Source organism: Bidens hawaiensis, unplaced genomic scaffold (genome assembly GCF_021521415.1).
Source record: "Bidens hawaiensis isolate Kalapana, Puna unplaced genomic scaffold, B.hawaiensis_p1.1 tig00023405_1, whole genome shotgun sequence".
Classification (NCBI taxonomy): Eukaryota; Viridiplantae; Streptophyta; class Magnoliopsida; order Asterales; family Asteraceae; genus Bidens; species Bidens hawaiensis.
Window position 1 is genome coordinate 185,294 of NW_027493670.1, and position 72,089 is coordinate 257,382.

Here is a 72,089-nt window from a genome sequence, read left to right on the forward strand (position 1 = left end):
TGATTATGATATTCATGTTTTGATGAATGGCATATTTTATTTTAAAGCTATACCCATAAATGGTATATATGAAATAGATCAAATTGGTGCGTCACATAGTAGTTCAATGTACAATGTCAACACCAAGAAACTCAAGAAGGACTTGGGTGATTCCTATCTTTGGCATTGTCGCCTTGGACATATAAGCAAGAATCGCATGCAAACTCTTCGCAAGAATGGTATTCTAGAAACAAATGAGTATGATTCATTTGATGTATGTGAATCTTGTTTACAAGGCAAAATGACAAAGCAACCCTTTAATAAAACTTTTGAAAGGTCAAAAGAATTATTGGGTATCATACATTCGGATGTATGTGGTCCTTTTAGACCAATGACTAGGAATGGTGAAAGATACTTCATTACCTTTATTGACGATTATAGTCGATATGGTTATGTGTACTTAATGAAACACAAAGATGAAGCTTTTGAAATGTTCAAAGACTTCAAAACTGAAGTAGAAAGACAACTCAAGACCACAATCAAAGTACTTCGTAGTGATAGAGGAGGTGAATACCTAAGTGGTGTTTTTCAAGATCATCTTAAGAGTTGTGGAATTATCTCACAACTTACTCCACCTGGAACACCACAACATAATGGTGTGTCTGAAAGGAGAAATCGTACCCTATTAGATATGGTTCGATCGATGATGGCTAGAAGCACTTTACCTCTATCATTTTGGGGCTATGCTTTACTTTCCGCTGTTCGCATATTGAATATGGCTCCAACCAAGAAAGTGGAGAAGACACCTTTTGAAGTATGGCATGGAAAGGCTCCATCGCTATCATTCTTAAGAGTTTGGGGTTGTGAAGCTTATGTAAAGCAATACACCCCAAACAAATTAGAAGTCCGATCCACTAAGTGTATCTTTATAGGTTATCCTAAAGATGATTTAGGATATTACTTTTATGATCCTAGTGAGCAAAATGTTATTATTGCTCGAAAGGGTAAGTTCTTGGAAACTAAGTTCCTTAAGGAAGGAACTAATAGTAGAACAGTGAAATTTGATGAGGATCAAGAATCACAAGATGATACACAATTGGTTGATACTAGCACTCAACAAGAGGTTGTTGAAAGTGATCAAGTGGTTGATCAAAACACACAAAACGTTCGCAGATCTGGTAGAGTTAGCAATCCACCCGAAAGATATGGATTTTTTGTAGAAGGATGCTACGTGGTAGATTCGGATGAACCAACCACATACCGTGATGCAATGTCCAAGAATGATTGTGACAAATGGCTTGAAGCCATGAACGTTGAGATGCAATCCATGTATGACAACCAAGTTTGGGAATTGGTTGAACTACCACTCAACTCCAAAGCTGTTGGAAGTAAGTGGGTTTTCAAAAGAAAAACTGATATGCATGGAAACTTGGATACTTATAAAGCAAGACTTGTAGCTAAGGGTTTCACTCAAACTCAAGGGGTTGATTATGATGAAACTTTTTCGCCTGTGGCAATGCTAAAGTCTATTAGGATATTATTTGCCATAGCTGCACATTATGATTATGAAATTTGGCAAATGGATGTCAAGACCGCTTTCCTAAATGGATATCTTGAGGAAGATGTCTATATGGTTCAGCCTGAAGGTTTTGTCGATCCGAAACATCCTAATAAAGTATGCAAGTTAAAGAAATCAATCTATGGATTGAAACAAGCATCTAGAACTTGGAATCATCGTTTTGATGAAGAAATCAAAAATTTTGGATTCATCAAGAATGCTGATGAGGCTTGTGTGTATAAGAAAGCTAGTGGGAGTATAATTACCTTCTTAGTATTGTATGTCGATGACATTCTACTATTTGGAAATGACATTCCAACCATGGAAAGCGTTAAGGCTTGGCTTGGAAGTAGATTTTCCATCAAGGATCTTGGTGAAGCTGCCTATATTTTGGGAATAAAGATCTATAGGGATAGGTCAAGGCGCTTGATAGGTTTGAACCAAAGTACATACATTGATAAGATCTTGAAAAGGTTCAAGATGGAAAACTCCAAGAAAGGTTTTGTACCTATTCAAAGAGGGACCATATTGAGTTTAGCTCAATGTCCAAGCTCAAAGGATGAGCAAGAGATGATGAAACAAATCCCATATGCTTCTGCTATAGGATCCATTATGTATGCGATGATATGTACTAGACCGGATGTGTCATGCGCTTTGAGCATGACAAGCAGATACCAACAGAATCCAGGAAACAGTCATTGGATGGCTGTTAAGAACATATTGAAATACCTTAGGAGAACTAAGGATATGTTTCTGATATATGGATCTGGTGAGGAGGAACTCGCTATAAAAGGTTACACGGATGCGAGCTTCCAAACTGATCGAGATGATTCTCGATCACAGTCTGGGTATGTGTTCACTCTTAATGGAGGAGCTGTCTCTTGGAAGAGCTCAAAACAGGAAGTGGTAGCATTGTCCACTACAGAATCAGAATACATCGCCGCTTCATTGGCAGCTCAGGAAGCTGCATGGTTGAAGAAATTCATTACTGATCTAGGGGTGGTCTCTTCCATTCAAGACCCCCTAGAAATCTTTTGTGACAACGAGGGTGCGATTGCACAAATCAAGGAACCTCGTTCGCACCAAAAGACAAGGCACATAGAGCGGAGATTCAACTACATAAGGGATGAAGTTGAAAAAGGAAAGATATGTATTCGCAAAGTTGGAACTGATCAAAATCTTGCGGATCCATTCACGAAGCTCCTAGAAAGACCGAAACATGAGCGTCATGCGAGTGGCTTAGGACTCCGATATTCTAGTAATTGGATTTGATCTATTTTGTATTTACGTTTAAAAGACTTTTGTAATTTAACTCTTTTATATGATTATGGAATCTTGAGTTAAATTCTAATTTTGCATGTTTAATCCATGAATAAGTTATCTTATTCTAAAAGTCCGTAGTCAATCACATTTGTGGGAACAAATATGAAGCAAGACTATTATGAACTAGGATTGGTGGATATTCATAAGGAATGAATATGGAGCATAGGTTTGCTGCCAAGGTTCATAGATATTTGTGGGATACGAATATTGGACTGACCCGCTCTCAAGATTACTACATGGAGTCAATGGACCTGATCATTAGTAATTTTGAGTAAAGGAGAATTTCATATTATCCTTAGACCTGAGATGTATACTGGGTCTTGATTTTCACCAAGTATTACACTTTGACTCTGCCCTTCGCTATTCGTAAAAGATGGTACATAAGGATGAGCTCAGGTGGAGTATAAAGTGATAGTGAGAGGCGTATACAGTCAAGATGGAATTTGTTCCTCTTATGTGTTGAGAGTTTAGATGTCTAAGGCCTGATAAAGTTGAATTGTAAAGAGAATGATCGCCTATGTCTCTTAGATCCAACATGACATCTAGTAACAAAGGGATATAATGATAGATTCACCTAAACCATATCAAGTAAGGGACTTGAAAGGGTGATGTTATTGAATGGCACTTCGTCAAACACATTAGGGGTGGTGAACTGTTGTTAGGCGGTATTCACCACTTGCATTAATTTTCTATGTATCTCGTGCAAGTGGGAGATTGTTGGAATTACGTATGCCCGAGACACATACTTATACTAATGTGGCTAACTGTGTTTGATCCAAGTCGGGTCATACCCAATAACAAGCTAGACGACACCAAATGTATTCTTTTAATGATTTGATCATTTAAACGAATACCGAACACTACATGTTTAGAAAATTGGTTTTCTAAACAAACACACTTGAGGATTTAAATAAATTATCTAGATAATTTGTTTATATAAATTAATTATTTAATTGGTTAAATAATTATATAAATGTATGTACATTTTATAAAAATGAGTTTTATAAAATGAATGGAGATGTTTTAATGGTTAAAACAAAACAAAAAAAAAAAAATAAATAATAATAATAATAACCGTCCACCCCATGTGGGTGGAGGTTTTTGGTCCAATCAAAAGCCTTGTCTTCTTAAGTTGACCACTTGATAAACCTCCATTCACAACACATGCATTTGTGTCTTGTTTTTGAATCCTTTCAAGTGTATTCAAGCTTCAAAACTCTCTCTTCCTCTCTAATAAACTCACGGCAGCAGCAGCAGAAAAAAAGAGAGCTTGGTGAGCTTGTTTTGTGTTCATAAATCCTAGCAAAACAACTTGGTGTTGTCACAAATAGCTTGGGGTATCATACTCTTGAGGTCTTCTTCTTTGGAGGCTTGTCATTCATCCACCATCCCCTTCAACAACCCACTTGTTTTTCTAAAGGTAGAAGAAGGTACAATTTACATTTTGTGAGCATCTTGTTCTTGTAATTTTGATCATTGGCTTCGGGTTTTAGTTTTAACATAATGGTATGTTCATAACAAGTTTTAAAATCTAAGCTTCCGTTGCGTTTTCATGTTAAAATGGTTAACTTGAAACTTTGATAACCTTGTATAAAACCCAACAAAAAATACCTGGATTCAGCATCTAGTAGACTTTTACTTACATAATATATTGGATGTTGTTGACCTTCATGATCTTTGACTAAGACAACACTTATTGCACTTCCGGAAACAGCTAAGTACAAGGATAATGGTTCACCATCAACTGGCTTCATCAAGAGTGGTGCTGAGGATAAGTATTCCTTCAAGGATACCAATGCCCTTTCTTGCTTTTCTCCCCATTCGAATTTTTAATTCTTCCTCAGGATATCATAGAAGTCTTTAGACTTCTCTGAAGATCTTGAGATGAAGTTGTTGAGAGCTGCTATTCTTCGGGTCAATCTTTGGACATCTTTAACATATTTTGGTGATTTGATATCCAGGATAGCCTTGATCTGCTCAGGGCTTGCTTCTATTCCTCTGTTGGTGACCATGTATCCAAGGAACTTTCCTGCTTTGACCCCAAAATGACACTTGGCTGGGTTCAGATTCATGTTATACTCATCCTGGATGTCAAACGCTGTTGCCAAGTCTTTGAGATGATCTTCAGCCTTTCTTGACTTTACCACCATGTCGTCTATGTAGACTTCCATCGTGTCCCCCAGTTGTTCTTTGAACATCATGTTGACTAGCCTCTGGTATGTTGCACCTGCATTTTTTAGTCCAAAAGGTATTGCAGTATAACAGTATATACCTGCGGGAGTCATGAAGGCTGTATCTTCTTGATCTGAAGGTTCCATTTGAATTTGTTGAAATTTTGAGGATGCATCCATGAAGGTTAGCAGTTCATGGCCAGCAGTTACATCCACCATTGAGTCGATGTGTGGGAGTGGAAATGGGTCTTTTGGCAGGCCTTATTCAGGTATGTGAAATCCACACACACTCTCCACTTTCCATTTTTCTTCTGGGCAACAACTAGATTGGCCAACCATCTAGGATATTGGACCTCTCTTATCATCTTGGTTTTGAGCAGCTTCTGCACTTCTTCTTGTATGATAGTGTTTCTCTCAGGAGCAAACTTCCTTCGCTTTTGATGTCCGGCCTGAAAGATTTATCTATACCAAGTTTATGAGTAATTATAGATTTAGAGATACATGTCATATCTTCATGTTTCCAGGCGAAGGTAGAAGCTCTTTTCTTTAGGAAGGATATCAACTCCATCTTAATATCCGCAGGAATACTTGATCCCAATAATACTTTGATCTTAGTATCCTGAGGATCTAAAGATACTTCCTTTACATCCTGCTCTCTAGCTTGTAGGACCTTCCCTGGCTGTTTCTGTAATTGCTATGCTTGAGTGGGCTTTATAGTCCACTTCATTGATGAAGCATAACATTTCTTGGCATCTTGCTGACCACTTTCAATTTTGATGACTCCCCAAGGACTTGGTAGTTTCACACATTGATGATAAGTTGAGGGTACTGCCTTCATGTTGTGGATCCAAGGCCTGCCTAATATCACATTACAACAAGATAATGAGTCAATAATACAAAATTTTTGTAGAGAATTAGTTCCCTCAATATATATTGGAAGTTTGATTTCTCCCAAAGTTTTCTTGGTCTTGCCACTGAATCCTACGAGAACTGAGGATTTTGGGATAATCTCTGTTTCTGGGATGTCCATCTTCTTCAAGGCATCCATTTGGATAATGTTCACAGAGCTTCCTCCATCAACGAGTATCCTGCGCACAAACAGTTAGCTATACATAAAGTGATTACCAAACCATCATGGCTGAGATCCACAAGATCACATCGATCCTCCTCATTGAAGGATATGATTCTTTGAGTTGTCAGAGTGGAAGTGCGGAGAGGTCTTTCTCCGTTGTCCATCTTTGTTTCTTTGGAACGCTTCTTAGCTGCTGAATATGAGGTTCCACAGATGTCTGATCCTCCTGAGATAAAGGATACAACCTTAGCCCCTGGTGGAGGAGAAGGTGCCCTTTCAGGTATCTTGACAGGATCCTGACTCTTATCCTTGTTCCTTCCAAATAGTTCCTTCAGGTATCCTTTGCTGAGAAGGTATCATATCTCCTTCCGAAGTGCTATACAATCATTAATGTGATGGCCAAAGTCTTCATGGAATGCAAACCATTTGAACTTGTCTTTGATAGATCCGGGCTTTTCATTTTTCTTAGGCCATCTGGCCTTGTCACCTAAATCCTGCATGGCACATATCATACCACCAATATCAATATTAAAACAATATTCAGAGATTTTAGGATACTCTTCATCATCCTCATCTTCTTCCACAGCATTTATCCTGGGATTATCCTGCTTGGAATAAGGCTTGGTCCTGGAGAATTTTTGTGGAGAGTCTGACTTCCTGTTGGTGGACTTATACTTCAGGATAACCAAGTTTCCATGAGCCTTCTTGTCATCCTCTAGCCGAATGTATCTTAACGCCCTGTTTCTGACTTCATCAAGATTCCTGCATGGAGTCATGACAAGATGATCATAAAAAGGAGAATCCTTCCTTAATCCCATCTTGAAGGCTTCAACAGCAGCTGCCATGTCAAGGTTGGGGATTTCCAAAGCTTCCCTGCTAAATCTGGTTATGTAATCTCTTAAGGATTCATTATTACGCTGAACAATTCTATATAAGTCACCTGTCATTTTCTCAAAAGATCTACTACAAGAAAATTGATTATTGAACAAGTTAATCAAATGAGAAAATGAGGTAATAGTGTTGGAGGGAATATTCAATAACCATTTGAGGGCTGGCCCCGTCAATGTTGAACCTAATCCCTTGCATAGGCAAGCTTCTTTGATGTTAATGGGGATGGGGTTGATCTCCATCCTTTTTTTATACTGAGCTACGTGTTCCTCAGGATCCGTAGTTCCGTCGTACAGTTTCATGCTGGGAGTTTGAAACTTCTTGGGGATTTCTATGTCGCATTCAGGCCAAGAAAACCTGGATAACTTATGGCTTCCTGCGGGCACTTTAGCTATGGGACGTATTATCCCTGGGATACTGGAAATCATATCCTTCATTTTCTGCAGTTCCCTGGCTATCTCGGGGGATATTCCCTTATCCTGCACATATCCACGATCAGTGTATAAATTTGCATTAAATGAATTGTTACCGAGATCGTGGCTAGGCCTTTGGTATTCTGAGCCTTGGCGACCAGTTCCTCCGTTGAGGGTATCCTCAGGATAAGGCGACGTCTGCATTGGGATGTCATCTCCAACATGCACTTCAGAGGACACCATGGGAGATCCTGACGAGAATATGCTGGCTGGCATGGTTGAACGAGGCTGCATGTTGATGGATTATGGCCTCGTTGGTCTGGGTAATTCCGAAGATACCGGAAGATAAGTTCCCCGGTATCCTGATTGCTGCTGAGATGGAGTCCTTGTTGATTGTGTCCCCAAGGATCCGGGCATCTGAAGGATGGATGATCCTGGAGAACCAAAATCAGGAATCCTGGGCATGGTTGGAGTAGTCTCCTGCCCTGGCTTCTTTTTGATCCCTTCAATCTCCTTAAATAGCCTTGAGTTGGTCTTTTCTTGCTGCTCCATGTGGGTTTTGACCTGTTTCATCAAACCAAAAATGTCATTGTTAGAAATAACTGGGTCTACCCGTATAGAGGGTCCCGCGAATGCTGGAAGTTCTCCTTTGGGCTGAGTATTCTTCTTTGGCACTGGTGGAGGTCCTGGGTTGACATTTGAAGCAGTAGTGACCGCCGGAGCAAAGACTGAACTGGTTTTTGGTTGTGAGGCCATTGTCAAGAGAATGAAAGTGATTGAAAATGGAATAAACGGATTTCAAGGATTGAAGCACCGTAGTCTCACGGTGGGCGTCAAATTGTTTTGGTCAAAAATTGACAAGTGTAATTTTATAACCAAATTATTAAAATGGAACTAGGTGCTTGTTAATATGGTTTGAATACAGAGATTTGTTGCGAGGAAAAAACCTGTTATCCTTAGGATAACAAGAAAAAAACCCCGGGTGGTGAAAATTATCACCGCCGATTTATTAATAATAAAGTGGTTACAAGTGGTGGAGCTTAATCGGATCGTGATTACAATGAGAGCGAGTACTAGTAAGTCTCGAGTGCTAAAAAGTGTGTATGTTGTGATCCGAGTTCGGCTCTATTTATACAAATATAAAGCTAACAATATGGCCTATAATTTAGGAAACAAGAGACCGAATCCAATTAGCCGTTAATCATTCAATCTAACACGTTTTCCTTATCGGCCACGTTCTAATAACGGCAAGTGTGAGTCTTCGGGAGATCACAGCAACGGTCTTTGACCTGGTAACAAGGAAAGTCTGCGAACAAGTTGTTAGTATAATATATTTAGGATACCTGTTATCTTGGAGGATACCGCATCCTAGATTCGTTATGAATATAATATTTGCTGAGGATACTGAAAATCCGTGCCCTAACATTTACAATCTCATTTCACAACAAATCTGCTTCATTACCTCAAGCGACCACACATCTATTTTGTGTTATTGCTCCAATCGATAGTAAACTTCGAGCATACTACAAATTTCGGATCTGCTATCTGGATTTTGGTTTTCCGATTTGCCCCAATATGTAAATCGACAGATGCTCGCAGGAATTGTGGTTTTCCGGTTTTCTGATTTGCCCCAGCATATATTGATCTTGTTCTCGATTTAGCTTTTCCGATATTTGTGTTATAGAAATTGTTGTTGTGGTGTCGTAGATCGTGGTTATAAGGAATTAGGGTTTGCTAAATGACGTTTCATGTTTGGGAAAATATAGGGGTTTGGGCATAATAAGGATTAAGAAGAATATATAATATAAAGTGGGTAAATATATATATAAATAAAATATTAAAGAAACTGAAAAGACGGTTATACCCTTCATTTAATGTTAAAAAACTAGCATAGTTAGTCATTTGGACGATATTAGTAAGAAATGAGAAACCTCAATGGTCCGGTTGCAAAAAGTAAACTATTTGGACGAAAATCGCAGTTATGACCAAACCTGAAGGACGATTTTGGCACTTTACTCTGTCACTTTAGAGTTAAATCTTGATGGAACCTTGGACTTAGACCCTCCCTAATCTAGTCTCCCCTAACATATAACCCATAACAACCATCTTCTTGAACATCATATTTCTTGTTGAGTTCTTTGGAATTCAAAGTTGCAAGGGCATCTCCCATGGACAAAGAATCTCTCCCAACATGAGAGTATCCACAAAATGTTCATAAGACAAAGGCAAGGAAGTCAAGAATATGATGGCTTGACTTCATCATCTAACTCCTCCTCAATGTTTTCCAAATCAAAAATCAATTTATTAAATTCTTTAGTGTGACTTTCTAATGATTTACCATGAGTCATATGAAAGGTGTAGAGTCTTTTCTTTAAATACAATCGATTGCCCAAGTATTTGGTCATATACAGAGTCTTTAATTTTGACCAAATTCCAGCCGCCGTGAGTTCCTTTGACACCTCACGAAGAACACGATCACCAAGACTTAAGATGACTGCTGAATGTGCCTTTTCCAAGATATCCTTCCTCTTCTTATCATTTAATCCATCTGGCATATTTGGTTCTCTCAACAGAGCATCGAAGATGCCTTGATGAACCAATAGGGCTCTCATCTTCACCCTCCAGAGCGAGAAATCGTTTCTCCCATCAAATTTCTCTAGCTAGAACTTTGTAGAAACCATCTTGATTGTTATTGCCGAATTACAGACGATTCAATCAAGGATCGAGCGAACGAAGCTCTGATACCACTTGTTACACAAGTGAATCGTAAAATTGAATCAAAGAAGAAGCGAAGAACACTTGTTTATTGATGAATTGATAAGCAAAATCTTTACATAAACGAAATACAAAGGAATCAAGAAAATTAAAAGTAAAACCCTAATTACATGTTCTTCCCCTTTTATCAGCTTCTAACGGTTTCTATCAAACTAACTATCATAATAAGCAATTCTGGTCCCTGTAGTTTGCTTCACCTAACAGTTTTATCAAAAACATGTAAATCTATAATATATATAAACGAAAACCCTAAAATCCTATGTGTCGCGATGTGGTCGCTCCCCCTTTTTATGGAAGCCACCAGATTTCTTAATTTTTAAATGAAGGTCTCTCATTGATTTAACCCAAATTCATGGGTATGGTCTTACCAAAACCAGATAGCTCTTAAACGGGTTATAACATCTCATTAAATTAAAAATTAATCTTAAAAATTATTTTATATGAAAATCCTATAAAATAGGGATGTACTAAAATTAATATCCAATTTAAAAAGAAAAATATATTATTTATAATTAATAAACAATTTTATAGTAAAAAAATATAAGCGGGTCATGGGTCACCAAATCCAGATAGCTTTTAAATGGGTTATAACATTTCATTTATTTGTGAAACAATTTCATCATCAAACCTCAAGTATATTAATTATTAACTTTCTTACAACAAACAAAATTAAAATCCAAATATACATATATAAATATTAAAAACGAATAACGTAAAACAACCCCCGTAATACGGGGGATAAAATCTAGTTACATTATATTACACAACAAACAGCCCCTGAAGTCACTATTAGTTGACATTATACCATTAATCCTTCAATAGTTTGTTACCGAATGATTCTTCAATTTGTTATAATGAATAAGAGTTCTTTACGAAAGCTGCGACTAAAGATGTAAAGGATTGTTCAAACATATAATGCATGGTAACAACTATAACATGTACGCTTTATATTTTAAATAGCACCGCATTTTATTTCTTTTCAATGACGATATTATTATTATTATTATTATTATTATTATTATTATTATTATTATTATATTGTCTTTATTATTTAGTCCGAACCAACCCGAAAGACGAAAGTTATAACACAAATTTTGGAAATTCGAATACAAAAAAAGTGGCAGAACAAGAAAAGAATTCTGGCTTCATAGTCTGCCTCTCTAGGGTGGTGTTATTTGTGAGCGTGGGGCAAGAATTTTCTAATTTTTTAATTGATAATTAGTATAAAAACAAATCATTTATTTCCACCTTACCATTTCGTTTTCCAGTTTATTATTACTCACACTATCACATTTTTACGTTGGTGAAACCACCCTTGCCTACAGGCTACAGGGCATCACTCTTCTTTTTCACCTATCACCCCAGTTGAACACATAGCTGGTCTTATCGAAACTTTCAAATTTTAACACCTCGTTCTTTCAAATTAAGTAACTAAAGTGTGTCAAGAGGCATTTGGCCCAACACCATTAGTTAATTCCCTGTTAACCAAGTGATGAGAGTACTTCAAACCTTATTATAGGTATTTAGGTGGTGTGAATAGGTAGTGTGTGCCACCATTTCTTAAAAGAAATTTAATTAGAGCGAAATAATTTCTTTATAACATTTTAGATAAAAAATTTAATCAAAACCAATATGTAACTAAGAATTTATCACGGTTCTTATGGCTTAGTGGTAGTGTGGTTGCTTCTTCGGGAGAAGAAGCCGGTTCAAGTCTTATTATGGATAAAATACTGTAAATTTATGAGTATGCCAGCATGTGTGAGTTTGTCATTAATTAAAAAACCAACAGTCATATAATGATATATCACCTCTTGTAAATCAACAATTACCTTGTATGTTTTTTCCTTTCATAACCGCATCTCTTTGTTGGTATGTTTTGCACAACTTTGGTTATTTTGGTTTACGCGTTTAAGAAAGTGACAAACTGGATGAGAAGGTGATGCAATGTGTTTGCCCTAAAAATCGTGTTTGAGGTAGGTTGTTCATAGACCGATAAAATCGATTGAGCTATTCAAGTCGAAACAAAAATTTCTCCTTCTAACGGTTTGTTCAACACATTTTATGATCCAAAAGGTTTGAGTCCGATGGCTCAATCGTCACCTGTGCAAACCTAATCGGTTGGGCTTATATATTTGCTCAAGTTTTGAATTTGCTTATTTTATATATATATATATATATATATATATATATATATGCATATTCTAATATTCCTTAGGCTTACGTTTCTATCTACTCCTAACTCCACAAAAGTTTGTTCAAATGAAAATAAAGGTGGTAAAAATAAACTATTACCGGCCTTTAGAAAAGAAAGACAACTTTTAATACCGACTACTCAATTATTGATTCCGGAGGCTAATACTAGATGGATATTAATTTACCCTATTAATATTAGTTTTTTGTTGCAGAAAGTAGAAACTTACGTTTTGTAATTTAATAATTTGTAGTACTCGTGACAAATGCATGTCCGCTATTACTTTTTCATCACGCAACCTATTAAACAACAATCTATTGGAATTTTGGGTGTCTCATTTCTTTTATCTTATTGACAATATATTAGGGTGTTAACCTCACAACAAATTTACATATGTAACATCTTATTTGGCCTATTATAGGAGAAGACAATCATGTTATTCTATCTGACATACCCGTGGCGTCCACAAAGCATTAGTACTTCGCATTCGACATTTGACATACAATATTTGGCATAAATCCTAAGTGTTTATCTTCATAACTTACCTTCAAGCTAAACGGTTCCTGATATTTAACTTACTATCTAGACAATGATAGCGCATGAGTGAGACTAGCTTGTGCATTAGTGCATAGCAAGATAAAGCCGAGTTCTAATCTATAAATTTTAAATATCAAAAAGAATAGTAGAAATAATTAAGTGATTTAAATAAAAATGTTCATTATTAAAACTCTTACAAAAAATATTTTGAAATGTATTAATTTCTTTAGTAAATGTAACCTTTTTTTCAACTCAAACTTTCAAAGTAGTTTTGATCCATCTAAGAGTTTAAAACTATACTATATATATTGAAGGAGAGATGGGCAAATTAAGACGCTGCTTTTAAGTAAATTACAAAATTTAATACATAGCTTACAATACAACAAAGCATGTTGGAAAGGGTAACATAGTCTTTTGAATGATTAGTTTCACGTTCAATTTCAAATCGCTAAACAGAGTTACAATTTTGCCCCTTAAATTTAATCATCTTTTTTAAATTTAAACAATATTTACAACTATGATCCTTAATCTTTTACCTATATACTCTTTTTATTTTCACTTTTAACCCAACTTCCATCACAAAATTTGAACGATCATAACTTTTTTATATGTTAATATTTTTAATAAAACATTGCACCATAAAAACGAACGTTTTATTATCTTTAATTTGAGTTTCATATTGCAATAGTTTTTTCAGTTAAAAAGACTACATTTTATGTATGAGTGTTTGCGGTCTGGTTTGATCATTTTTAAATTAAACAGTGAGCCAAACCGTGTCGTCGAAAACTGAAACCACCCCATTGAAAATTGAAATCGGCTAGCCAAAAGTTAAAGAAAAAAAATCACTCGTGAAATCAAACCAATGACCGGTTTGAACAGCTTCACGGTTTCAAACCGAACAATGAACACACATAAACTTGTAATGTGATTACCAAAGTCCGCGTTTCCCGCTGCATCGCGCGGGCTCCCGTCTAGTGTGTGTGTATGTGTGTGTATATACTATATTAGAGTCCGTGTTTCACACGGGTGAAAAATATAATAAAAATAAAAAATTATATGTAATACGTGAATTCAATTGTTTCATATAATAATTTTTATTTATGACTTTTTTTTATTAAGTTTTCAATATTATGCACTATAATTTTAAGTTGAAAATCAAATCTTGATGTTTGATTTATTTCAAATAAAACATTCATACCGATATTGTTATATTAAAGATTGTGTATATAAAATGATATGTATAACAAAATGTTGTCACGGATTTAAAAACTAAATTTACAAAGACTAAGGTTTTGTTGTAAAAGAAAATAAATAAAAATATATTATAATTTAAAATGAGAGAAATGATGAACAATCTTAAATGATTGTGTTAAATAGATACTAGAAGACAATGTCATATTGTGAATTATAAAAATGTTAACAATTAAATATAATTTTGATTTTATACTTGAAGAGAAATCACACTTATATATGTCAAGTTAAGAAATCAAACACAATTACCATTTTAATGGAACTGGTAAGCATATTTGGTTTGAAACATGAGGTGCTGGATTCGAACCCGTATTACACAATAATATATTTTTCAAAATTTTATAAAGCCTTACGAGTCATGAGTTATAATGTAATAGGAAATAGTGATAAGACATCTACTTGGTATCCTATGTAGAGTGTCTAGTTAAATGTCATTTGAACAACTTGTGTTGCTTTAATAGTATAGTTAGATTTTTGCTTCTATTTGATATAAAAATTAAGATTAATGGTAAAGTTGCATTGAACTTGTATAAGTTCACGCTCTTATTTATTTACAAATTTCCCAAAATAGTTCACTCTATCAAGATATATTTAAGAGCATTCCCAGATATATTTAAGAGCATTCCTATCAATTTTTCTAAATTTTTGTGAGCGAGTTTTACAAATTATATGATAGGGTTAAGAGTGGTTGTGAATAGAAAAGAGAGAAAAGTTAGTGTTTTTTTGTAAATTTAGGGGAAATATTATTTGCCCCCGTTTATTTTTTAATATTTGTTAAATTGGTTGTAGATAGAGAAGAGATAAAACTGTAATGATAAATGTATAAAAAAAATATTATTTAATTAAACATGTGAAAGAAATTTAATGATTTTTAATGTAATTATAAAAATAAGGATGGGGAACCTGCCAGGAATGCTCTAAGTTACTTATAATCTACTTATAATAATAATCAAGGATTGACATCGTTACGATACTTAGAGCATTCTCATCCTACTTCCTATCTCTAAATCAAAAATTAAAACTCACTATATTTTCTTTCTTTATTTCAATTAAATAATATTTTTTATACCTTTTATCATTACATTTTCTCTTTTCTTCACTCACAACCACTCTCAAAATATATTAAAAAATTATATGTGATAAACAGTAACTTTTCAAATATATAGAAAAATCACTACTTTTTCTAAAATATAAAAACTTTTCACTCACAACACCCTGAATCACTCTCTAAATTATAAAAACATCTCTCATACAAAATGAAGGGTTGAATGAGAATGCGCTTATTCCCGTGAAGACTGATATAAATAAGGAAAAAAAATATTTAAGTTCATTGTCACTGTCGCATTGTCGTTATAGCCTTCAAAACACACATATAGTTGTTTGTGCGGGTTTCTAAATAACAAGTTGTAAACTTGTTAAATAAAATCAAATAAATAGACGTTTATAGTTGAAGCGTCACATGCATGGTGCATATGTTTCTTTCGTTAATGTAAAGGTAGTTAGACGCATTAATGACAGGTATTTGAATGCAATGATGACATGCCTCAATTACCACCCTCCACGTGTCACATGCATAATAAGAAAAAAAAACACCAAATTATAAAATCACAAGAAACCAGTTTGGGTCAGTTTCTTCTAAAAATCTTCAACCGCCCACTTTTGGCATATAAATTTAATCTCAATGACACCATTCATTTGTTCATCCGACACCCACATTTCAGTTATTCCTGTAACTGTAAGCATGTTCATATGTTGTTTTGTTTTAATTTGTTTTTATCATTTTAAATCGTTGCATCCATGGCCACTGATTACTCTTTTAAGTGTTTTCAGACATTGATTTTACTTGTTATAATCCTAAATGGTAATGCATCTTTGCTTCGGATTTGCACAGCTTTTGTAACACGTCATTCTATAGAGACTTTTGTTTTCTTGATTAGTTTTAATAATATCAAATTGATAAAATTAATTTGAGTATTTTTCTCATTTTATTTACATAAACCTGAAATAAATTTGACTATTTTGAATCTGGTCTTGCAGGTTTGTACAAAATGGACTATGAAAAAGAATACCAGATACCTATCCCGGAATCGAAATACGAATGTCTTCTTTTTGGTAATAATTTTATTTATGTCCTCATAATTGTACTATATTTTTGCAGTTTTAAATTAACCTTCAATGCTGTTAATTTAGATGTTGATGATACTCTTTATCCTCTGAGTTCTGGCTTATCAGCAGAGTGCACCAAAAACATTAAAGGTGTTGCTTACATTCATCTTGTATTTGTTTAATTGTTTTAAGTAGTTAGTGTTTGATATTTTTGTTACACTTTTAGAGTACATGGTGACTAAGCTTAATATAGAAGAAAGTAAAGTACCGGAAATGTGTGCTCAACTGTACAGGGATTACGGGACAACAATGGCTGGTCTTCGGGTACGATCCCATCCTAAGAATGATTCATAAATCATAATAATTTCTTATTTGATAATCTGATTTCTCTCTTTGCAGGCTATTGGCTATGATTTTGACCATGATGACTACCACAGGTATCGAATCTTATAATTCCCTTTTTGTATCTAAACAAATCCCAAAATTTTATGTTATGAAATGGGCGGCCATTAACAGATTTGTGCATGGAAGACTGCCTTATGAATATCTGAAACCCGACCCTGTTCTTAGAAGCCTTATAAATAGCTCGCCTTTAAGGAAAGTGGTAAGATTTCAAGTCTTTTCAACTATTTGCACACTTCATTGTTTCTTTAACCATTTTGTGTTTATTTTTAGATTTTCTCAAATGCAAACGAGGCACATGTGGCTGAAGTTCTTGGCCGACTTGGATTAGAAGACTGCTTTGATGATGTCATATGTTTCGAGACATTAAACACGGAAAACCAAACAACTGATGAACCCGTTGGTTTATCAACAAGTCCTGTTGTTTGCAAACCGTCCGAAAATGCTTTTGAATTGGCTTTTAAGATGGGATGTATTAACCCTCAAAAAACTGTAAGTTATTTCAGATGTGGCATGTGTCACTATTGTGTTGAAACTCATGATACTTGTTTGGGTACTTCAGTTGTTCTTTGATGACAGCATACGCAATATACAAACCGCAAAGCTCACAGGCCTCAGCACCGTGCTGGTAAGTTGATTATGTTATGACAATTAAGAAATATTTTTATAATGCTCTAATTATTAATTGTGGGTACAAACAGATTGGGACATCAGCGCATACGAACGGGGTGGATTATGCTTTGGAGAGCATACACAACATCAAGGATGCGCTTCCCGAGCTATGGGAATTGGTCAACAAGCCAACCGATGTTCGGAAGATTGGGATTGAAACTCCTGTGGAAGCTTAAATATCTATAACTATGCTCTTCTTTATGGTTCTAATGTTGATGTGCAGTAGACTCTTTTATTTATCCATGTCTAGTTATTATTATCTTTGTACTGATATATTTATGGTGTAAATGACAGCTTCAACTTTGTTAATATAGTCTGTAATTGTTAAGAATTCTGTTCCTTTCAATGTATCTTTTGTTCTAATGAATCATATGATTAAAATGTATTCCAAGTTGGTATTAATCATAACCCATATTAAATAACTACAAAGCATTTTCATTAAATATATAAGTTAAAACTTACAATTACATAATTTGGATTATTGAAAGTTTGAAATGGGAAACTACACATGAAGAAAAACACAAAGGTAGATCTAAGCTTCCACAGGAGTCTTGATCGCCATCTTTTGTGAACGACTAGCATCTAATGATTTGTTGGCTGGTTCCCATAGCTCGGGCAGCGCTTCCATGATATTGTGAATGCTCTCTAAAGCATAATCAACCCCTGTTTTACGCTGTGATGACCCAACCTGTTTGGACGCACCATTAAAAAGAAAACACATTTTAAAAATGGTATATTGCGTATACTGTCATCAAAGCATAATCAACCCCTGTTTTACGCTGTGATGACCCAAGTAGTGAGGCCCGTGAGTTTTGAAGTTTGTATATTGCGTATACTGTCATCAAAGAACATCTGAAAAACCAAATTTAACACATATGCTACGAGCTTATGACAAATAACGTTAAGATTCGTTGACTTACGGTTTTATGAGGGTTAATGTTTGCCAACTTGAAAGCTTGTTCAAATGCATTCTCAAAGGGTTTACAAACAATAGGACTCTCGGGTAGTACAACACCATCATTATCATTTCCGATAACAGAACCCTTGGGAGCATCCGAATTGGTAGTTTGGTGTTTAGGATTCAAAGACTCGAAGCATATGACATCATCAAAGCAGTCCTCCAATCCAAGTCGATGAAGAACTTCCGCCACATGTGCCTCATTTGCATTGGAGAAAATCTGTGATGTTAATAGAAATTAAACTTTGAGTATTTTATACTTCACAAAAATCATGAAATTTGTGGCAAGTCATTTAAATAAAGAAAAGCTTACCACTTTCCTTATCGGCAAGCTATTCAAAAGAGTTCTCAAAACCGGGTCGGGTTTCAAATATTGATAGGGCAATCTCCCATGGGTCAAACTGTAAATTACCAATATCACAATATCAGATTTTGAAGTTTCTTTAGTGACAAAAAGGAATGAAAGCATTCAGTACCTATGATAGTGATCGGAGTCGAAATCATAGCCCAAAGCCTGCCCAATGAAAAATTGTTGGTTTTTATAATGTTTTTCAAATAATGAATGATTTCATAAAGATTGATGATATCATGCCCGAAGACCAGCCATTGTTGTCCCATAATCCCGGTAGAGTTGAGCACACAACTCGGGTACTTTGCTTTCGTCTATATCAAGCCCGTTCACCATATACTATGAACAAATTGTAATGTATGTTAAATACAAAATAATTAAAACAAGGGTCACATACAAATATTTAACGTATATATGCAATAAAAATACCTCTAATCACTATGGTGCACTGTGCAGATAAACCCGAGCTGAGAGGATAAAGGGTGTCATCAACATCTAGCATGCACAACACAAGAATATTATAAATGGTAATCAAGTATATCAACATTTTAAAGCATCTATAGAAAACTTAAAATCATACTCTAATTAGAGGCTTACCAAAGAGAAGGCATTCGTATTTTGACTGATTTTGGTATTCCATTTTTGCACAAGAATCAGTATTCGATGAAAGTTATGATGATGAGGGGAAGGAATGAATATTGTGACTAGAAATGGAAATCAAGATTTAATTTATAGGCTTTAGGAAAAGCTACAACGTGGCTAATTTTTTATTGTATCCAAAATAATGATTTGCTTTTAAAAATTAAAACAGATCAACTTTAATGATCTTCTTAGGCAAGGTGTTAAATGTTGGGTCCTTTAAATAATAAACGGATTTAGCTATATATAAACACATTTAAAATAATCGTGGCAAACTGGTTGACTGGTAATAATCAAATTATAAACGTGCTAACTGTATGGTTGGTTGTAAAACAGATGTTAGAAACAAGAACATTACCTGTTTAGTAAGTGAGTTATATATGTTGTACCATGTATCTGGTTGCGTCTGAGTTTGACTCCCCTTATTACAAGAACTTTTTTCGCTTGTTTATTCATCTTCGGTTTGTTAGAAACAATTATTATATAATTCTAGTGTTTTATTTCATTGTCTTTTTGAAACTTATTTATTATATTCAATTTGTTAAAACGATTCTGACCTGTCAAACAAGTTAAATCATCCAACCTTTGGTGACAAATTTGTTGATCGGTAAGGTTCAAAACATTGATTATTCTATGATTTGAACGCGTTGTACCTACTCAGATCAATAATTAAATAGTATATAAATAGAACGGGTGGGTTTGAACGCTTTCAACTACTTTACAACATATAAAATGAAAATGAAGGGGATTAAAAAATACTTTAGCGTCCATTATTACCAAAACATGATCACGTGGGTTTTAAAATGTTTATAAGAAAATTACGTATACAAACATAACCAAAATTTCCCTCTCTCTTCTACCGTAATGATAGTTACAGCATAACTATAAGTATTTAGACCGTTAAATACAGTGATGGATCCAGGAGATTTTTTCATAGGGGTCGGGAATTTTTATTGGGTTGGTATTGAATTTTATAAAAAAAAAAATTATTATGGTTCGCCCATTCTGGTCGGGTCAAATCACTATACAACTTTTTTGGTCCAGTTCAGCCGTTCTGGTCGTGTCGGCTCACACGATATATATATATATATATATATATATATATATATATATATATATATATATATATATATATATATATATATATATATATATATATATATATATATATATATTACCCAACATGATATCATTATAAATGCATAACTAAAATGCAATTTACTTACATTGTGCTCTACGGATTTTTATTTTTTGAAATATAACAAAATACATCATCTACTTTTGTCACTACCGGAACTAAATTTTACACAATGTAATTCCTACGTCCACAAATGTATAATTTCTAGTTGATATACAACCACTTGACCGATTTTAAGTTGCTAAATCTATACTGATATTATATTGATCAATATTTGTTTTAAGGTTTTTTATACGAATGTAAAATATGAAAAAGAACTTTGAATCTAATAAATAGAAAAGATGATAAATGAAATTAAGAACAATACAAAATCAAATGAATTTATATGTTTTAATACTAGATCAAATAAAATAATAAATAAATAAACTATAGGTTAAAAATTTCTAATTGTTATGATATTAGCTCTAATTATAACAAGATTATTGAAATGATAATTGAACTTTATTATATCTGAGAGACAAGAGAGTGAAGAGATATATGTGAATTGTTAGTTCTACCAGGATGATTAACTTCGTTACAAATACATTCTATTTATAAGACAAAAACTACTGTGCAAAAAGTAAATTACCGACAATATAAACTATTGATGAACATTTCAATAGTTTGACAATTGTGAATAAAACGTGTGAATAAAGGTGTTTGACAATTGTGTCATCCACCTTTTCGTCAATAATTCATAACACTCCCCCTTGGATGACACCATTTCAAAACGTCGGGGTCTTGAAGTACTGCCTCATTAAAAACCTTGCTAAAGAAAAAACCCAATGGGGAAAAAACTTTAGCTAAGGGAAAAAGAGTGCAGTATATAGCTCCCCCTCAAATTGCAGGTCGTTACATTGTTCGTACATGGCGCATGCCAATATCATGAACATGTTTCCTGAATGTTGCTGTGGGAAGTGCTTTTGTGAAAAGATCAGCTGAGTTGTTGCTGGACTGGACATATCTCATTTCAACCTGATTGTCTTTAATAAGGTCTCGAGTATACTCAAAGTATCTTGGTGGTATATGCTTTGTTCTGTCACTTTTGATATACCCTTCCTTCATTTGCGAGACACAAGCTGCATTATCTTCATAGATAGGAGTTGGAATTCGATCTTTCTCTAGTCCACAAGAAATCAATATGTGTCGTGACATAGATCTTAACCATACACATTCTCTTGAAGCTTCATGCAATGCAATGACTTCAGCATGATTTGAAGATGTTGCAATGAGTGTTTGTTTCTGAGAACGCCATGAAATCGCAGTTCCTCCATTCTTAAATATGTATCCAGTTTGAGATTTTGCTTTATGGGGATCAGATAAATAACCTGCATCTGCATAACCAACTAACCCTTCTTTTGAATCGTTAGGATAAAATAAACCTAAATCAGCAGTTCCTTTTAGATACCGAAAAATATGTTTAATGCCATTCCAATGTCTTTTAGTAAGGGATGAACTGAATCTTGCTAATAAGTTAACTGCAAAAGAAATGTCAGGTCTTGTACAGTTAGTAAGATACATAAGTGCTCCAATTGCACTGAGGTATGGTACTTCGGGACCAAGAATCTCTTCATTATCTTCGCAAGGACGAAATGGATCATTGTCAACATTGAGTGATCTAACAACCATCGGTGTGCTTAAAGGATTTGCTTTGTCTATATTGAAACATTTTAAGAGTTTCTCAGTATAAGTTGACTGATGCACAAGTATCCCATTATGCATATGCTCAATTTGTAAACCAAGACAATATTTGGTTTTTTCAAGATCTTTCATTTCGAATTCTTTCTTTAAAAGAGCAATTGCTTCATTAATTTCCTTTTGTGTCCCAATTAAATTTAGATCGTCAACATACACAGCTATGATCACATATCCTGATGTTGTCTTCTTGATGAAGACACATGGACAAATAAGATTATTTGTGTATCCTTTGCTTATCAAATAATCACTCAAACGATTGTACCACATCCTTCCAGATTGTTTCAGTCCATACAAGGATCTTTGTAATTTGATGGAATACATTTCCTTAGGCTTTGAGCTTATTGCATCGGGGAGTTTAAATCCTTCGGGAATTTTCATATAGATGTCACTATCTAGTGATCCATACAAGTAAGCTGTGACAACATCCATAAGGCGCATCTCTAAATTTTTAGAGACTGCTAAGCTGATTAAATATCTAAACGTAATAGCATCCATGACAGGAGAATACGTTTCTTCATAGTCAATTCCTGGCCTCTGAGAAAAACCTTGAGCTACAAGTCTTGCTTTATATCTTGTAACTTCATTTTTCTCATTTCGTTTTCTCACAAAAACCCATTTATATCCTACAGGTTTCATTGACTTTGGTGTAATGACAATAGGTCCAAAAACCTTTCGATTGTTTAGTGAGTTTAATTCAGCTTGCATAGCATCTTTCCATTTGTTCCAATCTTGTCGATTTTTACAATCATCTACAGATTTTGGTTCAGGGTCATCATTTTCTTCCATGATATCGCTTGCCACAGAATAAGAAAATATATCATCAATATTTTCCATTTTATCTCGATCCCACATTATATGTGATTTACCATAGTTTATTGACAATTCTTTATTGGAATCATTTATTTCATCCTGAGGAAATGTTATATCATTTATTCTTTCCTGGGGGAAGGTTTTGTCAATCATTCCTTCCTTAGGGTCAGTATCCTTCTCAGAACCCTTTCTTTTTCGAGGATTTTTATCCTTTGAACCGATTGGCCTTCCATGTTTTAAACGTTTTTGAGATTCATGAGGCGCATTATTATGGTTTTGCTTGCTTGGAATCTCAACTCGAGCTGGAGCATTAGCAGCTGGTATATGAGATTTAGTGACCCTGTTTATATCAGTAAATGCATCAGGTAACTGATTTGCAATTTCTTGTAGATGTATTATTTTTTGAACCTCTGTCTCACTTTGTTTTGATCTTGGGTCTAGGTGTAACAATGATGGCACACACCATGATATATCTCTTTCTTGCTTTTTCATTTCTCCCCCTAATGCTGGGAACATTGTCTCTTTAAAATGACAATCAGCAAAACGTGCTGTAAATACATCACCTGTTAAAGGTTCAAGGTATCTTATGATGGAAGATGTTTCATATCCAACATATATTCCCAACCTTCTTTGGGGACCCATTTTTGTGCGTTGTGGTGGTGCAATAGGAACATACACAGCACAACCAAAAATTCTAAGATGAGAGATATTTGGCTCATTTCCAGAAACAAGTTGTGTGGGAGAGTATTTATGATTTGCACTTGGTCTCATGCGGATTAATGATCCAGCATGCATAATTGCATGACCCCAAATAGAAACAGGGAGTTTTGTCCTCATTATTAATGGTCTAGCTATTAGCTGAAGGCGTTTGATCAACGACTCGGCTAAGCCATTTTGTGTGTGTACATGAGCAACAGGGTGTTCTACAACAATTCCCACAGACATGCAATAATCATCAAAAGCATGTGATGTAAATTCTCCCGCATTATCAAGCCTTACTCTTTTAATGGTATAATCCGGAAAATGTGCACGTAATTTGATAATTTGAGCAAGAAATTTTGCAAAAGCAACATTACGAGTCGATAATAAAGAGATATTAGACCATCTGCTGGATGCGTCTATTAAGACCATGAAGTATCTAAATGGTCCACATGGTGGATGAATTGGTCCACATATGTCACCTTGAATTCTTTCAAGAAACATTGGTGTTTCTTTATCGACTTTTAATGGCGAAGGCCTTGTAATTAATTTTCCAAGAGAACAAGATGTACATTGAGGCATTTTATCTATTTTATGGATCTTTTGACCTTTCAGTGGATGCCCATGTGTATTTTCAATGATCCTTTTCATCATTGTGGATCCTGGATGGCCTAATCTGTCATGCCATAAGTTTATGATACCAGAATCGCAACAATTTTCTTTGACTGCCATATGTGCTAGAGGCACATTTATATATGTATAATGCAAACCAGAATGGAGCATTGGCAATTTTTCCAATATTTGATCTTTGCTTATGATATGCAAATATTTTTCATTACTAACAGTCCTTGACTGAGTATCATATCCATTATGATATATGTTTCTGAAACTCAACAAATTTCTTGTTGATTTTGGGGAAAATAAAGCATTTTTTATTTTGAGCTTTGTACCATTTGGTAATGCTAAATTAGCTTTTCCCACTCCTTCTATCAAGTTTGTAGGACCTGATATTGTATTGATGATCCCTTTTGTTGGTTTCAGTTCATAAAAATATTTTTTAGATCTAAGTATAGTATGCGTGGCTCCACTATCCGCTATACATATATCTTCTTCATTTGTTTGATCTTGTGCTCCGGTGATTTTCATTTTAAATCTTGAAAAATATTAAGAGAAAAAAAATAAGTGTATAACGATGACATATGATATTTTAATAAGAACTTTAATTGAAACACAAGTAGTACATGGAAGAGAAACTACATAATTAAAGATAATGAGAACACACTTAATAATTGCATCTAATTATAGTAGTCAAGCAACTTTGTTTCAAAGTTCCATCCCAAAGTATTCAACGCTCAGCTCAGCATTGATATTATTAAAGTTATCAACATGGTTCACTTCTTTCTCTTTTCCTTTTAGAGAGGCTTGGTACAGTTCACACAGATGTGGAGCTGTGCGACAAGCCTTTGCCCAGTGGTTTGTACTTCCACATCTAAAACATGAAGTGCCATTGTTTTCGGACCTACCAGCTTCATTCCATTTATTTTGGTGGTTGGAATTAGTATTGTGTGGGACATGATAATTATTGGCTCTCTGGTTACGACCACGACCACGGCCACGACCACGACCGTAAGAGTTATTGTTCCATTTGAATGGATGCTTACGATCATTAAAATGCCTTTTGTCAAAATGACCACGTCCACGTCCACGGCCTCGTCCTCGACTTTGTTCCCATTTATGATCAGAATTTTTATGAGAACTTTTGTGAGCAACATGTGCTTCTGGTATTGCTAATGAACCCGTGGGACGAGATTGATGATTTTTCATCAATAATTCATTATTTTTCTCGGCTACAAGGAGTAATGCATTTAGATCAGAGTATCTCTTAAAATTCTGCAAACGATAATGTGTTTGCAAGTTTATATTTGATGCATGAAACGTGGAGAAAGTTTTCTCTAACTTTTCTTCCTCTGTTATGGGATACCCACAAAATTCTAGCTTTGAACAAATTCGGTATAAAGCAGAGGTGTAATCATTTACCCTCTTAAAATCTTGAAACCTAAGACTGTTCCATTCATCTCTAGAAGTAGGAAGTAAAACTTCCTTTAGATGACCGAATCTGCTTTTCAAATCTTCCCATATCATATATGGGTTATCATAATTAAAATACTCATGCTGTAGCAATTCATCAATATGTTTATGGATGAAAACATCAGCTCTTGCTTTATCCTGGTCAGAGCAATCATTGTATTCTTGGATTGCGTCTAACACATCCATAGATTTTAAATGTCTTTTGACATTTGCTGTCCAAGACATATAATTTTCTCCAGAAATGTTGAGTGCTGGGAATTCGAGTTTTGCTATATTTGACATTTTGTTGCTTTCTTGGTTAGGATATAAGCGGCTCGTGCTGATAACGTGTTATGATATTAGCTCTAATTATAACAAGATTATTGAAATGATAATTGAAATTTATTATATCTGAGATACAAGAGAGTGAAGAGATATATGTGAATTGTTAGTTCTACCAGGATGATTAACTTCGTTACAAATACATTCTATTTATAAGGCAAAAACTACTGTGCAAAAAGTAAATTACCGACAATATAAACTATTGATGAACATTTCAATAGTTTGACAATTGTGAATAAAACGTGTGAATAAAGGTGTTTGACAATTGTGTCATCAACCTCTTCGTCAATAATTCATAACACTAATATTTATTTGTATTTATTTGTTAGTTTGCAAAAGACAATAGGTGTTGTCAGGTTTGATGTCTCAAAAAATGCCCAATTGCCTGGTGCCCACCATCGAACATTTTAGAGAACATTTTTCAATAAATTAAATAAGTATTTCTTGTTGAGTTTTACGAGGTCTTTTAAAAATCCCAGGTAGGTAAAAAACAAAGAGGGCATCCCCAGGCCCAAGACTATATCTCTTCCTTCTTTATCATTCAAACAAACACCACCATGAAACAGCCGCCGGCCAGAGTAAAATCATCAGGAGGCCATCCTACCTTCTTTCTTCTATTTTTCTTTTATCATCTGTCAGAATTTAAAATTCTTCAGGGGTCGGTATCAAAATTTCACAGGAGTCGGTTAGGATTTTAACACTATAATAGTACTTATTTATTTTTTTTTCACAAGGGTCGGCCGACCCCTACACCATATAGGCAGATCCGCCTCTGGTTAAATATCGTTTTTGTTCGGACAAGGGCATAATTTTTCTTTGTCTCATGAGTCATGAAGGGGATGCTCAAATTGAAATAATTATTGTAGAAGAAACTCTATTTTTACTTAAAGGGTTATAGGGTTATGTCATAATAAGAAGTATAGTTTTTGTAGGAAGGATAAAAAGTAATCTTGTCCATTGATTTTGGATATGAAGGGTTGAGATTAGTTTAGGTGGAAATCAAGTGTGAAAATAAGGGGAAGAGTATAAAGGGAATAACACATTTGTTGACTTTCTCTCTTCACATGCAAGACACATGTCAAATTCCCCCATCATTTTAAAACGTCCATAACTTTTTTTATAACGTTTTTTATTGAAAAACAAATTTACTATAAAAACGAGTGTCTTTTTATCTTTTATATGATTACAATATTGTAATATAAAAATTAAAAAAAAAATTAATGAGTTCTTTACAGATTGTGTTTTACAAAATTGTGTTTTAAAATAGTGTTTTTTTTTTCATTGTGTTTTTTAAATTATGTAATACAATTGTGTTTTTTATTGTGTTTTTATTATTGTGTTTTTTTTTCATAGTGTTATTTACATTGTGTTTTCCATTGTGTTTTTTTGAACTTTTCCGGCGAGGTGGTGGCGGTGCGCGGTGGAGTGGTGGTGGATGTAGGAGATGAGTGAAGATGTAATTGGGTTTTATGTAAGTGGGTTTTTGAAATTAATGTAAGTGGGTTTTGAGATTAAAATAAGTGGGTTTTGATATAAAAGTGTTAAGACAAAAATACCCTATTTCCTAGCTTTCTTAGGAAAATCAAACTTCTTATTTGAACATAACCCTTTACTTAAAATCATAACATTTGAACATATGATAGCGTATATTTTTATATACGATTTTTAAAAGTCACGTGAACACATGTTAGAGTTGACGTGATTTTAATGAAAACGTTTTAAGTATATTTAATTTTGTATTTTAAATAGAGAGTCATGCTTTAGCTTATTTTGTTACATTTAAGCTATCCCTACTTACAACCTTTTCTATTTGCAGTTTCAAATAAAAACTTTTATAATTTTATATAACAAACGCAATCACACCTGTAAATAATACAGATCACTTTGTAGTTAACAAGTTTTTAAGATAGACACGTGGTATAAATATAAAAATAAAAATAAAACTTGCTTTGATGTTCAAGTATTAGAGCATTAGCTTTAGAAATCCGTGTATTATACGGTATAAGTTAATGTATAAATTACAATGAATAATTTATTATAAATAAAATAAAAGATAATTAAGTCTTTTTATATATGTAAAAAATGTATTACAAAAATGTATTTTAATTTTAAATCGAGAATGGTTATTCTACCATCGGGTTTACAATAATGAAGCAATCCTACTGGAAGCAATATTTAAAATAATAAGGCCTTTAGATTTGAAAAATGTATTTAAAGTATTTTACAAAAATGTTTTTCACTCAATACCCTAAACCAAAAAAGACACCATAATTTACCTTTTAAACAATTTTTATGATGTCATTGTAAACACACTATTGTTCAACTGTCACAATAGTCTTATACTAAATATAAAAAATAAAAAACTGTCGTAATAGTTTTATACTAAATATAAAAAATAAAAAATTTGCCTACGATTTTTAAGACTTAGTAAACATTAAATATTTGTAAAAAGTAAACAAAATTTTTATAGTTTTCTTTAATATGAAAATGTCTCAAAAAATTAAATGTTAGTGCATTCTTTAAATATAAACTCTTTTATATATTTTTTAATTTTAAAGAAAATATCTTTGTGACACGTAATTATTATATATGTTAATATTTTTTTTATATTAAGTATGCTTATAATATAATTTATAGCATTAATAATTCAATCAATATAGATTTATCAACTAATACGGTATGTTGAATTTATAATCAATACTATATTTAGAACCAATATATTTTCTTTTTCTTTTCCATCAATATAAGAGAAGTGATTTGGGCGGGAATTTGATATTGAGAATTAACCTCAGAATGATATGTGTTCAGATTATTTTCTTTTATTAGTATAGGTAGATTCCCAGCACGTTCACTATCTCTATCTCTATAATTACACTAAAAAACACTACATTTCTTTTTCCTATTCAATTAAATAATATTTTTTTTATACTTTTATTATTATATTTTTCTCTCTCCTCTATTCACAGCCAATTCAACAAATATTAAAAAAATAAATAAGGGCAAACTGTGACATTTGTCAATTTTGGGTTATTTTATACTTGTATTCATAATGTAAACTTGACCCGTTTTGTATCACGAACCTTTCGATATTATCAAAATGATGAATTTTATGTTACATATTTGTTTTATACTTGTCGGATCTAAAAAAAACACCCTTTTCGGTTCTTAAAATGCCCCGAAAACACTCAAAACGAACTCTAGGGACTAAAACTACCAAAAATGAAGACTTGAAAGACCCATTTGTAGTTTTGTGCTTTCTTTGGTCTATAACCAACCTATTTTCATACAACACCCTTTATGAAAGACCCATTCAACTTACCGTATATATACACACACCCATCTTCTTCATTTGTGCTTGCTCATTTCCTCATTTCTCTCTCAAATTCTTGAATTCTAAGGTTGTTCTTCATAGTTTGACTCTCGAGGTCAAACTAAGCTAATCTTTTATTTTAACTAACTTCTCGATACTTAAAGCTTGATGTTACAACATATACAACACACACACACACACACACACACACACACACACACATATATATATATATATATATATATATATATATATATATATATATATATATATAATATACACTCCTTGTTTACCTTCGGTCTTTCATTTCTCCGGTCTCGGCCGGTTGAAATGTCGGGCTAGTAAGGCAATGTTACATGGAAGACTTTGTAGTCCTTGTTTATATATTTAGCAAATCTAACCATATAACTTGTTATACTTGCTTAACTTCTGCATATTTTAGTTTATTGTTCATATTTGTCAAGTTCCATGGTATTGGGTATGTGGTGACTAGCCTTAGTTTCATCCCGAGTTGAGAACCGAACCAAAAACCAAACTTTCGTTTAAAAGCTTTGTTGTTAACTTATGTAAACTTGAGTATTCTTATTTATAAGTTATTTTACAAGTTCCATGGTAATTGGGTATATAGTGACCATCCTCGGTCTTACCGAGTCAAGGACCGAACCAAAAACCGAAATAAACTGAGTTCACTCGCTTAAGACACACAAGTGTGTTTTTAGCCACCAAAACTCATATTTCTCTTCAAGATTATATTTTAAAACAATTTTAGTTAATTTCTAAACATACTTGGTATGTCTGTAACCAACTTGATCTTATAACAAGTTCGAACCGATAAAGTCGTATACTCGCTTAACGAACGTTAAGGTTCTTCACAATAGAACTACATACTTAGTTAAGTCTATTTTGATTTTATTGAGTTATCTCATAACATTTATTATTTTGGGAAGTTAACTTTGAGCTTGGTCAATTATCAAGTCTCGAACCGACAAACCCGAACACTCGTTTAAACATCGTTTTGGTATTCTTATAACCAAGGGTTTTGCAACATTGCATTTTAACCCACATTATTACTTAACATAGGTTGAGTAAAAAAAAGGAATAGAATACCGAAACCCGGTTACGAGTAAACTTATTTTACAAAACTCGTTTATTTAATTTCTCAAATATTTACATTTTAAACCCTAAACTTTATTTATTTACTTTATTTGTCATGTATTTTATATTAAACCCTTCCAAGACTACCTACTAACACAAGACTCGTTTAATATAGGTCTTGCTCGTTAAACCGATCTCTCCGATTATTCACGACACTATCTTTCAAGTTACTTGTTAATGTAAGTACTTTTTCGTCCCCCGTTTTTCATCTTTCATTTTGGGGGTGGCATTGCATACTTATTAAAATTCAAATGATTTATACTTGAGTCTTAAACCACAACACTTATTGTATATGTTTACTTAAATAAATGCTCGATTTTGTGTTATATGCTTTACATGATTATGTGCAAATTCTTGAATGCTAAGGCGGGTAACCTCATCAAAGTATGATCATACGTTAATTCCGAGTATATATGGTATCCCCATATAGAAAGGTGTCGTCAATGTATTCTTATCGACGATTTCATTACCGTCGTCAATGTATTCTTATTGACGGTTCGTCAATGTATTATTATTGACGGATTTATTATCTAAATTGTTGCTATTATTTATTGTTTTCATATACTAGTTGTGGATTCCATACTATAACTTATTGTCCAAAACTATGAAAATTGCTCACCAACCTTTGTGTTGAGAAACTCTATTTTATGCAATGTTACAGGTTTGATGCTAGCTTGATTGGATTACTTGAAGAAACTTATCATCCTGGCTTTAGGATTTTAGAAAATGAAAGAACAAGTTATTTGTTTATCTATCTATTTGGCATTTTGTATGAACAATTGTTGTGTTATTTATGATGATATGGATTTAAATGAGTTGTTTAAATATTGTCACATTTCCGCCTTCATTGGTCGGGGTGTGACAGATTGGTATCAAAGCCATCGACTATAGGATAGGTGGTTAGATGTAACAGCCTTGTATAGTTTATGCTCTAGGGTCCCTATATGTGTGCTCATACGTGTTTACCATACTTGATTGTTTATTGCATTTATTTAATTATTTATAAACTTGTTTAAAAATCTATCTCATCATAAATGTACACATACACACACTTTTAATAGTATTCTAAGGTATTTTTACCTTAAAACAAAACATTAGTTTTTATATTGTGTTTTATGGATCACAAGCTTAACTTGGATCTTGTTGTTTACAATCTCCTTAAAGCTAGGTTCTGTAATTTGTTTTGTGATGACCGAAAGGAACGAAACACTTGATTCGATCATTTGACAAAAAGATTCCAAGGATCGAAGGTGATTTACTTACCTGGGATGATTGGGTTTAGTGTTGGTTTCTAGGTCAAGCAACTCGAGTTATATGAGCCGACACTTTAAGTTGTCGAATGCGAGCGTTCCGGTCGCCTCCTTATTTTTGGTGTTGAAAACATAAAAGCCACAGTGATACGTGGACAAATGTTTTTAACATCTCGTTGTATCTCCGTTTTATTGTATGTTATTATCATGATATGAGTCAACAACATGAAAGATGCGGTGATACGTGCACATGTTTGACTCCATATATATTACTTTTACATAAGTTTTTATTGTCGGGATATCAAATCATGGTAGTTCATGTACGATTTTCCCGACTATATATATGTTTACAAGAAATTTTGTTATTTTTTTTCGGAATATCAAATCATGGTGGTTCATGTACGATTTTTCCGACTGTATACAAATTTATACACTTCAAAACGTCCAAATCCTAAATTCTCGAAACTTTGAAACATATACTTATATATAGGTTTTTATCATTTGGTTTATGTATAAACTTTATTTCTACTAACATTCTCATCCTCATGACACTAGGATTCACGTAAAAAATGGTTACATACATCTTCTATTTTAAACTCAATGCCCTCAAACTCACTACAATTCTTTATAATTTCTAGAATGCCTCCGCTACGACGCCACTATTGCAAGGATTCCAAACGCAAGATGGCCGCTTTAGTAGCCGAACAAGTCGCCATTGTGATTCCCGAACTCCTAACACACTTGCAAGCAAACCAACCTCCACCCGTGGTAGCACCCGTTGTTGCACCCGTTGAACCCAAACCCGCTCCCTACTCGTACAAACAATTTACCGGTGCTAACCCAACCAAATTCCTTGGTACGAACTGTGCGACTACCTTGGTGCAATGGTTTGAAAAGATGGAAAGTGTGTTGCGACACAGCGAGTGCCCCGAAGCAAAGAAAACTAATTTCGCTTCGAGCATGTTTGAGGAAACCGCTCTTACATGGTGGGGTAGTGTTATGCATCTCCAAGGGGCGGAAATCGCCATGGCTCTCCCATGGACCGAGCTTAAAGAACTTATAATGAAGAAGTTCTACCCAAAACACGAGCTCCCAAAGCTCGAAGCCGAGTTTTGGGAACTTAAGCAAGAAAGTGGTGATAACGCCGCCTACTCACTCCGTTTTCACGAGTTGAGCACTCTTGTTCCTCACTTGGTCACCCCGGTCAAACGTAAAATTGAAAAATACATCGGGGTTTGCCCATGCAAATCCGCGACTTGGTAATGAGTAGTAAACCGGAAAACCTTGAAGACGATATTACGCTATCCGGAGCCCTCTCCGAAAACCATGTCAAGGCGGGTACACTTTCGATCAAGAAAAAGTGTGAAAAGAGTAAACCCGAACCAATCCCTCAAATAAAAGTTGATTCACCTCCTCAAGCTATAAATTACTCCAACTCATCCCACCAAGCCAAGAAGAAATTCAAGCCCAATCACCGAAACTATGCCGTCACCCACCCACAACAAACCCAACAACAATCTCAAGCTCCTCCAAACCGAAAACCCTACACTGGTCCTCATCCATTATGCAACAAATGTCAATTTCACCATCCCTCAAACATGACTTGTTGCCATTGCACCATTTGCAACCGTTACGGTCACTTCAATACCACATGTCGAAACACACCTCGTGGACATCCCGCTCCACCAAGAAAGAACCCGAAAATCCCGCAAAAACCCAAAACAACCCCGAGCTTGCTATAATTGTGGAGACCCTAATCATTTCCGCGACAATTGTCCCCGACTCGTTTACGCAAACCAAGCCCAAGCCGTAACCGTGCCTTATTACCAAACCCAAGCTTACCAAGTCCAAACCTACCAACCTCAAATCCCACAACTAAGTGCACCTCTCATCCAACCAATTCAAGCCATCCAAGCACCTCCTCCTCCACCCCAAGCACCACAAGGAAATCCCGGTAACCAAGGACGTGCTTTCATGATAAACGCCAATCAAGCTCAAGTCGCAAACGGCGTTGTGAACGGTATGTTTCTAGTGAACGAGCAGTTGGCTTCAATTTTATTTGACACTGGTGCCGATAGGAGTTTTATTTCATTAAAATTTGAGTCTATACTTGCCGTACATCACACTAAACTCTCTAGACCTTTTTCCATCGAAATCGCCAAGGGAAATTCCATCACAATCAAATCGGTCATTCGTGATTGTATTCTCACTCTTTGTAAGCGAAAATTTTCGATCGATCTTATCCCGATGCAAATGGGAAGTTTCGATGTCATAGTAGGCATGGATTGGTTATCTTTGCACCGTGCCGAAGTCGTTTGTTATGATAAAATCATTCTAATCCCGCTTGTAAATGGTAAAACACTCAAGGTCTATGGCAAGACTACTCCTAAAAGGCTCAATCTTATGTCATACTCTCAATCCCAAAAATATTTCCGCCAAACGTATGTTCCGTTCCTAGCTCAAGTGGTGGTTAAAGACCTTAAGGAAAGAAAAATCCTAGACCGCTCCGTCGTCTGTGACTTCCTCGATGTCTTTCCCGAAGACGTCACCGGTCTTCCACCCATTCGCCCGGTTGAATTCCGAATCGATCTTGTGCCTGGAGCAATGCTCGCAGCCAAAGCTCCTTACCGTTTAGCCCCGTCAGAAATGCATGAGTTATCAAACTAACTCGAAGAACTTTCCGACAAAGGCTTTATTCGTCCAAGCTCTTCTCCTTGGGGCGCTCCGATCCTCTTCGTGAAAAGAAAGATGGTTCGCTTCGTACGTGCATCGATTATCGTGAGCTTAACAAACTTACTATTAAAAATCGTTATCCTTTGCCACGAATCTACGACCTCTTCGATTAGCTTCTAGGCGCAACGTGTTTCTCAAAAATCGATCTTCGATCGGGATATCACCAATTGCGTATTCGTGAAGAAGACATCCCAAAACCCGCATTCTGTACTCGATATGGACATTTCGAATTTCTAGTCATGCCCTTCGGTTTAACCAACGCACCCGCGGTATTTATGGATCTCATGAACCGCGTTTGCAAACCGTTTCTAGATAAATTCGTCATTATCTTTATTGATGATATCCTCATCTTTTCCAAAACCAAGGCCAAACATGAGTATCACTTGCGTTCCATTCTCGAAGTCTTAAGAAACGAACGACTTTACGCCAAATTCTCAAAATGTGAATTTTGGCTAGAGGAAGTTCAATTTTTGGGATACATCGTCAACGACAAGGGTATTCATGTTGATCCCGCAAAAATCGAAGCCATCAAAGATTGGAAGACTCCGACTACACCCACAGAAATTCGATCTTTCCTTGGTTTGGCCGAATATTATCGGTGTTTCATCCAAAATTTTTCCAAAATCTCTTTACGCCTCACTTCCCTAACTCACAAAGGAAAGCCTTATGAATGGGGATCCAAACAAGAAGAAGCCTTTAATACTCTTAAACACATGCTTTGCAATGCTCCTGTTCTAACCTTCCCGATGGAAACGACGACTTTGTAATTTTTTGCGATGTTTCTCATCAAGGTCTCGGTTGCGTTCTCATGCAACGAGGTCAAGTTATCGCGTATGCTTCAAGGCAACTCAAGGTCAACGAGAAGAACTACACGACTCATGATCTTGAACTTGGTGCTGTCGTTTTCGCACTCAAAATTTGGAGACATTACCTTTACGGAACGAAATGTGTGGTTTTTAGCGATCACAAAAGCCTTCAACACATTTTTGACCATAAAGATCTCAACATGAGACAACGACGATGGGCTGAGTTACTTAGTGACTACGATTGCGAGATTCGCTACTATCCCGGTAAAGCGAATGTCGTGGCCGATGCCCTTGGTCTAAAGGTTAATTTCAAGTCCGTCTTGCTTCTTAGCGTCACCGTTCAAACCGATCTCCAAGCCAAAATCTATCAAGCCCAATGTACCTCCATTGATGAAGGCAACATGTACGACGAAATGTCATGTGGAGCCGAGCTTCAACTCGAAACGAAACCCGATGGCTTATTGTATTATCTTAATCGTTTATGGGTTCCCGATCGCGATGACCTTCGTACTTGCATACTCGACGAAGCTCACAAGTCACGATATTCTGTTCATCCCGGCGCAGATAAAATGTATTTCGATCTTCGTTCTACCTTTTGGTGGCCGGGTATGAAGAAAGACGTAGCAACGTACATTTCGAAATGTCTTACTTGCTCTAAAGTCAAAGCCAAACATCAAAAACCCTTTGGGTTACTCGAGCAACCACCGATATCCATATGGAAATGGGAAGACATTGCTATGGACTTTATAATGAAACTACCCACTACAGAAAAAGGCAACGATAGCATTTGGGTGATTGTGGACCAATTAACCAAGTCCGCTCACTTTATTCCAATTCTAGAAAAATACTCCGTTGAGCAACTTTTCCAAATCTACGTTCGCGAAATCGTGTGTCACCATGGTTTACCTTTGACTATCATCTCCGATCGCGATGCTCGATTCATGTCTCATTTTTGGCGATCACTTCAAGAAACCTTGGGAACTCATCTTGATCTTAGCACCGCTTATCATCCACAAACGGATGGACAATCCGAACGTACGATTCAAACACTTGAGGACATGCTTCGAGCGTGTGTACTCGATTTCGGTGGGAATTGGGATTCTCACATTCCTTACATTGAATTCTCTTACAATAACAGTTTCCATTCTAGCATCGGTATGCCTCCTTTCGAAGCTCTCTACGGTCGCAAATGTCGTTCCCAGATTAGTTGGAACGAAATCGATGAAGCTCAAATTACCGAACCCGAAATGGTCCAAGAAGCTCCCGACCTTATCGACCAAATCCGCAAGAACCTACTTGCCGCTAGAAGTCGAAAAAAGAGCTACACCGACAAACGGCGAAAACCGATCGAATTCAATGTCGACGATCTCATCCTTCTCAAGGTATCCCCTTGGAGAGGAGTTGTTTGTTTTGGAAAGAAAGGAAAACTAGCTCCCCGTTTCGTAGGCCCATTAAGATTCTTGAGCGAGTCAGAAAAGTAGCCTACCGACTCGAACTACCGGAAGAACTCACCGGTGTTCATCCGACCTTTCATGTTTCAAATCTTAAGAAGTGCTTAGCCGAAGATAATCTCCATATACCTATCGACGAAGTACATTTCAATGAATCAATGATCATGGATGAACGACCCGCTGAAATCATAGACCGCGACGAAAATAAAACCAAGCGAAGTCACATCAAGTTAGTTAAAGTTTGATGGGAATCACGGCGTGGCGCGGAGTTTACATGGGAACGAGAAGACTCGATGAAGGAGAAATATCCACATTTGTTTACATCATCTTAATTTCGAGACGAAATTTCCTAAAGTTGGGGATACTGTGACATTTGTCAATTTCAGGTTATTTTATACTTGTATTCTTAATGTAAACCCGACCCGTTTTGTATCCCAAACCTTTCGATATTATCAAAATGATGAATTTTATGTTACATATTTGTTTTATAATTGTCGGATCTAAAAAAAACACCCTTTTCTATTCTTAAATGCCCCGAAAACGCTCAAAACAAACTCCAGGGACTAAAACTACCAAAATGGAGACTTGAAAGACCCATTTGAAGTTTGTGCTTTCTTGGGTCTATAACCAACCCATTTTCATGCAACACCCTTTATGAAAGACCCATTCAACTTACCCTATATATACACACCCATCTTATTCATTTGTGCTTGCTTATTTCCTCATTTCTCTCTCAAATTCTTGAATTCTAAGGTTGTTTTTCATAGTTTGACTCTCAAGGTCATACTAAGCTAATCTTTCATTTCAACTAACTTCTAGATACTTAAAGCTTGATGTTACAACATATACAACACACACACACACACACACACATATATATATATATAATAAACACTCCTTGTTTATCTTCGGTCTTTCATTTCTCCGGTCTCGGCCGGTTGAAATGTCGGGCTAGTAAGGCAAGGTTACATGGAGGACTTTGTAGTCCTTGTTTATATATTTAACAAATCTAACCATATAACTTGTTATACTTGCTTAACTTCTGCATATTTTAGTTTATTGTTCATATTTTTCAAGTTCCACGGTATTGGGTATGTGGTGACTAGCCTCGGTTTCATCTCGAGTTGAGAACCAAACAAAAAACGAACTTTCGTTTAAAAGCTTTATTGTTAACTTATTGAATGTAAAACTTGAGTATTATTATTTATAAGTTATTTTACAAGTTCCATGGTAATTGGGTATGTGGTGACCATCCTCGGTCTTATTCCGAGTCAAGGACCGAACTAAAAACCGAAATAAACCGAGTTCACTTGCTTAAGACACACAAGTGTGTTTTTAGCCACCAAAACTCATATTTCTCTTCAAGATTATATTTTAAAACAATTTTAGTTAATTTCTAAACATACTTGGTATGTCTGTAACCAACTTGATCTTATAACAAGTTCGAACCGATAAAGTCGTATACTCGCTTAACGAACGTTAAAGTTCTTCACAATAGAACTACATACTTGGTTAAGTCTATTTTGATTTTATTGAGTTATCTCATAACATTTATTATTTTGGGAAGTTAACTTTGAGCTTGGTCAATTATCAAGTCTCGAACCGACAAACCCGAACACTCGTTTAAACCTCGTTTTGGTATTCTTATAACCAAGGGTTTTGCAATATTGCATTTTAACCCATATTATTACTTAACATAGGTTGAGTAAAAAAAAAGGAATAGAATACCGAGACCCGGTTACGAGTAAACTTATTTTACAAAACTCGTTTATTTAATTTCCAAATATTTACATTTTAAACCCTAAACTTTATTTATTTACTTTATGTTTCATGTATTTTATATTAAACCCTTCCAAGACTACCTACTAACACAAGACTCGTTTAATATAGGTCTTGCTCGTTAAACCGATCTCTCCGATTATTCACGACACTATCTTTCAAGTTACTTGTTAATGTGAGTACTTTTTCATCCCCCGTTTTCCATCTTTCATTTTGGGAGTGACATTGCATACTTATTCATATTCAAATGATTTATACAGCTTGAGTCTTAAACCACAACACTTATTGTATATGTTTACTTAAATAAATACTCGATTTGGTGTTATATGCTTTACATGATTATGTGCAAATTCTTGAATGCTAAGGCGGGTAGCCTCTTGAATGCTAAGGCGGGTAGCCTCATCAAAGTATGATCATACGTTAATTCCGAGTATATATGGTATCCCCATATAGAAAGGTGTCGTCAATGTATTCTTATCGACGATTTCATTACTGTCGTCAATGTATTATTATTGACGGATTTATTATCTAAATTGTTGCTATTATTTATTGTTTTCATATACTAGTTGTGGATTCCATACTATAACTTATTGTCCAAAACTATGAAAATTGCTCACCAATCTTTGTGTTGAGAAACTCTATGTTATGCAATGTTATAGGTTTGATGTTAGCTTGATTAGATTACTTGAAGAAACTTATCATCCTGGCTCTAGGATATTAGAAAATGAAAGAACAAGTTATTTGTTTATCTATCTATTTGGCATTTTGTATGAACAATTGTTGTGTTATTTATGATGATATGGATTTAAATGAGTTGTTTAAATATTGTCACTTTATAGTGTCGTTGTGCAATGAACAATCATGTCACGCCTCGACGTTTCCGCCTTCATTGGTCGGGGTGTGACACAAACAAAGTTTCCCCAAATTTACAAAAAACCATTATATTTTCACTCTCCGCCCTATAATTTACACTCACAACTACTTAAAACCCATCCTATAATTTGCAAACTTCCCTCACATAATTTTAAAAGATGGGTTGAGAATGCTCTTATAAAATAACGTTTAATTAGCTTAGCTAGCATTATAGTTTATGCGGTAGTAGAATCTTTTTCAGGAAAAAATTGTTTCATTGTCATATATTGTCTTTCAAGGTTTGGATTATGACATAATATATTAATTATTGTGTCCCGGCCAATGAGATGCTATGTTTGTAGAGCGTGTTTAGACTTTTATGGGTAGCACACGGTACATTATAAAGAGTTTATGGGATTTAAGTATCGACACGATCTGGTTAGGGATGTGCTCTTTGACATATTCAGGCGGGCCAGAATTTCTGTTAAGAAAAAAACATCTGTTAATTTTCTGATTAACCCGTTGGAGGGAAGATTATCTATTCGACCGGCTGACATTTTGGTGTTTGGTTTCCTCGCGTTTGAAGATATGGAGTTACGTAGCTGAGTTCAACGGATTATGCATCGTAATGTTATGACTCAAAAATCAGCCAATGTAGTTTTTAAAATATTGGGTTTTATAATACAAAAAAGGGCAGCGGCATAACTTGTTACCCATTTGTCTTATGTTTCGATGTGATCATTACTTTGTAAAACACTTTTTAGTTATTTATGGTTAATTATATTGTATAAAACGATCACATACATATGGGTTGAAAAAATTTAATTATTTAAAATTATTAATATATTAAAGAAATGCTTTTGTGACCTAAATAACTAACATCAATTATTCATGATATTTAATAAGCCAATCAATAATTTCAGTCTTCCACGTAGGTAGGATGACAAGTAAATGTCATGTCATTCATTTCTCATTTCGTATAATATTATGATCTATAATTCGTTTTCTTATTATAACCCACCCGTTTTCTATGACAGCAATACTTTGTTAAATTTTAAAAAATAAATTATCATATGATATGGGTCTTGAACATAAGACTTCATGTTTTAAACTAATTGTGTTAAATTTTTTGACTTAACATATATAAATATGCATTCTCTTCAAGTTTAAAACCAAAATTATATTTAGTTGTTGACATTTCTATAATTCATAACATACAAATTGTATAACATTCAAACGATTTATATCCTCTTTTCTTATTATTATTGACCAAAATCAAATCATTATTATGTTTTAATTAAATTTAATTATGTAAAACTATCCATTCTTATAAATATGACATTTAAAATTCATTAAAAGATATATATATATATATATATATATATATATATATATATATATATATATATTACGTTTTCTTTATCTTCTACTCATGTGTAACCCGGGTAACTAACATAGTAGTAAATAAACTAAAAATGTTACCTTTTTTCTTATTGAGTTTTTTAGTTTAAAATAGATGTACGTATATCATAGTATCATAAGAGAGACGTGCTTATCAGATGCAATTAATATATTGTTTTTAATTTTTGATAGTTAAATCTCGACTTAACTTTATAAAGTGCATTCATTCTCCATCAATGATACAATTGTTCCTCTAGTTCAATGGATGGCTAATAGTTAAAGCTTCTGATTTTAAGGTTTTTGGTTCGGAATCTAATTCCATGGGCGATTTTCTTATAATGATGGGTTTCATCTTTGATAGTGTTTCTGGGCAAGTCAGGTTTGGAGCGTCAAAGTTAGTATATATGTTGTAACATCCATCAATTTTCATACTCATATTCGCTTTGATTTACTCGATTCGGGATTTTATTTGGATATTTCGTTATCAATAAAAACTTGCATTTATTAGTATTTATTGGTGTTTATTCCAGTTCAAAATTGTATGTCATTTAAATCTCAGACAACCCTTAAAATCACTTATTTTAGCTTAAAATCACATTTTAGAAAGTTGGTCGAGATACGGGAACAACCTTCAGATCAGCAAAACTCGTTTTATTTGTTAAACCCGATTTTGTCCACAAATCTTGTTCAATTAGATTATTTTTTATATTATTCTTCAAGATACACTTATAACCGATCTTATGAAAAACTCTAACTTAGTCTTCAAGATTGGGCTTTAATTCGATAATTTATTGTTTTATTGTTGAAACCCACTAAAAAGCCCTAATCCATCAATTTAAGGATTTCTTGTTTCTAAAGTCTAATTAAACCAATATAAACCCTTTATATCTTCTGATTAACCTTTACCCTAACTCAAAACACTCCCTCAATTATGAATTGCTACTTAATTCTTCAAGTTCTTCATCTTTGTCATTATAAAGTCAACTATTTTTCATCATTTGATTTCTCCTAGTTCTTCAAGGAATTTCGAGTTTGTGAATGTATTATGTTACAAATCATCTAAGGAACAAAACCCCTCTATCAATTTTGATGATTGAAGGGATTGTTCATGTCTAATTGGTTTTCACTCTTTTATGACTTTATGTACTGTTTAAATTGGTGTTTTTCAATTAATTTATGTTCTGATCAGTTTTTATTCTGGATTTCTTCATCTCGTACTAATTCTCATATTTTGGACATGCTGGAACCGAATCCAAACTTATGTCGATATTCAGACCGACTATGATCGAACCACTCGCTTAAACATACTTTTTCACTATTTTTATTGAAACACTCCAAGATTTATAGTTTGATTGATCAACTTTTATTAGTGCAAGTCCAGTTTTATCTCTCTGTTTTTTTTTGAAAGTGAAAGTCAGGTTAGCCCCTTCTTTCAATTCTAAAGATGCTCTCAAATTGCTGTTAAAGATTATTTTACATGGCTTCGATCAAACTATCAACTGACCAATAGGCTGGACCACTGAACATACCTACATACGGACTGGGGACAGATATATACGAATTCTACCCTTCGGCTATTACACATGACCAAAGGAAGGAAAGGCTAACCTATACCTATATGACAGTTTAATTAATTCAAGTATTTTGTTCGGTTTTAGGGATCAACTCGCAAGTTCGGTTTTGTCAGCTCGCTTAAGAGGATTTTTCTTATTTATTTACTTAATATCTTTTAACCGCTATATTCACTAAGTTGAGTAATCACAATCCCATTTTCATTCTTTTATTTTGGGTAATATGTGTACCAAAAACCACATGATTTAGTTAATCGATCCCTCAATCACAATTCTAATTAATGCGCTTGTGTGTTTTTGCTCAATTGATTGTTACATGATAATTTGCAAAGTGTTTACTTTCATTGTTTGGTGGCCTTATCCTCATCCTCATACTCATTTAGTATAATCACATGCCGTCAAAGTAGCCTGACTTTGAGTTTGGTGAAAAAGGTATTATTTGTTTAATTGATTGAAGTGATTACCGCATCCGCATCAGAATTGTTTTTATTATATATATATATATATATATATATATATATATATATATATATATATAGTAAGGTTAGAATAAGAAGTTAACATTTCCTAAGAAGTGTAAGAAGTGATCTGGACCTTTGGATGGACTAAAGCAGATAATGTTAGGATCGTCCATATTGTTTTACCTTATTTTGGTAATTGTTGGTGCACATTGTGTGGCCGTCGCTTGGCGAATAGTTTAGAATGTTTATGTTGTATGCTGTACACCTAGGTAGTGGTTCACGCTGAAAGTGATCCATTTGAAAGAGCATTTTCAAATGGATACTCATTCGATCGAATGAGTTTTTGATTCGATCGAATGAGTCTGCCATTCGATCGAATAGGACTCATTCGATCGAATGAGTCCTGACCGAATGGCAGCGGGTATAAATACCAGCTTTCAGGCGTGAACAGGTAAGAGTTTAGAGGATTTGCGTGCCCGGAGCCCAGGTGCTGTCCGGATGAGGGGGGAGGCCATGCTCGACCTCCCCCTGCCATAGATCGTGATTTCAGTGTTTAAACAAGCATGTAATCTTTCGTTTTTATCAATGAAATCGTTTGTTTCGTGTTTGTTTCTATCCGTCTTTGGTCTTCAAACCTTCCGTCTCGAACGCGCTCGGATCGTCTCGGTCCCGGTTGAACCAACAATTGGTATCAGAGCCACGGTTACCGCTAGAAAGGTCTAACAACCGTTCTAGCAAGCCGAGCTCTTCATTTTATGCGTTCTGGACGTTAAACTGTTGGTGTGTTCTTCGTGTTCTTCGCGTTTTCTGGGCTGGCGTTGAAGGAGTCGAATCAGTCCATTCGATCGAACGAGTTCCCCATTCGATCGAATAGGCCTATTCGATTGACTGATTCGATCGAATCAGTCTTCCCGCTCAAAAGTGTCAAATTCAAACGCCAGTTTTCCCGCCCATTCGATTGTCTTCATTCGATCGAATCAGATTGTATTCGATCGAACTGGTTTTCCCGCTCAAAGTGTCAAATTCAAATAGCTGATCGAACCAGTTCTTCATCCGATCGAATCTGTTCTTCATCCGATCGAATCTGTGCTTCATTCGATCGAACATGTTCCAGACCAAAAAAAAAAAAAAAAAAAAAAAAAAATCTGGAACGCCCGCTTACACGAAAACTTGCCCAAGCCATTCTTATCAGTCGGGAAGTCTTCTGAAAATGTTTGGCAAAAATAAAATTTTTTCGACAAAATTTCCGGGAAATTTTCGGTTAATTTTCGGGTCAGTGATGAAGATTTTTCTGGACATCCTATACAAGTTGATTACAATCCAGAAAAAGTTTGGTGACAGTGAAATTTTCACTGATATTTGCCGGCAAAGTCAGAGCGTTTAAATGTTTAATGGTTAAAGCGGCAAATTTGGGCAATGAACAAAGCACAATCACCTGAAGGAATTATCGTTTACAAGTTTAATGGATAACCCCTTGTTCATTGAGCTTCTACAGTGGTGATTGTTATAAGAACACAGAAGAACAGAGAAAAGTGTTTACTGATGAGTTATTGTGGGGTAGTCAGGAGCATCTGACTATTTATGGGCCAATCAGCGTCAAATAATTTATTTTCCGCATTCTGAAGATTCTGCTTTGTGGAGAGAATCTGAGTTTGAGTTATTGTGGGGTAGTCAGGAGCATCTGACTATTTATGGGCCAATCAGCGTCAAATAATTTATTTTCCGCATTCTGAAGATGTCATCAGTGGAGATTAAGGAGGATCAAGCAAAAGAGTCAAATGTTCCTCAATCATTTCCAAGTTCAACAATTCATGCAGAAGCTGCTACTGTTGAAGAAGTCAACGAAGTACTGTCAAAAGCAACTTCTGCATCCTGTTGAAGAATGGTGATTCGCAATCACGAAGTTAATGATGTGTCTTTGTCTCCGATGATGAATCTGCATACAAACTAATCTGTTTAGGGGGAGTAGCTGTGGATCGGAAGCCTCATCAAAGATTGCCCAATACATTATTAAGTCAGCGGAAGACGGTATGAGCTTACACGTCTATATATTGGGATACACGCCAACGTCTGAGGGGGAATTTCTATAGTTGTTTGTTTTTAAACAGATTGTTTTGTCTGAAGATGTCAGCAATGGAGAACACTTTGCATCATTAACCGAGAGTTCAGTCTAAGGGGGAATCTTGCTGCAATGATGGTATTCTTCAACGTGATTATCAAGATATAGCAGAAGATTTGACTGAAGATTGCAAGAGGTGTCTACAGCAATTCGCAAGCAACGTCCAAGGGGGAATATGTTGGTGCACATTGTGTGGCCGTCGCTTGGCGAATAGTTTAGAATGTTTATGTTGTATGCTGTACACCTAGGTAGTGGTTCACGCTGAAAGTGATCCATTTGAAAGAGCATTTTCAAATGGATACTCATTCGATCGAATGAGTTTTTGATTCGATCGAATGAGTCTGCCATTCGATCGAATAGGACTCATTCGATCGAATGAGTCCTGACCGAATGGCAGCGGGTATAAATACCAGCTTTCAGGCGTGAACAGGTAAGAGTTTAGAGGATTTGCGTGCCCGGAGCCCAGGTGCTGTCCGGATGAGGGGGGAGGCCATGCTCGACCTCCCCCTGCCATAGATCGTGATTTCAGTGTTTAAATAAGCATGTAATCTTTCGTTTTTATCAATGAAATCGTTTGTTTCGTGTTTGTTTCTATCCGTCTCTGGTTTTCAAACCTTCCGTCTCGAACGCGCTCGGATCGTCTCGGTCCCGGCTGAACCAACAGTAATATATAATACACTTAATAAAATTCCTTATTACGTTAATCAGTAATTAAAGACCTACCATTTCTACAAAACTTTTCTCTCCACCGCCATCTGCCAAACGCCAACCACCATGTGCAGCCACAACGTCATTGAAATCGAACAACCTGTTATGCGATTAGAGGAAGACCGGTGACGATGACGCGACAATATAACAAACTGGACGATTATCTATTTTCTGGCGACTCCATGGTTTCCGGCGGAAAGTCCGGCGCCCAGATCCACCGCCATTTGCCAAACGCCAACCACCATGTGCAGCCACAACATCATTGCAACCGAACGACCTGTGATGCGATTAGAGGAGGACCTGCGACAATGAAGCGTAATGTATCAAACTGGACGATTATCTATTTTCTGGCGAATCCATGGTTTTTGGCGGAACGTCCGGCGCTTAGTCTCTGCCTGTTCCACCTCCATGTCGCGATAATCTGTTTCTCCAAACCACCTTTGTTTCTGGCGACTCCATGGTTTCTGACGAAAACCCACCAAAGCACACAAAACCGCTCGAGTTCCGGCAGTGGTGATGGTGGTTTCTGGTGGTGGTGAGGTGGCTGCCATGGTGATAAAGAAGATATTGGGTGGGGATGGGGTTAGGTTTATTGGGGGAATAGGTTGAAGAAGATGAAATAAATTGTATTTTGTTCGTAAGTGTGTTTAGTTTTTGTGGTTCTTGGTGATGTGTTTTAAAGTTGGATTAAAATATGGTGTTTTTTTTAGTTTTGATTATTTTGATTTAAAACACACTGTTACATATATTGTAATGTTCTTGGTGGTGGTACGATATAATTTTAATTATAATTGGAATTAATATTGATTATAACCGAATATAATATTCGTTACGATAAGATTCAAATATTATCGGTAGTATCCTATGCACACGTATCCATATACCTCTTTTCAGATAAGCACGTATGCATTAGGGGTGTTCACGGTCCGGTTTTGACGGTTTTTGGATCAAACCGTAAGCCAAACCGTTAGTACGGTTTTTGCTAATAAAAAACCAAAGCCAAACCGTTGAAAATAAAAACCGAACCGAACCGTTACTAACGGTTTGGCTCCGGCCGGTTTCACGGTTTAGGCTTTAATATGATGTTGTCAGAAACTTAAAACTCTAATTAACAAGTTCAGATTTCAAGCTGTTCAAAAATAAAATAACCAAAATGCAAGTTCCCTATAATTAATCATATTGTTTAGAATTTAAGCCTAGAAGATGATGGGATACTGGACTTTTAGTAAAGTTGGGCTTAATTACACATTAGCATCTTATAGTGGGTTAAGACAAGATGCCAATTTTTAAAACATATGATATATTATAAATAATTATATAAATCTAGTATAAAATAAACAAATTTATAAATAAATAATCCTACGGTCTGGTCCGATTTTTACGGCCGGTTTTCAATAAAAACGCAAGCCAAACCGTCATTACAGTTTGAAAATTTTGAAGCCGACCAACCGAATGTTAAAAATAAAAACCGACCGCGAAGCCAAACCGATGACCGGCTTGGGCGGTTTCACGGTTTTAAACCGATCGCTGAACACCCCTAATATGCATGTTGCATATATATTCCACATCACCTTTATCCACGCATGTTGCCATTTTTACCTATCGGTATGTCCAGCGACTTCTCCCCGAATTCCCTCGTACAAGCGAGTCTGTTATTACGTTCCGGACCATAATAACTTACTTGCCCTATGAGTTCATCCCGACATCTATCAGTATCTATCGTTACTCATTATTAAGTTTCCCAGATATAATTGAGCCTACGATTATATTATAGGTATCCTAAGGGATAATCTAATCCTTTATAATCAATGGCTCTGATACCAACTTCTGTCACACGCCGTTGAGCGATTTACGGAAGCGTAAAACGGAATTGTAACAGATACAACTGGTATCAAATACATTGTTCATAAAGAAACATTACTAAGTAATTTACAACATATTCCATCGTTCTAACAACTTTTACAAACTAGGTGATACAATAAAAACTAGCTCTTCAACTACTTTACGTCTAACTCAATGCTCACAGCATCGATCACAATCCAAACATGTAACACATTAGCAATCTACTCCACCTTTCTGATTACATGAAAAGCATGTCTAAAAACAGGTCAACTACGAATGTTGGTGAGTTTCATAAGTTTTAATGAAATCAATTCTGCGTACCACACGTCATAGTTTGCATGTACGCGCGTATAAAAAATGTATTTACTGTTGTATATATGCACAACTGTATCTTTGTATGTACATATGCATGTATGTAAGTTTATAATATAAAATCAAATTTTACGATAAAATCGTGACTGTTTGTCGTACCAAGTGTTTCCAATTTCCGTGTTTAATCAACCACTGTGGCCCCCCTTTCGCCCACAACAGTTCTACGTAAAATCAACCTCTGTGTCCCCCCTTCCGCCCACTACGGTTCCGCGTAACAACAACCACCGTGGCCCTCCTTCTGTCCACAACGGTTTCACGTAAAATCAAACATTACACAATGTATACCCACATATTTAGTATTTCCTACACCTATTCACATAGCATGTATATAGACATACATATATAGTATTTATCACGCATCACCACACACTGTGGCCCCCTTCCACCCACAATATCCAGTGGCCTCCACTGCCCACGTTATCCCCATGGCCGTTACAGACCACGTTATCCCCATGGCCGCTACAGACCACCTTATTCCCCATGGCCGTTACAGACCACGTGGTTCACCCATGGCCGTTATAGACCACGTTATTCACCCATGGCCATTACAGACCACGTTATTCACCCATGGCCGTTACAGACCACGTTATTCACCCATGGCCGTTACAGACCACGTTATTCACCCATGGCCGTTACAGACCACGTTATTAACCCATACTGTCATGTTTAACATTACACAACATGTTTATATAAACGTATCGTTATGTGTAATTTCGTTATGTTTTGGTATTCGTACCATATCCATTTATTTTGTAATTCAATGATACTATTCACCATTCATTCGCACATAATCAATCGTTATGTTTGTAGGGACTTTTTGTATGTAAACTTTAGATAATTTATATCCTGAACTGTTTCCAGATAGATAATGTATATAAATATGCTTTTCACCCCAAAAAGTTCGTAAACAGTTTGAAAAGAGGGGTCATGAAACTCACGGTTTTGTAGGCACTCAGTGCGAGGTCAGCTCGAGGTTTGTTTCCCTTGCTATCTCTTAGTCCCTTAGCAGTTCTGGTTCGTTTTTGCCTTTCTAATCAGTTTTCAGGTTCTCGTGCTTCTATGCAAGCTAGATACATGTGTAATGTATGAGGTCCAACCCCCAAAACCCACACTCAGGCCCGACGAGGCTTTAACCTAATTGCCTCAATCATTTTTGCACTTATGCCAAGCTAAGGTCTCGAAATGCATTAATAGAACAAGTTCTAACGGAGAATAACCATTCCATCACCGCTCTTCATTTTCTCAATACTCAAGTGAATATGGACATGTTATGCGGGTTATTATACCGAAAGCATGCTAACCTTGACTAAAATACTACTCGACCTCATTTTTAACACAACTAAGATTTTAAGGGAATTATGACCATGAAAGGGGACCACAACTTCACCCCGCCATCTTACCATTTTCCTGTTTTTCGTTCAAATTTTCTTTTTTATTTTTCACTTATTTATTTTTTTTCGAAAAATTTCCCCACCCCCACACTTGGGATACATTGTCCCCAATGTACGGTTTTGATAAAATAAAAACAAAAACACCACCTCCTTTCATGACCCGTAATACTAATTCAAGTGTTTTATCCTCCTCCCATCCACCCAAAAACTCAAAACGCAACATAAAATCAACAATTATACAAATAATGTACAAAACAACGTGCACCTGATAAGCTGAGGTCCCCATCAATAGTAGGGCGGTTGTGGCGGCCCGAAGATGGATGCCATGAAGTCCGAAAACTCGCCAAAGTTAAATGCTCCACTTCCTATGCTACTACATTCTCCAGATAACGGTGGTGGTGGCGCCATTGACTGCATAGGATCTACCCATATGAAACGGTGAAGGGGTGGTTCGGGATAGTGCACTGAACCGTCATATGATGGTAAAGATTTGTAATCCACACTTGGTGGATCTAGAACAACTGGTTCACCGGCGTGCCATTGATCATGCATCCATCTATTCCGGTCATCCAAATATCGCATATTCATTTCGTGCTCTCGCCCGTAAGCTTGAACACGGTTCCACATCTCAACACGGTCATGCCTCTCCTTCTCAGCCCGTTCATGGTATGCTCCCATAAAAGTTTGATGGTCAAATAGAGCTCGAGACTCCTCTAACCAATTCCCATATGTGGAAGGCCCATTCCTTTCCACCACCTCATTAATTGACCCCATGTGGGCCCAATTACTATCGTATGACGCATACCCAGATGAATAATCCCAACCCCCTTGTTGGGAACTACTACCACCAGCAGTCTCCATTTCTTCCGTGTCACTCGGTTCCTCAATCTCTTCTTCCAACTCCTCACCTGTCTTCGGAATAACATCCTCTCTCAATACCTTCCACCACACCTTCTCATTCTTTAAATGGTTGTACCTCTCATTTTTCATGTATGTCCATCCCGGGCGCAACTCTTCCAACTTAAGTTCCTTCAATGTTTTCTTCATACCAACCGCGCCCTCTTGAATGGCGCCATGAAGCTTCAAAATTTCCATGATCAATCGGCAGTGGGGTATTAACTTCCTTTTGTTGCTTTCTTGACTTGTCCATATGTTAAGAATAGCTAAATAACGGAAGGAGATTAACGGTTTTCCACACATCAACGCGTACAAATCAGGAATATCAGTATTCCTTACTATTGAAATATCACTCCGTTGGAGCACCACATTAGATAAACAAATTTTCATCAACAACCGAGCTTCAATTTTCAACTCTTTCCTTCTTATACTTGAACCTGTACCCCTACTTCCTTTTAAAACAGTCGATAACATATTAAACCATTGCGGATGTTTGTCGGGATTATCAATCAAATCCTTGACTGATGGATAAACATATGAGTTGGATATCTTGCTATCGAACAGAGCAATTTGATTAAGCGTCTCAAAGGACATCACTACTTGAATTCCTCCCACAGTACCAATCAACTTCATGTCTGAACCCCTTTTAAATGGTGGGCACCTCAAAGTAGATACCCATTCTTCGATCTCCCGATCACAACATAGTGCTCTCTTCGTCATAGCACTGAAGGGCAGCTTCCCACCCCAATGCTTCAAACCGGTTAAATACACCGAAGGCCTCAAAACCCGATTGTTTGACTTCCTTCTCACACATAAATGCTTCACTCCTCTCTCTTAGACTACTCAATTTATCTAAAAATAACTTCGGTTGCCATTCCGCAGCATAACTTGACAATACCCCACCTCTCCAATCGGGTTTCGGAATGTTCACCTGCACTTGTTCTTGTTCTTCTTGCATACGCTGCCTTTTTTGCTTGAGCAGCCCGGCCACTAGCAGATGTAGCCTTTCCCTTTCCTTTATCTGCATTTCTTCCCATCTACACACAAAAACCTAAAAAACAAACCAAGTCAATTCAATATGTTCCTCCCCACACTTGCTTGTTACTGTAGTTGTGGATAATCAACTCGTTATTCAATTCACTAATATCGCAAAACTCTAATAAACGCTTAATTTTTCAGTTTTCCAATATAAGTTCATACTTTCCAAGCATTTATCTATTATCCACAACTATAATGTATAACCATTACAACCAAACAAGCAAGTGGGATTGTTCAAATCAATACCACCTTAACAATTATTGCAATGTATACAAAGAATTGACAAAGAACACACATTGGTTAATTGTTTAAGATGATAAACGAGTACTTTTTAACAACAAGCAAGAAACCCCCAAGTTCCTTAAAATTTTCGGCACCCAAACCCTCACACTCGGATTAACACTTAATGAAAGGAATTAGGATTTGTTTTGTTACTCTTCACAGAAATTGACTCACAATAGGTTTAAGAAATTAAAGATTTGATTATTGTTAGAAGGAGTGTTGGTAGTGGAATTAGGGTAGAAAGTTTATGAAGATGGAGAGGATGTTAGGTAAAATTTATGGTTGAGATGTGTTGTAAAAAAAATTAAAATCCTTTTCTTACCTATACCCCGTCGATCTGCAGCAGTGCGAGGCGCACCGTGGGCCACGGTGTGAACCGTGGTCCACGGTTGACCAAGGTCAACAAACCCAAATGAGCCAGACCATGGGCCATGGTGTGAACCGTGGTCCACGGTTTAATTGAACCAAAACAGGTAGACCGGACCGTACCGTGGTTAAGGGCTTCACCGTGGCCAACGCCGAGTTGACCGTGGTCCACGGTGTACCTGAATATATATTATTATTATTTTTTACTAGATCATAAAAATCTAAACAAAAGTATTTACAAAACAAAACTAAAAATTACCCTACCCCTCCTTGAAAAACCCGAGTTGTCCTCAACACGGTAAAGAAATTCCTAAGAATTTCCCACACTTGAATCGAACACACTCCCAACGAGAAAGGTAATTTTTAAAAACAAATTTGAACAAAAACTACAAAAGTAACACACGTTGCGCACTAATCCGTGGCAACGGCGCCAAATTTTGACGTGAGGTCGAAGTCTCACTCAAAAATAAACCAATTACAACTAAATAGATAGCAGTAAGTGGGCGTCGAACACAGAGTTTGTGAAATATGTGTTAAATAAGTAGCTTAACGGTTACACTAAATATAAAAGTAAATGACAAAAAATGGTCTTCAAGTTGATTTTGATTTGGTTTTATGAACTAAAATAAACTAGCAAATAAGTTGTAAACAATCAATTAAGCAAGTATTTCTCCTGAAGTTCGGGTTATTACGCAACACTCTTGTTAAAGTTCAATGGATAAACCATAATATCTCGGTTTTGTGTAAATGCAATTGTTTGTGATTAATCAAGAACTAAGTACTTGAACTCCCAGAACGCGAGGTTGTTACTGGGTAATCAATCAATATGTTTAACCCTAATTCGTTCCACTAAATCTCAATTGTCAACGACACCAAGAACGTATAGATTGAAATTAGATTTAAACGATATGGACAAGTTACAAACAATCACATAAACATCATGATTATACTAACATAAACAATTAGTTAATCAATCCAAGTTCTAGAACAATTAACATAAAGTGTTTTGTAAATAACCTTACATCTAAGAGAAACACAAAAGAACTAGCCACTCATGGTTTTAGAGATCATCATAGCATTAATTGTCTTCAACATAAGAATCAAAAGCTTCCAATAACAATTACAATCACCCAACAATAATGTCTAGACTCTCCAAAATGTCTCCAAGTAAAACCCAAATGAAAGATAATCAAAAGTCCAGCCAAAACGACTTAAAATAATAATTCACACTCGGCAATTACGATTGGACCGTGGGCCACGGTCCACTCCACGGTCTTCAGGATACTCCACGGTACGGTATGTTCTGCCTCTTATGTTCCAGGTTGACTGTGGCCCACGGTGTTGACCGTGGACCACGGTGGAGCAGCTTTCCATTTTCTTAATTTTCTTCATATTTTTCTCGTTCTAGCTCCGATTCCTTCGCCGTTTTCGCCCATGCACTTGTATCATCATCCTTTATCACTTCAAACCTGTAATCACACAAGTAATAGTAGTAATCTAATTCCACTAAATTTAGTTAATTTAACAACTATAATTCTGTCTGTTAACTCGATTAACATCGTCCTGACGAATCACTCGTCAACAGGTCCTTAGGTTTTTTTTGCTAAATATGTGAAAGAGCTGTAGTTTCTGGTTATTAAACTTCTGGAACCATGCTAAAATATCTTCTTTCTTTCTTACTTATAAAGTAAACCATGTATTATTAGTTTATTAGTGGTGGCGTACGGAAGTCTTAATGGGCTTCCCTTGGCCCATTTTAGCCCAAAATTCTGGATTTGCAAGCCTAAATGTGAAAGCCCAAGTTCAAATTTTTGTTTTTGATTCGGTTTTTGGCACGAAAAATATATCGGATACGACAAACAGTGCGAAAACGAGTGTTTTTCGGCTATTTTTTTGTAAATTTATAAAGACATACTATACGTTTGTAAAAATTGAAAATATTTTCACAGATCGCTTAAAACATTCCCACTAAGTGTTTTGTAAATCTTTTTCGGCTTAACGGATGATACAGTGTTTTTTTTGTAACTATCTTTCGCGTTTAAATCTGTTGCGGGTTGTTAAACGAGCATGTTTTCGTTTAACTGATTTGCTATCATACTAAGGCCTTAATATTAATATACTGGCTTATATTAAACGTATATCACCTATAGATGAACCCCAGGGATATCTGGGTCATAACCAGACCCGTTCGGTTATTCGTTTGTTCGATACGCAATAAGCGCTTAATCACTTACTCGATAAATGAACACTAAGGTGTAACCGGTTTTGTCACGAATGTAACACGTAGATATGAATGATTATATTACAGCTGAAGGTAGAGCAGGTATGAAGGGCACCGGACCCTAATAATATCCAAGTTTGGTGGGCACCAGACCTAATAATATCCGAGGTATGGAGGGCACCAGAACCTAATAATATCCGAGGAATGGAGGGAATCGGACCCTAATAATATCCGAGGTATGGAGGGCACCAAACCCTAATAATATCCGAGGTATGTATGGCACCGGACCCTAATAATATCCGAGGTATGGAGGGCACCGAACCCTTATAATATCTGAGGTATGTAGGGCGAAATGCGCTCTATAAATGAATAAGCATTATGAAAGAAATGTAGGTATATGAAGTATGAACGAATGTATGAACGTATGTATGTATGTATGTATGAATGGTAGATGAATAGGTAAGTATTTAATACGTATCTCTGGACACGTATTAATAAGTAAGTGAATGTAATGTACGTTAATTAACTAGAACTCACTCAGCGTAGCTGACTTTTAGTTTGCACATAGGTGAATAGAATGAGGAAGGTTGCTTAGAGGGAGACACGTGGCAAATAAATGAAGACTGGCACTGAAGAGAAGGAAGATCCACGTGTTATTATGTTTAAACGTTTAAGACTCATGTTATTCTACTTAAACAAGTACTTAAGTTATGATTGAATGCGTGATTTTTTATTTCTGCAATTTGTTTTAATTAACTCTGATTTCCAAATTATGTGAATGAGTAAATCCAACCCGAGCAAAGTAGGGTTCCCGGGATCAGGGCCTTACACATAAGTTAACGTTCTCGCACGCATTCTTTCTTTTCGTTACATACGCTCATATTCCTCCGAGATTCGTTCTTGTTCATTCTGGAGCCACTCTTCTGGAGTTAACACTTGCTTTCCAGATCTGTTCTGTCGTGAACGAACTAGATCTTGTTTACTCCGACGAGAATCTCAAAATCTGGATGGCATCCAGATCTGGAGTTTGCTGACGTTGTCGGGTTTCAATAGTCACTCGTCCTTTGTCAACAGGACTTGGATCTCCAGCAGCAACAACTCAGCGTACTACTACCGGCATTTCCACCGGATTCTTCTAAATCTGACTCGTGTTCAACCAAAAACGTACAACGAAAATGCAATTCTAGACAAAATACGGATAACGCCAATGAAGAAACACAGATATAATCGGATTGGGACCAGATCTATATTTCCACCAGGAAAGAGTTAAGATGTGATTTAAGGTTGAGCTGAACCAATTATCAAGCTAAATCCGGATTGTCCCTACAAAACAGATCATCGCGAGTCTCGTTACGGGAAGGACAAGATGAGGGGTCTTCCCGTAACCACCCTCCAGCGTGAGAATAAGTACAGTTTTTTAAAGATAAGAAGTATGAAAGTAATGGATGTAGTATAGTGATTGTGAATGAATACCTCATGGTGATGACAAAGGTACTTATAGCCAGGGGTGAAGGGAATGTGATTGGTGGAGTTGTCCCTATCCCAAATATTCTTCTTCTACCTGAATGGACGCGTGTCACGCTCTGATAGGAGGCGACAGCTGGCTATGTGCATGGTTGTTACCAGATATCCAGTTGTCTCTCTCTTAATGGCTGTATCACCTCACGTTCTCCGTGAGGGAGGTAAACATCTTTGTCAGGGAATATGTTGGCAATCTTCTCGAAGGATATTGTTACAACTGTTTTCCCCTCCTAGGTGTGAACTTTTGTTGTTTTTTTCTTGTGTGAGGTTTCTGTGGTCTGCGGATGTCTTTCGCGGGTACTATTGATGATCCGCGGGTGCTATTGATGACCTACGGATGTCTTTCCTTGGTTTGCGGGTCTTTTTACTACTCTACCTCTATAACCACTATATCTAGCCCATCTCAATTTGTTAGTCTTTGTCTAAATCAAATGTCGCACAACTGTGCGTGGCTGCCTCTCTTTTCAAATTCAACGACTATTGGTGTTACGAACCCAAGTGGTGCCACGTGTTCATCCTTTTCTTTGTAATTTGTGTTAATTTTAATAATAGACCTCGATTACAAGTTTATAATAGACCTTTGTATCTTACATAACTTAATAGCATTGCCAACAAATACATAATTTAAAACTTAAAATTTACATACTTTAGATAATTGAAACTTGAAATGGAAAACTGCATGAAAAAAATAACCATAGTTGTAGATCTAAGCTTACACAGGAGTGTCGGTCGCAACCTTTTGTGAAAGACTAACATCTAATGATTTACTAATCGATTCCCATAGCTCTGGCAGTGCTTCCTTCATGTTGTGAATGCTCTCTAAAGCATAATCCACCCCCGTTGGGCGTTGTGATGACCCAACCTATTTATTTGGACACACAATTAAGAAAACACAGCATGCCAAGTATCAACATTCGAACTTATAATAAAAGTGACATACCAACACGGTGGTGAGCCCCGTGAGTTTTGAAGTTTGTATATTGCGTATACTGTCATCAAAGAACAACTGGAAAACCAAAATTAACATATTGTGAGATATATGTTATGAGTTTATGACAATATGATGATTTTATCTTATGGGAAATTCCTTGACTTACAGTTTTATGAGGGTTAATATTTGCAATCTTGAAAGCCTGTTGGAACGCGTTTTCAAAGGGTTTACAAACAATAGGACTCTTGGGTATCGCAATGCCACATTCACCAATACTATCATATCTGATAAGAGAACCCTTGGGCACATCAGGATTGGTGATTTGGTTTTTAGGATTCAGAGACTCGAAACATATGACATCATCAAAGCAATCCTCCAGTCCAAGTCGGTGAAGAACTTCAGCCACATGTGCCTCATTTGCGTTTGAGAAAATCTGTGATATTAATACAGTTGAAGCTTTGAATATTTGATGCTTTACAGAAATTAATCATGAAGTTTGTAAACAGATAAAAAAGAGAACCTTACCACTTTCCTTATGGGCAAGCTATGTAAAAGAGTTTTCAAAATCGGGTCGGGTTTCAAATATTGATAAGGCAATCTCCCATGGACAAAACTGTTAATGTCAACATCATAGACATTAGATTTTGAAGTTTATTCGAGGATAAAAAGAAAAGAAAGGAAAGGATTTGGTACCTATGGTAATGGTCATAGTCGAAATCATAGCCAAAAGCCTGTACAATGAAACAATTGTTAGTTTTATAATTTATCTCATATAACGAATGCTTTCATAAAAATTAGAATATTCATTTTAAGATCATATCATACCCGGAGGCCGGCCATTGTTGTCCATAATTCCTATAGAGTTGAGCAGACAATTCTGGAATTTTGTTTTCGTCTATACGAAGCTCATTCACCATATACTCTAAAAAATTGTAACAATAATTAAATTCAGAATGTGATTAGAAAAGGGTCATGTTATATGCTATACAATACCTGTGATGTTTTTGGTGCACTGTGCTTGCAAACCGGAGCTGAGAGGATAAAGGGTATCATCAACATCTAACAGTCCAACACAAGAAGATATAGAAATGTTGATTAAGTTATGAAAAGATGAAGCATTTGATATTAAGAGATTAGAGGCTTACCAAAGAGAAGGCATTCGTATTTCGACTGAGCGAACTGATTTTCGTATTCCATTTTTGAACAACCTGCTCGACCATGTGATTATTCAGAACTTAAAATCATATTCCAAAATTCAAGCCCAGAAGGTAAGATGAAGACTTACCGAAGAAAACAAGTACTAGAACGTGCAAGCAAGAAGTAGAGGAACGGAAGGAATGAATATGACTTGAAATGGAATTGAAGACTAAATTTATAGGCATTTGAAAAAGCGACTGTGTAAATTATTAAATTAAACGGGAATCAGACGTTATCACGTGGGAAATTCTTTATTGTATCTTATGCTTTGCTGTTAAAAGAGATCCACTCTGATCATCTTGTTAAACAAGGCGTAAATTGTGTTAGGATGGGGGTTGAGAGCCACATATTAAATTGTTTTACACGAACACGACTAATATTTCTATTTAAAAAGGGGTAGCGGCGCAGTTTGTTGCCCGCTTGCCTTCTGTTTCAATGTAAGCTGAATATAACGTACATTAAAACAAACTTCTAGTAGCATGAAATTAATGAATATAATAAACTCCGCTCCTAACGTGCAAACGCTTTAAATATACATGTTACGAGTTGAGAGGTAATGATCAAATTGTAAAAATATTAAAGTATATAGATTGGTTACGGTGCTAACATTTTTAATTAAATGGATTGACAGATCAATCTAACATGACAACCCAAACACGACAATTAATTAAATATGTTAAACAAAACACAACTCATCTAGTCATCATATTTAATAATTAAATATCACAACTTAAAATCTCACTCTCTAATTACTAATAAGAAAATTGTCATCATGTTTTCACTCTGTTTGTCCTTTTCATTTTCAATTTGTGGAGAATGATTATTATGTAATTGTAGCGTTCTATTTTCAATCTCAGTTTTTTTGTAATAACTTTTATTTTCAATCTAAGCTTTCCTGTCGAATGGCATATATAAGGTGGGGTGATGGTTAAGACTTGAGATTTTTGAGGTCTCAGGTTTGAAAGTTATTTTTTCTTGGGTATCCTCCATATGATTTTCTTTGGTGAGTCAGTCAGGCGTAGAGTATTAAAATCAGAATGGACTGTTAACATCCTGTTTTGGTAAGACATACTCAAGTATTGCAGGTAATTCCAAACGTTATTAAAAAAATATATATTTAGTTTTTTTAAAGAGATTATGGTCGATCAAACAAGCTAAACATATTATATAGAAATAACGTGTTGTCTTTATTCAAGATTAATAATTCGTTATTGTAACTAGAACGCGTGGCTTTGAATGCTATCAACTACATATAAATTAAGTTAACGGGATTAAAAAAATCGTTAGCCTCCATAATTACCACGAGAATCACACTGGTTATAATATTCTTATAAGGCAATTACGTAGAGAATAATCAAAATCATGTTGAAAATTTGAAGTGAAGAATTATACTGATTTGAACATAGACAATTGCTTTTTATACGAGTTATATAGATAATTATTATTATTGGGTTTGTATTCTACCACGTAAGAACTTCGTAACATACCAAATCATATTCAAACCAGAGCTAAGATGAATAAAACATCATACTCGAAATTATCAAATCATATTCAAACCAGAGCTAAGATGAATAAAACATCATACTCGAAATTATGTGATTGATACAACCAAGGTTGTGAACATTTTAAAGAAAATGTATTAACGTTTGTCAACTTCCCAAATATGTGATAAAACATAAATCGAAGATGTTTATAAGAAGAACTTCCTTTATGTTGTTTCTTAGAAAATAAATAGCTAGTGACCCTAAAAAGTTTGTAGTTTACAAGAACTTCCTTTATATTTTTATTAGAAAAATTAATAGGTGGTGACCTAAAAAGTTTGTAGATTATAAGAAGAACTTCCTTTATATTTTTCTTAGAAAAATTAATAGGTGGTGACCCTAAAAAGTGCGAAGCCACCTAACACGCCCTTGCACGTGCAATGGTGATAGTCATAATTTGGTGCTTTGATGGCACACTATAACACTCGGATTCTTTCGAGTTGCCTTTGTATTTTTGAAGGTTTGCTCCCTTGCCACTAATGTGGCCTCGATTGGACCTATTTATTAACCACAGAGATGTAGTTTATTTGCAACTGATGATTTGGCTTGGTCAATAGAATTTTTCACTGATGAGTGTTGTGATGAGGCGGCTTGGCCAATGGGATATTTCCACTGCTAAGCATATATGTTAGTTCTCCCTAACAATAGTTCTCGCATGGCTGAGCGAGTACTCGAAGAAGCGTGTACTTTCATCACTAAATACTTGATAAAGTAATTCGTTGGCTTATGCAATTACAATAGTCTAGGACTACAAAAGAGTGTGAATACTTGTTAGGTGGGTACTTAAATGAGCGATTACCTGGAGTATTTGCAAGGTATTGAAATTGACTGAAATAACCAATCCATAACCAAATTAACTGATGAGATTAAACCATACCATTAACCTATGGGTGGGTTATGGTTAACAAGGTTTCCATACCCGTCAAAACCAAACCAGGTATATGATATAGGCTGTCGCGGTCTACTCAAACAATTAATTTTAAGACTTAAATACCTATAATAAGTACGTGTAAGTAAGGTCGTCTCCACAGGGACTCAAGGAAAGTACTAATTTTAATACTACTAATTTAATTATTAACTAAGTAGGACAGACGATGTCAAGCGGTTTTTAGAAAAAGATTAATTAAAACTAAATGATTACTTAAAACAATTTGTAAATAATATTAATGAAAAGTATTCATTGTAGGTTCGGGTTATGTATTCCATCGTTAATCACAGATTCTTTCGTCTTTGGTTTTGCAATAATTGCTAATCCTATGGTTTGACTTATGATGACAAACGATAACTCAACCGAATTGTTGACACAAATGAACCCGGACTCCACAATTTCCAATTCTATGTCTAAGACAAATAACTCAATGATAAGGTTTGATGATTATAATTCAATGACACAAAAGCTTAAACCCTAAATGTTGATGAACAACCAAACAAACGTTACACAAATCAATATTCGCAAACACAAACCTTAATCAACCAAATAACTAATTAAGCAAGACAAATTCATATAAAATCAATCAAGCAATATTCATTAAGCACAAGAATCTATTTATAACAGTATTTCATACAAAACCTTAGCCTAGAATGAACACGGGAACTTAGCCTAGCATCGACATAATTGTTAAAACACTTATCTTGATGAACATACGATCAATGATGGAACTGGAAACTTCGGGATGGATGAAAGTCGCCCTAGAACACCTCTTCTGCCTCTGGAAATCGTAATATGCCGAACGGGGAGGTTAAGGGGTTTATATAAGGCAAACCCTAATTTTTGCCGACTTTGAGCATCTTCGCGTATCGCGAAGATGTCCTGGCTCGCTTCTTCGCGTATCGTGAAGGACAAAATAGTCGGGGTCAGATTCTTGCAACTTCGCGTATCGCGAAGTTGTCCCCCTGCATCTTCTCGTCAACTTTTCAGCATTTTTTATTTTCTTTTCTTGACTGCCTCGTGATGCATGCACTTCCAATTTCTCACTTCTCAATCTTCATTCCAAGCCCGTAAATATCTTCATTAAGCTCCATAGCTTCCAAGTTCCTGAATACAAGGCCGGGTTGCCTCCCGGTTAGCGCTAAGTTTTTGTTAAGGTCTTCAGCCGGACTGTTACCTGATTTGGCAGTTATGGTGGTCTAATGGAGTGCTTACCTTCCTCCAGCTCATTCTTCTTACTCCTCCAACATAGTGGTACACTGTCCATGACACTCCATTTTGGCCCGAAGCATGCCAATCTTCTTTGTTCATTTTCAAACCCAGGTGGCTTCCTCACCTTCTCCTTATTTGGCGATTTCTCCTTACTTTTCTTACCTATCTCATCATGAACCACCTTTTTTCTTGCATGCTTAAAATCATCACATGAAATCTCCAACATGAATATCTACCGCATTCATCTCCTCTTTTTCTCTCTCCCACTTCGACCTGTCAAACACAAAACTTTCTTCTTTGGTGTCATCCTCACTTACATGAGGAAGACACATGTTAGTAGCACCGGACCTAAAAGATTTATTTTCACAAGAATAATCAAATGAATTTGAAAAGATATGCAAAACTAACTTACGATTACCAAAGGCCATGCGAACTGTTCCGTCTCGGCAATTGATTTGAGAATTTGATGTTGCCAAAAACGGTCTCCCTAATATCACTCGTGGCTCTTCTTCATTCTCTACCGGCGTATAATCAAGAACTAGAAAATCTTCAGGATAGTAAAAATCACCAATCTTTACTGCAACTCCAACCAACTTCCCTCGGGGCCATCTTCGAGTGAAATCAGCTAACACTAATGTGGTGTCAACTTCTTGTAAAGGTCCAAACTCAAACCGGTCATAAACACTCCCCGGTAGAACACTTACACTCGCACCATAATCAACTAGAGCCTTGGTGGTCTTGAACTCTCCAATCTGAATGGAAATAAGTGGTGCCCCTGTTTCAAATTCTTCAACTGTCTCGTTCACTCCATGATCTTCAATTGTGAATGCACTCACGCGTACGTTTTTACCATTTGATGAAATGCTACTCTGATGGCTTGGATTTTTCATGGTATCACTTGGTAATTTGGATGGATTTCTCTTCAAACTAGCCACTTCTTCTACAAGCTGGCTCAATTGTTTATCCCTCGCAGCATTGGCTTTCTCTTGGAGCTCTAATCTCTGATTCATGCTTTTATTCTAAGCCTCATGATCTGTCTTCATCTGCTTCAAAAAGTCCATCACATCCTTAATCGACTCTTCCTTGTTACCCGAAGAACTTCCTTGACCTTGAGCCGCCCCTTGACTTTGCTGACCTTGCTGATAACTCTTGTTGTAACCCCACGACTGTAAGGCCCCGAACCCCGGGAACCCCACAGTTGGGAATCATTCAAAACACTTGTAAAAATATTTAAACATAAAAATGATTCATTTCATTAAAATAAGCAGTTCAGAGTATAATTCAGCGGAAAACATAAGTAATAGAATAAGTTCCCAAAACCCGGGAATTTTGCCCAAAATCAACATAGTTATCTTTAAATAAAAACTTTTAAAAATAAATGTTTAATCGTAAAACTTCAATTCCCGTATGCCCTTCACCGTCCAAGTATCTTCGTGCACGTCCAAGCGATAAGGCATCTGCCTCCTAACCTGAAACTCACACTAACATGCACACAAAGTCAGCTTGAGCTGAGTGAGTTCAAGTTTTAAGTAAAGAATATCAATAGTAATAGTTATGATAGTCAAACCAAAAGTTTAAAAATAAAAGAGTACATCCATCAAATCATCATTTCCGAAAACTAAACATCCTCATACATACATATACAAAATGTATATGTAAACATCCTTTTAATTACATCTCTATATATATCACAGTATATATATAACATCCACGTATAACATCAGGGTCGAGCAAACGTACAACCCAAACACGTAACATCAGTGCATGCAAACACAAAGTAGGCATACATAACATCAGTAGTCGAAATGACTACAACATCGCCAGATATAGGCCAAGCAATAATGTATACACACACACACACACACACACACACACACATATATATATATATATATATATATATATATATATTTAACATCCCAAGGCCTACCATATGCTAGCAAGCCTATATAAATCCGTGTAAAAACGTTTCATCATGTTAGAAAACACTTAGGTGTGCATGCTAGCCCAAAAGTAAAAAGAGTAAAAAGGGCATCATGAACTCACCTGAAATCAATCAAACACCTGCAACGAGCTAGGAAAATCCCTAAGTGCGCAATCACAAGCGAGGGCCTGTAAATTATACACAACACGTTACTAAACTAGGCCGTAAGAACACTCTTGCCTAATGGGCCGTTCAAGCCCAACGCTTTGGCCCAAGGCCAAACAACCTGGCCCAAGGCCCAACACTTGGCCCAAGGCCAAACAACCTGGCCCAAGGCCCAACACTTGGCCCAAGGCCAAACAACCTGGCCTAAGGCCCAACACTTGGCCCAAGGCCCAACAACCGGGCCCAAGGAAAGCAACTTGGCCCAAGGCCCAACACTTGGCCCAAGGCCCAAGGATAATCAAATCAGGTCGAATGCGCGTGTAATAAACCTTAAGACCATTTGTTAAACGAATCAGCCCTGAATGGACCAAATTTCATTTTAAATCTTTTCATTCATCAAGATTATGTCACCCGAGTTGATAGGGTTGACGGTTCCTTTTTACAACTCTTACTTTAACGTTTAAACGAAAATTCGCGCACCGCCGACTTGATTGACGAAGCACTAACCACAACAGCCCCGAGCATCAAAAAAATAATTTTTCCACAGTCCTTAAACCCCCCAGGGCTGTACAAACTGATTCGGTCGGTTATCCGATCAATTAACGCATCAAACTCAACAATTTGCAATTCTACACCCGATAAATCCTAGTTTTCGAACTAAAATCGATTGACCGACCTAAACACCTCCAATGGACATGAAATTATATTTTTGATGTACATGTCATACCTAGTGGGATTTTGACGCGAAAACCTCACTCAAAACAGCCCCGGAAAAGCTCAATTGGGCAGCCACCCGGTTAGCTTACAACAAGACGTTTTTCGATCAATACGCGCAATTTAAGGATCAATTAACGTGTAAAAGACTTGGGGAATCATAGTACATACCTTGAATTGAAGTTCTAAGGCTTAGGATTGGCTGCAAAAAAGAAAATCGTGGGTCTTGGGTCACCTCCTACCTGCCGATCACAGAAATGGTGGGGGCTAGGGTTAGATTTTGTTATAACATAAGATATTACACTCTAGTCCCCCCAGATTGAAGTGTAAGGCAAAATGGAAGGAAGAGTTAGATTTTTTAACGTACCGGGATGACGTAAAGGCTTCCGAGAAACGTCGGTTAAGTCCCGAGAGTTATACATACTCTACAAGCTTTAATTCTTGAAACCGGAGTTAATGGGCGTTACAACGACTCTCTTTGATTATACCCGCTTTGACCGCTACCCCTCTCGTTCCCATATTGACACTGATTTGACTGATAACATGCTTTTTGGGAATTACCTGAAAATTTAGGTTTTGTTGTGTGTTCGGGTTTCCATAACTGAGGTTGGGGTGGTTCCGAAGGCCCGGGTGATAGGTGTTTGAATTCATATTCCCATTATTGTATCGCTTCTCACTCTGAACAAAATTCACATCCTCTTCTTCCTCTTCTTCGTCCTCCATCACAACTCCACACGTCGCCACTACATGGCCTATTCCTCCACAACCCTCACAAACTGGATATGCCTTTCCTAACTTGCATTTCTCCTTCGTACCCACACCCATCAACTGATCCAACTTTCTCTCCAACCTAGCCATACGATCATCTGACTCACCACTATCCACGGCTTTCACCACCACTCTTTTAACCATGCGATTCGACTGAGCTTGCCTTTTCGAGTTCATTGCATGTCTTTCCAAATGTTGCCAATCTTCATTTTCATCGTTAGTAAAAAACGACCCATTTGTGGTCGACTGAAGATCACGCACATCGTCACTCGACAACCCGTCATGAAACGCCTTAATCAGCTCACACAACGCAATCCCATGATGAGGACCAGTTCTCAACAACCACTTGAATCTCGCAAATTCTTCATGAAAAGTCTCCCCGACCCTTGCTGAAAATTTCTGATGGAGGTTCGGGCTTCAGAGGTTCTTTGAGGTGTGTAATACTTATCCAAAAATTGCTGAGCCAGGTCTTGCCACATGTAAATACTTGCTGACGGTAACGATAAAAACCACTGCTTCGCTAGATCTTTAAGACTGAACTGAAAAACCACTAGCTTAACTTCATCGGCAGTGAACCCTTGACTTGAGATGGTGGCACAAATAGCATTAAATTCGCTCAAGTGTAGGTATGGCTCTTCAGATGCTTTCCCATGAAAAGTAGGCATCCCGGTCAGGTTACTTTATCTCACTGAAAACATCATTCCTTCTCTAACCGGGATCACAATGGGAAGCGGGTTCATGGCCACTTGAGGAATAAAGTGACTTTGAACTCCCCGAACGGGCGGTGGTACAAATGCCCTCGGGACCCCATCGTCAAACTCATACTCGGGAAACTGTGGCTCGGGAGGATCATGTATTCTTCATTCGCGACGGTTTCTTGGTTGTTGGATTGGCTCGGGCGTTCGGTTTCTAGGAGGTTGTTGTTGTTGTCTTTTATAATACTAACCCCCTTGCGCGTCTTCCATCTCCTCTTCATCCTCAAACTCCTCAAAATCATCAAATCCCCTTCCCCGATCATACTCGAACTCGACCCTATTGTGTGGTGGTTCAGACCTGATGGAACGATCATCTCTCATTTGATATCTTCTTTGAGCTCTCGGGTTTCGATTTTGATGAATGGGTGGGTTGAATGGTGGTAGGTCATTGAGTGGCGGGTTTTGTGGAAGATGTTGTGGGATATTTTGTGGAATGGGTTGTTCTGGATGAGGTGGTGGGTTAAGATTGTCGGGTTGAAACACAGGTGGAACCGGGTAGGGGTTATCTTCTTGATGATTCATGTCTTCTTCTTTCAGCCTTGATGATTCACCTCTTCTTTAATTTTCTCAGTTTCTTCTTGCGGTTTTCTCAATCTCTGGATCAAACGGCAACACCTCCTTGTCTCGAGCAAGTCTCGTATGCATCAACCTAAAAGATTAACTGCACACACCAAACAAGTACACCCCGCGTAAAATCAATGAAGAAAAGAAAATAAACAAAAATTAAACTATATTAAACTAAATTATGCTAATATAAACTAAACTAAACTATACTAAACTAGCACTAAGCGCGTTGAGTCCCCAGCAACAGCGCCATTTTGACGTAGGCTGTCGCGGTCTACTCAAACAATTAATTTTAAGACTTAAAGACATATAATAAGTACAGGTAAGTAAGGTCGTCTCCACAGGGACCCAAGGAAAGTGCTAATTTTAATACTACTAATTTAATTATTAACTAAGTCGGACAGACGATATCAAGCGCTTTTTAGAAAAAAATTAATTAAAATTAAATGATTACTTAAAACAATTTGTAAATAATATTAATGAAAAATGTATTCATTCTAGGTTTGGGTTATGTGTTCCATATGTTAATCACAGATTCTTTCGTCTTTGGTTTTGCAATAATTGCTAATTCTATGGTTTGACTTATGATGACAAACGATAACTCAACCGAATTGTTGACACAAATGAACCCGGACTCCACAATTGCCAATTCTATGTCTAGGACAACTAACTCAATGATAAAGTTTGATGATTATAGTTCAATGACACAAAAGCTTAAACCCTAAATGTTGATGAACAACCAAACAAATGTTACACAAATCAATAATCGCAAACACAAACCTTAATCAACCAAATAACTAATTAAGCAATACAAATTCATATAAAATCAATCAAGCAATATTCATTAAGCACAAGAATCTGTTTATAACAGTATTTTACACAAAACCTTAGCCTAGAACGAACACGGGAACTTAGCCTAGCATCGACATAATCGTTAAAACACTTATCTTGATGAACATACGATCAATGATGGAACCGGAAACTTCGGGATGGATGAAAGTCGCCCTAGAACACCTCTTCTGCCTCTGGAAGTCGTAATATCTCTAATAGGGTCGAAAAATCGTATATATGGTGAAAAACCCTAACTTTTGCCGACTTTAAGCATCTTCGCTTATCGCGAAGTTGCAAGTCCAACATCTTTGCGTATCGCGAAGATGCAATTGACTTCATATTCAGATTCCTCTCATCGAGAAACATGAAATTCATATATTATGGATTCCGTAACTCATTTTCTAGGCCAAGATATGCCTGTTTTACTAAAAGACAGTTTCCTGGTAACCCATCTTGTTCAGTTTTCACTTCGGCTTCAGGTTTCTCATCCAATCCTCTCCCGAATCCTTCTTAACCCTCAATACATATTTCCCCATCCTTCCATCTTCTCGAGGCTTGCCTAATCTTCATCTGGATGGTTCTGAATTAGCTCGTTTAAGCTCCTTAACTTCCAATGTCCTGAAAACACATAGCAGTCTTGAAGTATCAATGTTCATTCATTTATTTACCTAAATATAACTAATTAATATATAATAATAACTAACTTTTACCCAACCATCAGTATATTCTCTTTTTTTCATATTATAGACTATATATAACTTTTTAATGCTATGCAATATACTAATATGTATAGGGGAGGGTTCATGTACAAAATAATTTAGCATGAGAGCGTAGGAAACAATATCAATCTACAAAAATGAGTACGTAAGAAACAATGCTAACTACATTATCAGTCTACATAAGTAATGTTTAATAATAACAAAGTAAAAACCAAATAATAGCAACAAAAGAATCAAAATCAGCAACAAAATAATAAAAAAACAAAAAAAACTAATAATAGAAACAAAATGTAAATCAGCAAATACTTATAACGCCTCATAATCGAAAATCAGCAAATACGAACAAAAAATAGCATCAAACACTTATAAATATAAACCTAATAGTAACAGCAAATTGGTTTTCATTGTTTTATGTTAAGAAGCATTATATATATATATAGGGAGAGGATCAAGAGAGAACTCATTCTTAAAGAGAGAACTAGAGAACTAATAATGAAATATTTTTAATTTAATTAAAAAAATATTTTTGAATTTTTGTTTTTGCCACTATTCTTATATTTTGTTACCATTCACTCGAAAAAAATAAAAAAAAACAATAATAAAAAAACTCGTTGTAGTGCACATATGCAATACATCGACTTTTTTTTATTGCATGTGTGCACTAGTGTGTATTTTGATATGTGCAATAGTGTTAAATAGCATATATGTAATTTTTTGTATTGTATTAGTGTAATAGTGTTATATTATATCCATAAATACAAAAAAATCAATATAGTGCATATGTGCATCAGTGTTGTATTACGTATATGCGATAGTGTGTTTTGAGTACAATTATTAGTGTTGTATTTGCATATATTCAATAGTGTGTATTATATAATGCAATTGTGTTGTATTATATGTAATAAAACATTATTATATGTATGTAATACACATTAGTGCATATATGCATTACATTGACGGTTTTTTTTAAAGAACAATATCATCTTATTAAAAGGAGGAAAGAAAAAAGAATCGTAAAATATTTTTTTAAAAAAAGTTAAAAATAATTTTTATTAGTTCTCTAGTCCTCTCTTTAAGAGGAGTTCTCTCTAGATCCCACCCATATATATATATATATATATATATATATATATATATATATATATATGGCTGATCTCTTTTAAGAACCACTTTGAGTTAACAATTTTTTTTTTTGAATTTTTTTACATATATGTAATATTTGTAGGTTACATAGAAAACTTATAGCATTTTTTACACACCGGATCGACTTTTTACATACGTGTAACGGACGTTTAAATTAGTGTAATCACTATGCATTTTTATTCTCTGTGCTATTTAAGTTTTTAATCAGATTTAACCTCAACCACATAATCTAACCTATTTAATTAAATGTATGGTTAAGAATGAGGTTCTTAAATTTTTAAAACTCAGCAATGTTTTTAAATTATCCCTCCTCTATATATATGGATGATTTCTTTCAAGAACTCCATTGAGTTGTAAGTAGGAGTGTTCATCAAATCGAATAACGAATTTTCAAGTTAAATCGAATTGAATAATCCGAATAGTTGTTTTTTTTCCGGTATTTGTATTCGATTAAAAGTTGAACTATTCGATTTGTATTTGTATTCATATTATATTCCCAATTCGAAATTCGATTTGAATTCATATTTGAAATTCGAATTCAAATCGAATTCGATTTTAATTCGAATAAATACAATCTAACTCAAGTTTACCAATGCCAAAAATTCAAAAACCATAATCATAATTGCAAAAGAAACATATATATTTAAAGCAGCAACAATACCACATGATAATAAATTCAAAACTAAACTACAAATAGTATAAATTCAAAATATTCAAAACAAGAAGTAAATAACACCCATATTAGTATAGGCTAGGAAATAATATGGCATATTAGATTTAATAATTTGTAATGGACATTTATTATTTATGGATTTGACACAAATAAAAAAAATTATTATATATATACATATACAAATACATATATATAATTTGAATTCGAATTTCGAATCGAATCGAATAATAAATCATAAATTCGTATTCGATTAATATACTCGAATACGAATCGAATTCGAATTTTTTAAAACCGAATTCGAATCTTAATAATCGAATCCGAATCGAATCGAATTTCGAATGTTTCGAATGCGAATCAAAATATGAACACCCCTGGTTGTAAGAAAGTTAAGAATTGATTATGTGATCTAGATTTAACCACACTATTAATCAATAAAAATTATAAAAGGACACTATGGTATTTTTCTCACCCTCTTTCCTTTTAACCTATATAATATTAAATTAAATCACATATTGAAACATTAAGTTTATCATCATCATCATCATCATCATCGTACTCAGTATATCCCACCAATAGCAATGCTATGGTAGGGTCTGAGGAGGGTAAGATGTAGACAGTCTTACCTCTATCCCATAGGGATAGAGAGGCTGCTTCCGGTGAGACCCCCGGCTCGATAGTAGTTTTGAATCAAGCCTTGGACATAAGACACATAACACTCAATCATCGGGACACCGACTGATTGGTGCATGTGCCCTTGTCTTTCGGCTATCAACGCCACCACATGATGCCTGCTTAACCTTCCACCACTTTTAACGTTATTTTCACGTGATTAGTAAAATAACGTCAAAATTAGTGCAATTTTACTTTTGCCCACCCAAGGGTTCACACATATATACATTATATGTGCGCACCGCAAGCAGGGCGTGAATGATAGTTAATTAAATAACATATAAAAACAATTGTAACACCCCAGCCCCATCTTTAAGAAGAATACGCTCGGGTGCAACGTACAGATCACTCATAAACTCTTAACACTATTAATAGTGACAATATATTTATTTTATTCCATAATTTAGCAAGTACACAAATAGTTTGATAATGAGACAAACAACATGTAACACTCCAGCTTAAGCGGAAACATTTATTCCATAATTTCATAAGTACACAAATAGTTTGACAATGAAACAAACAACATGTAACACCCCGACTTAAGCATAAACGCCTGAGTGTGACGTACAGACTACTCAAAACACATGTGACACTATTAAGTGACAATATTATCATTAATTAATTTGAGCGTCAAATATACAAGTTTGGAAAGTAAGAAAATACAACGAAATAAAAACAACTAGCAACTTGCATCTTGATCCGTTATTTTGATAACCTAAGTACCTGTTTCTTTTTATTTTCTACAACCTCTATTGGTCTTACCTGTAGCATATATAAAAATAAAGTCAACTAACAAGTAGCTGGTGAGAATCACACAAGTTTAAATATATACGCAATAGAAAATCGTACAATTCCATGAACTAGTGTAAGTCGCAACTAAGGTCCTTTCCAGTTGGTAGCAACCAACGTACTCAGATAATCGCATGCAAGGTCCTTTCCAGTTGGTAAAAACCAACGTACTCGGATAATGAGGCCCTTTTCAACTCACAACAACATGGTCCTGAGTGCAAATGGGGGCGTATGATCATACTTATTAAGGCTACCACTTTAAATTGAAATTGAAACAAGTAAGAAAGTAAACACACAAGTTCATGATACGAATTGTAGTTTGAAAATGATCAACAAAGTAAATGCTTTGAATAAGGTATACATGCTATCCCCAAATGTAAAAGCGTTAAAAAATGGAGGTGTGAGAAACTCACCTTGAAATTTATGAATAACTTGGAATGAAAACTGAAAGTGGGTTAAAGAACCTGAAACGATTGAACTTCATGAACTATAAAAAAACAAAAGCAAAATCTAACTAGCAGGATTAAAAAGTTAAATTCATTTGGTTTGAGGGATATTGCATTATTTTAATGTATTTTATTAAAATTTGATAACATAATATTTTTTTAACTTTTAACGGAATTTTACAATTAATATTATCTGATTGATAACTTAACGCAAATATGAGAATTATAAACCTTTGGAACATTGATTCTAATGGTTAAGTTTTATCGCGAAACAATTTATTTTAGCGTATTATAAGTATTAACGAGATGGAACTATAAAGTTAACGATATGGAATTTAAACGATTTTATTATTATTTTAATATTATTTAATTACTATTTTATTATTGATTTGAGAATTATAGACTTTGTGGAGCACGGATTTTAATGACCTAAGATTTATTTCGAAAACAATTACGTTAGCGAATTCTAAAGTTATTGAAAAAGGTAAATAATATAACATTATATTAATGGTTGGTC

At 35.6% G+C, this 72,089-nt stretch overlaps 2 protein-coding genes and 1 pseudogene across 4 annotated transcripts; 1 reads left to right on the top strand and 2 right to left on the bottom strand.

The window, feature by feature from the left end:
• The first annotated feature begins 16,206 nt into the window (after positions 1 to 16,206).
• On the top strand, positions 16,207 to 17,619 carry LOC143567432 (uncharacterized protein C24B11.05-like). Of its 2 annotated transcripts, none has more exons than XM_077053857.1 (8): positions 16,207 to 16,270; positions 16,349 to 16,414; positions 16,491 to 16,588; positions 16,664 to 16,701; positions 16,781 to 16,868; positions 16,940 to 17,158; positions 17,229 to 17,294; positions 17,368 to 17,619. In XM_077053857.1, exons 1-8 carry the CDS (start codon positions 16,207 to 16,209, stop codon positions 17,512 to 17,514), a joined length of 786 nt encoding a protein of 261 aa, XP_076909972.1. In that variant the 3' UTR covers positions 17,515 to 17,619. The 2 variants fall into 2 exon arrangements, with proteins under 2 accessions (XP_076909972.1, XP_076909973.1); XM_077053858.1 differs by having other exon boundaries at positions 16,781 to 16,865.
• Positions 17,620 to 18,097: 478 nt separating this feature from the next.
• Positions 18,098 to 18,981, bottom strand: LOC143567445 (uncharacterized protein C24B11.05-like). The gene is made up of 5 exons (XM_077053866.1): positions 18,889 to 18,981; positions 18,773 to 18,810; positions 18,610 to 18,697; positions 18,259 to 18,516; positions 18,098 to 18,190 (listed from the first exon to the last, which is right to left on the bottom strand). Exons 1-5 carry the CDS (start codon positions 18,979 to 18,981, stop codon positions 18,113 to 18,115), a joined length of 555 nt encoding a protein of 184 aa, XP_076909981.1. The 3' UTR covers positions 18,098 to 18,112.
• A 37,318-nt stretch (positions 18,982 to 56,299) lies between these two features.
• On the bottom strand, positions 56,300 to 57,773 carry LOC143567433 (uncharacterized protein C24B11.05-like; annotated as a pseudogene). Its single transcript, XR_013141415.1, has 8 exons — positions 57,680 to 57,773; positions 57,528 to 57,593; positions 57,360 to 57,456; positions 57,228 to 57,265; positions 57,060 to 57,147; positions 56,701 to 56,967; positions 56,544 to 56,609; positions 56,300 to 56,465 (listed from the first exon to the last, which is right to left on the bottom strand). The product of XR_013141415.1 is annotated as an uncharacterized protein C24B11.05-like (transcript).
• Positions 57,774 to 72,089: the final 14,316 nt, after the last annotated feature.

Excerpts from the sequence above, each read along its gene's own strand:
- LOC143567432 (XM_077053857.1), top strand. The coding sequence starts at position 16,207 with ATGGACTATGAAAAAGAATACCAGATACCTATCCCGGAATCGAAATAC. Across the intron at positions 16,415-16,490 it reads GTGCACCAAAAACATTAAAG|AGTACATGGTGACTAAGCTT; the intron begins GTGTTGCTTACA and ends TTACACTTTTAG. Across the intron at positions 16,702-16,780 it reads GACCATGATGACTACCACAG|ATTTGTGCATGGAAGACTGC; the intron begins GTATCGAATCTT and ends GGCCATTAACAG.
- LOC143567445 (XM_077053866.1), bottom strand. The coding sequence starts at position 18,981 with ATGGTGAACGGGCTTGATATAGACGAAAGCAAAGTACCCGAGTTGTGT. Across the intron at positions 18,811-18,888 it reads CAACAATGGCTGGTCTTCGG|GCTTTGGGCTATGATTTCGA; the intron begins GCATGATATCAT and ends TTCATTGGGCAG. Across the intron at positions 18,191-18,258 it reads ACATTAACCCTCATAAAACC|ATGTTCTTTGATGACAGTAT; the intron begins GTAAGTCAACGA and ends TTGGTTTTTCAG.